The sequence below is a fragment of the Balaenoptera musculus genome, chromosome 15 (assembly GCF_009873245.2).
Source record: "Balaenoptera musculus isolate JJ_BM4_2016_0621 chromosome 15, mBalMus1.pri.v3, whole genome shotgun sequence".
NCBI lineage: Eukaryota > Metazoa > Chordata > Mammalia > Artiodactyla > Balaenopteridae > Balaenoptera > Balaenoptera musculus.
Window position 1 is genome coordinate 44378043 of NC_045799.1, and position 70235 is coordinate 44448277.

General features: G+C 52.4%; 3 protein-coding genes across 3 annotated transcripts; 2 read left to right on the top strand and 1 right to left on the bottom strand.

Moving 5' to 3' along the window:
* Positions 1–16927: 16927 nt before the first annotated feature.
* CD93 (CD93 molecule) lies at positions 16928–20068 on the top strand. Its single transcript, XM_036826933.1, has 2 exons — positions 16928–19085; positions 19335–20068. Exons 1-2 carry the CDS (start codon positions 17164–17166, stop codon positions 19357–19359), a joined length of 1947 nt encoding a protein of 648 aa, XP_036682828.1. The 5' UTR covers positions 16928–17163; the 3' UTR covers positions 19360–20068.
* Positions 20069–37245: 17177 nt separating this feature from the next.
* On the top strand, positions 37246–41265 carry THBD (thrombomodulin). Its single transcript, XM_036826410.1, has one exon. The coding sequence runs from the start codon at positions 37644–37646 to the stop codon at positions 39396–39398; it is 1755 nt and encodes a 584-aa protein (XP_036682305.1). The 5' UTR covers positions 37246–37643; the 3' UTR covers positions 39399–41265.
* Positions 41266–51256: 9991 nt separating this feature from the next.
* On the bottom strand, positions 51257–53290 carry SSTR4 (somatostatin receptor 4). Its single transcript, XM_036826523.1, is given in 3 exon segments — positions 51257–52182; positions 52184–52760; positions 52762–53290. Coding segments are annotated over 3 exon segments (1155 nt in total). The 5' UTR covers positions 53256–53290; the 3' UTR covers positions 51257–52098.
* Positions 53291–70235: the final 16945 nt, after the last annotated feature.

The window sequence follows — 70235 nt, forward strand, 5'->3', positions numbered from 1 at the left end:
CAGCAAGGAAAATGAGCATCAGAAAATTACCTCTTTGAAGAAACAAAAGCACTAAGAACCCCAAACCACAATATTGGAGACTAAATCACTAGCTACGGAATTCAGTGAAAATCTTTGTGTGTGTGGTGGGGGGGGGGGGGGGAAGGGGGGGGAGAAAGAAGAAGTAAACAAAACAAAAACAAAACACTCCTTTTTTATATAAAGAATGGTGGCTACAATTAAAATAGGGTGGACATTATCCCACTTATGTTGACTGCATATATCTGCATGCATAGATGCCCAAACGGGTTATGAAGAGAAGGCCACCAAATTATAAATAGTGTCATCTCAGAGGGATGGGATTTGGAGTGATTTTTACTTTATTTGTTTTTATACTATTTGCATTTTTACATACTGAAAAAACACAACAAAACTATTTTCATAGCAGGGAGATAAAGAGGAAAGCACAAGACATGAAAGTATACATGAGAATGAGGAACTAACCATAGGAACTGAGGTAATAAAAATAACTTTGAGAGAATGTTTTAACTCCATGTAAGTAAATAGAATGGATGTTACTCTAGAAATACACACAGAATTTGTATTTTTCCTTATCTAAAAAAAAAATTTCTGACCTCAGAAGAAATAGAACATTTAACCAGACAGGTTACCAAGGAGCAATTAAGACGGTCACTAAAGGCCTGAGCCATCACCCAAGGTCCAGATAAGTTCTATGAAATTGGATGGAACTTTCAAATTCAAGTAACAAGTATTTTCAGTGCCATTTTATTTATTTTTTTAAAGATTTTTTGTTTCTGATGTGGACCATTTTTAAAGTCTTTATTGAATTTGTTACAATATCGCTTCTGTTTTATGTTTTGGATTTTTGGCCGTGAGGCATGTGGGATCTTAGCTCCCTGACCAGGGATTTAACCCTCACCCCCTGCATTGGAAGGGGAAGTCTTAAACCACCAGGGAAGGGACCGCTAGGGAAGTCCCTTCAGTGCCATTTTAAATGCTCTAGGTCAATAAAAAGAGAAAGCTTCACATGTATTTTTATTCAGTACATATGAAAGCAGATCCTGAGAAAACACAAGAAGAAAACAATAAACGAGTCTCCTTATGATTATTGATGGAAATGTCATAGTGAAATGTTAGCAAATACAACCCAGGAATGCATTAAAGAAAGAGTAAATCCCACCACGTAAGGCTTCTCCTCGAAATGCAAGCTGGGTCCATCTTAGAAAATCAATTACCATTCACACAACTTCCTCTAAGTCAGCCTGCAGCCCGTTCCCAGGAGGCAGAGCCTGAGGCAAGGATTCCCAGCAGGTGCTTCCTAGTGGGAGGTCCCAGGAGAAGGCTGAGGGGGGCGGAGCAGGCAGGGAGCCTCGGGGGCCAACAGGGTATCCCTTGGCGTCCAGCTGGGGCTCTGGAGTGTAAATTACACCATGCTGCCTGTCTCACTGGGAGACCAGGGCTTCTTGTCACCCTTACAGTGTGACTGTGGGCCCCTGCCTCCCAGGGATCTCTGGGGAAAGGGCCCCCGGGAGCTGAGGGCCATTCTTGGGGTGAGGGGCAGCTGCGAGCCGTTAGCTGCCCACACTCCCAGCAGGTGGCAGATGGGTGGCCCACCCTGAATGGGGATCCAGGGTTAGGGGTCTCCCCCAGCATCTCCTGCTAAGTCAAAGGGGAAAAGACATATAATCATTTCCTTAGAGGTCAAGGAAACGTTTGGTAACATCGGTACCAAACGTTTGGTAAAGTTCAACATGTTTCTGATGTTTAAAATCAGTTGAATAGTAGACATTTGCTTCCACTACATGACAAAACTACGATAAAAATACATGCCTAATGGTGAGAAGCTAGGAACAGTCACATAAAAGCCTGGAAGCTTACACTTCTATGGGGATGCCATGTCATGTGCCATACTCTTGAAGAGCCCTTTAGGGCAATGCCACAGGAGAGCACTGAATTTAAACCTGTAAGACAGGAGGTGTGATTATCACGTTTTGCAGATGGATGGATTCTATGTGAAAGACAAGGAGAATCAACTGAACAACTATTAGAAGTAATGAGCAGTCCAGTCAGGTGCCTGGCTAGATGTTTACTTCGCAAAATCAATAACTTTATAAAAACCAAAACCAGTCAGAAAAAATAAAATGTTAAAAAATATTCCAATTACGATAGCACTAAGAAAAGATTTTAAAAACATCATAAAATAAACAAAGTGCATCCTCCTCACGACAAAAACTTAAGATATTAAAGAGAGAAAAAAAAAAGAATACTCTGACCACATGGAAAGCCATTCTGTCTTCTGGGATTTGATAACTTCACATTATCAGCTGGAAACTCTTTTCCAGTTAATCTATATGTTTATGGTTGTCTAAATAAAAACAGAAAAATAGTTTGGTTTCAACAAGATAAGTTGATGTTTATCTATGGGAAGTTCTCACAAAAAAAAAGGAAGAATGAGGTAAAATAGGAAGAGTCAGATCACAAGGAGATTCAGATACATAAATCCAGATGTACTGAAACATTGCAGCTATGAGGAATATATGACGCAGTGTGTGGGGTGTGTGAATAGACACTCGGACCAATGAAGAGAACCTTGTACGGAGACAGACCCAAATAGCACCAGCCTTTAGTTTATAATAAAGATGGCACTTTAAATAAATAGAGCAGAAAGATGTGGTTGTTAAATGAAATTAGGCAACTAGATGACCATCTGGAAAAACATTAAATTTGATCTCTAACTCACTCCATTCATCAAAATATACTCCAGATGTAAGAAAAAACTTTAAGTAAAATGTAAAACTGTAGAACTACTGAAAACACGGAAGCATGGAAGCACTCTTTTATGGGCGTGGGTTCAGAAAAGCTCTGTCTAAGCACGCTACAAATTCCAATGCCATCAAGAACATGGGTAAAAAACTTTAATTAGATAAAAATTAGAATTTTCTGGAAAGAAAGCAATACCAGAAATGCAGTCCAAAGGCAAATGACAAATAGAAACAAGAAAGCACACACACACACACCACACAGGGCTGACTTTATAACCACGTATTATGTTTCAGTAAGAAAAACAACAAACTCTCCATAGGAAAACAGACACCCTCCTCCCCACTCCCCCCCAAAAAAGCAGTTCTTGGGGTCTGGTTAAGGAATGCACTAGACTAGATCATTGATGCAAGCTTGGAAAGAAGGGCCAGGGCTGTGGGGCTGATAAGGTACAATCCCAAGACTTCTTTCTTTCTTTTTATTTTTTTAAATAAATTTATTTATTTATTTTTGGCTGCGTTGGGTCTTTGTTGCTACATGCGGGCTTTCTCTAGTTGAGGCGAGCGGGGGCTACTCTTTGTTACGGTGTGCGGGCTTCTCACAGTGGTGGCTTCTCTTGTTGAGGAGCAAGGGCTCTAGGCGCGCGGCTTCAGTAGTTGTGGCTTGCAGGCTCAGTAGTTGTGGTGCACAGGCTTAGTTGCTCCGCGGCATGTGGGATCTTACCAGACCAGGGCTCGAACCCGTGTCCCCTGCATTGGCAGGCGGATTCTTAACCACTGCGCCTCCAGGGAAGTCCCCCGAGATGTATTTCTAAGTGACAAAGTTTGGGCAGGACAGGACTACACATATATGGAGATGTTTATCCTTGAAGAGAGGACCGTGGAAGGATGTCCTGGGAATGCTCGCTCCCGGCCAGGGCCTCGGAGAGGAAGCCTGGAGCTCTGGAGGAGGAAGGGAGCTCACTTCCTTGCATCTTCCTAAATCTTGCTGGAATTTTAAATCACATACATACCTTCATATCCAATTTTTAAAACTTGGTAATTTCTCAGAAAATACATGGGAAACACATGGGCACCAGCAGCCTCCACAAGCTGCCAGTGGGACCCCAAGCTATGTCAGGAAGGAGGACCTGCAGGACTTGGGGGAGGCGGGCCCACAGATCATACAGAAGCCACTGCGGGCTGTGCCTCTGGAAAGGCCCTCCAGGTCTGTGCCTGCAGACCTTTGTCCTCTGAGCTTGCCCAGGTGAGCACGTAGCAAACTGACGCGGACCTGGGCCTGGGGACCATTTGCACGGGTGTCCCTGGGGGTGAGATGACAGCCTTCTTGGATCACAGGTGGGAGAACACCTTCCAGGAAGGAGAGGAAATGGCCGGAAAAGCCACCAAGCCAGAGAGAGACTTGTGATGGAGATGTCGGGCAGCCAGTTGGCGGCAACCTGAATGGGAGGCCGAGTGCAGCCCCTGGACATCAGATCGCCAGTCTACGTGTCAGGACTGAGGTCCCAGGTGCCTGGCCTCAGCTCTGATCCTCACCTGTACCCCTCACCCTGCAGCGGCCGCCCAAAAGTGAGCTTGCATTTGAGTGGAAGGAGCATCGTTGAGTCTACCGGGCTCCACTCCCATTTCTACTCCAAAGGTGGGGCCAGTTTCCGAGTCCGTCCATTGCTGTTTCTGGTCCTGAATAAGGCAGCTGTCTACACTCACCTAGTTCTGGGCAGCATTCACGTTATCCTTTAAAACCCAGCTCAGATCTGAGGCTCTGGGACTTCCCTGACATCATTCCTTCTCAACCTCCCCCAGACTCCAGCCACATTTTCTCTAATTATATCTATCAAACTCTGTTTTGATTTTCTTAACCTGTCTGTGAGCTCCCGAAGGCAACGGTGTCTGTTTTATCCCAGGCTCCCGTGCTTTAATGAGGTGTTCAGACCGCAGTGATTGGGATGGAGGCAGGGGCATGAGGAGGACCTCTGAGGGGTGTAAGAGGTCAGTGGATGCAGGTCCAGTGCAAGATGAGGAAGGAACCCACACCCGCGCCCGTCTCCTCTCCCTCCGTCTTCTGCCGGAAGGAAGGGACTGGGGCTCAGGGCTCGGCGAGCTGATGACATCACGGCCTTCCTTGGGAACTCACCCTTGCTAAGGAGGCACCGTGAGAAAGGTGCCTCTAGTGCCATGAATTCCTCCCTAATAGCACACAAAAAAATCCCCAAACAACCAAATCTCATCAATAGAATGGATTTAAGAATGGTGGCATCTTCACCCAGCGGGACACTCAGCACAGAGACGTAGGTGAGCCATTCACGCCCAACACGGCTGAGCCCCACAGACTAGGGGTTGGGTGACAGGCTCCCACGTGTCTCCACTGACCAAATCGCGGTCACCGAGTCACCGTCTGAGCTGTCCTAGTCGGGGACAATGGTGCCACGGCCTCCAGGGGTTGTCCTGTTTCTCAATCTGGTTTCGTGGGTGAGTTCAGCTGATGAAAATGCACAGGACTGTCAAGTTACAGCATGTGCCCCTTCCTCTGGGTAAATGATGCTTCAACAATAAGTAAGAGATGTGGACCAAGAATGTCACCTGCCATATCAGTAAACAAAGGATGTTGTGCCTTCAAGCCCTCAGCCAGTGCGGCCACCCCAATGGTGCACCCTGAGGGGATTCAAGAGGGAGAAGAGCGGGATACTGGCTCCAGGTCCTTAAGATATATATCAGAGGAATGATTTCAGTCAGCCCAGACTCTTGCATCTTCCTGTACACAGAAAAGTGCTAAATTCATTAACTTGAGATGTCTGGTTTTCTTTAACAGTAATCTTTTGATGTTCCGACTATTTGGTTTTTGTTGCAAAGACTCCTATATATCCTGGTTCCTCCCTCACCTCAGAGCCAACTGAGAGGCTGTCTCCTTAGCTTAAGTCCTCAGTTTTGTCCCCCAGATAAAACATAATTCTCAACTTTTAGGTTGTGCATTTTATTTCAGTCGACAGAGATAACAATGCACAAAGGAAGTTACCTATTCTACCTTCCCAGAAAGGGTTTCATCCCTTCTGTCCCCCACCTCCCAATGCCAAATTCACCCAGCTCCTCGGAGTGGGTGCTGGAGTCACCGCTAGGAAAATGGTGCTGATGTCATGTGCCTTCCTTATTATTTTAGTTAGCCTTTCATTATTTTTTGTGCTTGCTTTAAATGAGCCTTTTTTTCTTTTTTTTAAACTTCCTTCCTGGCATTTGAGTCATTTCCCAAGTTCTTTGTCTGCCTTAGCTAAGGAATTCAGTACCCAAGATGGTTTGGGAGTCCTACTGTTTGTTCTCCAGGGACCTCTGTCCAGACAGAGGCTCGAGCTGGGCAGAAGGTTTGGGAGAAATAAAGCATAAAAACGAGCGGAGTTTGCACGAAGGTGAGACTCCACGTGGCCATCTTGACCAAATCTCCTCGGGTAGACAGAGGACCCTGCTGATAGGGAGGGAAGCCAGCTTTTCACAGCATGAAGTGTCTGTGACTCCAGGAAGGTAGTTCCAATCAGCGCCCCCGTTTTCCTGCCACCCTGCATGGCAAGTGGGTGCTCTGAGCTCACACAGCTGGGGAGGTGGGCTGGAGCTGGGAGAAGACCTGTGTTCTTGCTCCAGAGAGGAGTTTTCTCTCCTGATCCACGATCCCAAGCATCAGCATGGGTCAGAACCAGGCTGAAGGCACTTAACCTTAGCTGACAAGAGGGAGAGAGACAGGCCTCTTCCATTGTTTGCTGATGGATGAATCACCCCACCCCATTCCTGGCTTTGTCCCACTGGTCTCAGGTCCTGACAACGTGTGGCGTCCAAGCTGGCCTTCAACTTCCCTTCCCTGGGTCCCAGGTCCTCTCCTGGCCCTTGGCCATCCCAGGTTTCCCTCCTGTTAACGGGGTCCACCCCTGAGCTGGCTAAAAGTGACCCATGGCCCACTGGTGGTGGATGCGGCTGACATGCTGTGTAAACCGCAAGGGCATCGTGTAAATGTAAGTGGTGTTAGGCAAACCACAGCCTGTGGGCCAAATCCTGCCCTCGGCCTGCTTTGGTAGATAAAGTTTTATTGGGCACGGCCATGCCCCATTGTTTACGCAACGTCTGTGGGTGCTGTGAGCTAAAGTAATTGCAACATGGTCCATATGGGCCAGAAAACTGAAAACACATCTACTATCCAGCCCTTTATAGGAAACACCGGGGCCCCCTGATGCTAGGAGACAGTGAGCTATTTTGTCCTTGGAGTGTTACCAGTTAGATGGAACCTTCTGGGGACATTGTCTCCAAGGAACGGCATCGGTGCTGACAGTTGGGTATCTTCTCTGATGGAGGCCTTGCTGCTCACTGGTCCCCCCTGCGCAGGGCTGGACCCCACCTTCCCAAGGCCTTAGGCCTGGTCCTGCCGAAGACTGCAGCCTTGGAGACGGGGGACTAACTCAGCCTTGACTCCTAAGACCTGGGGAGGCAGCGAGTGGGCCCAAGTGGGTGGGTTTGGCTTCCCTGTGGCTGGCAGGAGATGGAGTTCCTTCCGTCCAGTCCTCATGCAGGGGTGGAGAAACTCATGACCAAGACACTCTCTTTTTTTAAAATTACACTTTTAATTTCGAGACCCTTGTGGATTAACACGCAGTTTGTAAGGAACAATACAGAGAGACCCCTCTAGTCCTCACCTGGGTCATTTCCCCCATGACAACATCTTGCAGAACCAGAGGACAATGTCACAGCCGGGATGCTGACCCCCATGCAGTCAGGCACCGAGCGTTTTCAGCATCACAGGGACACTTCCTGTTGTCCTTCCACAGCCCCTCCCTCACCTTGACCTCGGGAGCCAGTAATCTGTTCCTCATTGCTCACCTTTATCATTTAAAGATTATTCTATACATGGGAATCTCACAGCATGTAACCGGTGGGACTGGTTTTTTCCACACGGCATAATCTCTGGAGATTGATGTATGTGTGTCAATAGTTCTTACCTTGTTACTGCAAAGTATTATTCATGGTATTGCTGGACCAAAGTTTATTTAACCATTCATTTGTTGAAGGATATTTGGATTGTTAGCAGTTTTGGGCTATTATAAATCAGTCTGCCATAGACGTGTGTACAGGTTTTTGTGTGAAAGTGGAATTAATACAGCAGAGTCCCAGAGGCGCCTGACTCAGAAAGAGTGAAGGACTCTGGTGTGGATGCCCTTTCCTGATGGTCTCCATTGACCTGTGGTTCAATTGGTCAAAAAGGAAAACAGAGCATCCCTGGTGGTTGCCACCCACGTGTCTCCACTCCCCCCACCCCAAGTCTAGGTGAGAATCCTGTCTCCTCCATCACCTGCCTCCTCCATCACCCTGCCTCCTCCCTCACCCTACCTCCTCCATCCCCTGCCACCTCCATCACCCCTGCCTCCTCCATCACCCTGCTTCCTCCATCACTCCCGCTTGCTCCATCACCCCTACAGGTATGATCTTGGCCAGGGCAGCCTGGGTCTCAGAGGGTTGCTCTTACTCATTTCAGCATTTGGTTCTTGCAGGTTAGTGAGAGGAGTAATGAAGCAAAGTGAGGAGAGCGCTCTCTGAACCCTGGTCTCCACAGATGTGGCTCTGCCAGGATGTCCCGGCCTCATCCCAGCGGTCCTGTCCTCAAGGTTCACACGTGTATCCAGTAGGAAGGAGCATCCCTGGAGGTGCGGTTGTGTCCCTCTCTGTTCGGTGGGTGTGTGTTGAGTGCTCAGAACGTTCCAGGCCCCGTGCTTCTGAGTGCTGTGTGTGTGTGTAGGCCGGCATACAGGGTGTTGCAAAGGCCCCATGGGAGGGGCCCTGCAGCCCGCAGAACCGTGGCTGGATGATGTGGAGATGAGGATAGAAAGAGGAAAGTACCAGAGTAAACGAGGCCCCATTAGGGTTTGACTTTTCTCCCGAGGGCAGTGGGAAGCCGCAGCTGTGTCTCATTGTGGGGTGTGTGTGTTTGTGGGGAAAGAAATGTCAAGGTTTCTATTTCAGACGGTCTCACCCCCAGCCTGAGCAGAAGAGTCTGGAGCTGAAGCAGGTGTCTAACGAGGAAGCTGGTGCAGAGGTTGCCGGGGGAGGGTGTGGGGCGCCGGGCAGGTGGAAAAGGCAGGTAGGGCTTCATGGTAAGCTATCTGCCAGAGGTCTGGAGATAGCATCCGTGTGCATGGTGGGCTGGGGCAGAAATAAGTGTGATTTTGGACTTAGTGACTCTGAGAGTCAAGGTGAAAATAGGCAGCTGGAAATCGGGTTTGGAGCCGAGAGAACAGGTCTGATGTGGAATGGGCATCCTCGGGTCAGTGGGGCCCAGGGGCTGGCCGAGGACGATGGCCATCAGAGGGCTGGGAAGAACCCCGGGGCCTGCGGTCTACCCGCTGTCCTTCCCGAGAGGATTCTGGAAGGAGCTCCTGGGGGTCCAGGAACTGAGGATGGACACGGGCTGCGTAGTTGCCCACCGAGGTCAGAGGGCACCTTCGTGAAAGTAACGTCAGGATGTCAAAGAGGCAGAAAGGAGAGAAGAGAGAGAAGTGGGGAAACAGAGGTGACAGCCCACGGCCGTGAGAAGCATGTCCATGGCAGGAAGGGCGGCGGGATCGTCTGGGGCGGGGGCGGGGGGTTGCTCTGCAGCATCTTCGGGGGCATGGAGGGACCTGGGCACCTGCGGCCTGGCTGACTCAGACTCCCAGGCCTGAGCGCCTGCTGAGTTGGGTGAAAAGTCTGCTACCCGCTGCATCTTTGAGGATCGTGGGGGAGAACCCAACAGTAAAGCTCCATCATGGCAGGTCCCCACATCCTTTATGATGCTGTATTGACACCTTGAGTTATGCAGTTTCCTAGTAAAGGAAACTCCTGTGTTTCTGCACCCTCAACACCTATAACTAGAAGTTTTGCGTCGAATTAAAATATATTTGTTTCATTGAATTCTGTGGAACCAGCTGCTTTTGCAACGTGACAACCTCACTCCTGAAAATTGGTCACCATTTGAAATTATAATTTTGGCGGGGGGGGCACTCAGAGATGAATTGTTAACACAACAAAATCACTCTGCCTTTAAAACACCAGGGATAAAAGAAAGCACACTCGCTGAATCACTCAGGTGAAACGCGGGCAGCCCCCGTGCCTCCTGGCTTCGCCCTTTTATGGGAAACTGGTGGAACCACCTCTGCTCTGGGTGCTGTGAGGTCATCACGTGTGATCCTGAGCAGGCGAGGATGCAGCTACTCCCCCTGTGGGTCTAGAAAGCGTCTGGAGTCTCCCCCTCCTTTCTGCCGCCCATGAGGTTCCCACGGGGAGAGGAGGGCAATGGGCAGGCATGTGGGACGAGCCAGCTCGGGTGTGTCTGCCCTCTGCCCCCTCTGGGCACCTACTGCGTCCGCCTTCATGGGGCCTGAGGTGCAGGCAGGCTGCTGGGGTTTGGACGAGCAAAGGCCAGTCTTCCCCAGAGTTTCATTGTCACTGTCTCAGCCCCTGTCTGTAGCATCTGCAGGGGGAACGCCTCCCCACTGCCTCTCTCCCTGTCGGCACCAGGCACGGAGGCCGACACTTCCCCCAGAAAGAGCCCAACCAGAAGCCTTTTCTCTCTTCCAATATGGGTGGGGGGAACAGAGTTTGGCCCCTAGAGCTGTTGTGTGGAAATTTGATTCTGCAAACAGATAAAAGGCCTGCAAATCTGGGAGGTCTTCCAAGGTCACTGGGTCAGCTCTTGTCGTACAGAGTAAAATCTTTAGAGCCCAAAGTCTGGAAAGAATGCCTTTGGCTGCAAGTAACAGCCAATGTATAAGTTGCTCAAACAATTAAAAATGCTAACAAGTCCCTGTGCTGTATAATATAGCCAACATTTTATAGTAACTTTAAATGAAGTATAATCTATAAAAATATTGAATCACTATGTTGTACACCCGAAACTGATACAATATCGTAAATCATCTATCCTTTAATAAAAAATGCTAATAATTTCATATAAGAAGTCTCAGGCAGGGTGACTTCAGGGTCAGCCTCCTTCCCTCTTCATGCTCTGCCCTTCTGAGTGTGCCAGTTCATCCTGACTCAGTCAGCTTTGCAAACCAGCACTCCTAAGACCATTCCGAGGATGGGGTGACCATTTCTCATGTCTTTGTTTGAGGGCAAGGAGAAATTTCCCGAAGCATCCAGCACTCTCCCTCACCCCACACGGACAGCCTGTGCCACATGTCTGCCCTGGTCCAGGTGCTGGCCAGGGGGTGGACATGCCATCACTGGCTCAGACCTGTCCAGGTTTACCCCTGGATAGAGGAGGCTCTGGCATCTCCTGAAGTTTATTGCCAACAGATACACAGGTGAGTTTCTCTTAGGAAGAATGAGAGAGTGCATCTCCCAGCCCACTTCCTACGGAGAGAAATGTACACAGAATCCCGATAGACCCCAAGTAACTTTCAGCTGAACAACTACTGTGGCTTAGATGAGGGCGGGTGGGCCGCTGGGTTGATATTTAGTGATGCTAAGGCCCCCAGGGCTACAGGACCCGGCCTGCAGCACCCAGAGGGCACTGACTGGACCACTGGTTTCCACGTCAGAGGGGGGCCAGCATCGTCAGGGACTTTATTTTTCAAAAGAAGCCAGAAATCCAGATCTTTATGTAAAATCTTACACTTCTAAAATAGTCGTAATTAATTCACATTTTTACTAACACTATGGGTCTAATAAAAAATGTCTAAGAGCCGGACCCAACCTGGGGCCCATGGTTCTTCTCCTTCGGATAAAGAGGCCAACGTCTGGAAGTTGAGACAAGGCTTGGCTGTGACCTCTTTGCACCGACTGTGAGTGGCACCTCCCCCCTTGGGAGACACCACGCATTGCAGTAGAGGCCCGAGAGCACCGTTGCCATCCTCCTGATCTGGGGACCAGGCCACTTTCCAACACTTACCTTCCAAAAAGCACTGGAGAAGGGGGACGAGAGAAACCAGGACACTCAGAGGAAATTGCCAAGGATGTTTCCTGCAAAGGAATGTCCCCCTGGCCAGGCTGGAGACAGGTAGGGCGTGGACACCGTGATTCATCGTTGCAGATGGAAATTAGACGTAATTCAGAACCTTTATGGGAAATGAAAGGTGATGATGACACAGCCACCAGCGAAATAAAATTAGACAAATGAGCCCAAGCTCGGGGAAGGGGAATCCAGGCTAAGGGGAGCCATGGCAGCTGAATCCACCGGAAATTGAGTGGGGCCTCTGCACACTCTGGGCTGTCTGTACCTTGACTCTCATTAGTTTTAACAGGATTCGGTGCTGGTTTTGGGGTGTCAGTCGTGAAAATCCAGCCCCTGCTGGAAGGCCTAAATAATAAGGATGCTTCTCCATTGCGCCCAGGGCAGATTCGAAGTGCCATCCTCACCTCCAGCAAGCCCAAGTGCGCAGCCCCGCCCCCAACTGCCTGTGCTATAGTCCCTGCCCCGTCCAGCTCCCCTTTCCTCTCCTTACGCTTGTCCCTCTTCTCGGGAGGTGCAGGTGTGGAGACGGACAGAAACAAAGCAGCTTGCAAAGGGTTATTTCAAGAAAAGGGTTATTAAAGAAGCAAACTGGTTCATTTTCAAAATGACTGCATTGAACTAAATTCAGTCAGTCTGTTCTTCATGGGAGGTCAAGGCAGGGGCATCTTTCTTCTGTTTGCCCAGAGAATGCCCTCACCAGACGATGGATACGGGCTGGGGGTCCACCGGGTCCAGCCTTCCCTGCCCTCACCTCCCCCTGTTGTGCAGAAAGGGTCAGGGGTCACAGTGGCCATTCATAGATGGAAAATTAAGGGCCCAGGAGCGTCGAGTCACCCACCTGCAGTCACGGAACCTGGGCCAGGCATAAGAGGAGAATTCACAGGGTGACTTTATCTGGAACCTCTAACCTCACATCTCACGATGACGCCAAGTTTCTGTGGAATACCCTCGAGAGACCAGATTCTAGGGCGCTCCCAGGGAACTCCATAACCGACACTCCCACAGATTGGACACCCCAGTACTTGACCGAAGGGTCTCAGTGCTCCGCTGCCCGCAGTCGAGCTCCCAGCTCACCTCCAGGGGAGACAGGCTGTCTCTGCTCCAAAAGCCAGCGGTGCGTGGGCCTCCTGATGGCCCCTGGATATTTCCACCCTCTGGAGGCTCCCTTGAGAATCAGCTGGGGCAAAAATGGTCGCTATAACCATAAGAACTGTTTCGTAGTAAATGTGAGACAGTATTCACGTGAGTAATAATGACACACTAACTGCACCCAGCACTGTGCTGGGTCATCATTTAATCCCACGCCTCTGGGGGTGAGGGGTGGCACCATTTGTATTCTGGGAAACTGAGGCCCAGAGAGGAAAGATACTTGCCCGACGTCCCTGGGTTTGTGTCACACTTTGACTACTGATCACAACTGCAGAAGGTGGGAATTACTACTCTCGTTTGCTCCTGTTTGGGGATACCACGCAAGGCTGAGGCAGCAGTCCTGGCCTGGCAGACAGGCCCAGCTTCCGCTCGTGCTCCTGGGGCAGAGCACAGGGCTCCTCAGTATCCCAGGCTCCCCAGCTGTCAGTGGTGGCCCAGTGCCCACCTGAGAGACCCTGGCCATAGACCTGGATTTACCTGGTTGGTTCCGATGCATCCTTGAGACATCCGCCCCTCCAGATCCGGTCGACACACCTCAGGAATCTCCAAGATTTCCCTGTCAGCTTCCCGAAGGAAATGAATTCCATGTATTCAACCTGCATGACCTCTTTTCTAACAACTGTTGTGTAATTGCTTTTCTTTCACCGAGAATCGAATCTTGGATGTGAGGCGTATAGATCATTTTTATTTCTATAAAATTATATTGTCTGATTAGGGCTAAATTGTATGCCCACTTATTGGAACCACTGAGAACCTTGTAAATGCCAAACGGATCCTGAAAATTGCCAGACCAGCCGCACGAGCAGGATTTACAACCCCGTGTTTCACACCCGAGCCGTCCTGGAGACAGAATCTGCCGAAAGCGCTGTTCTTTATGGTGATTTATCTCTTTCCAAGTGCTGACAAGCGGCTTTGCTGGTCAGAGCCAGATCCAGGAGGTGAGCACAAGTTAGCCTTAAAAACAATGCTTGACCCAGTCAAGTTTTCTGTAAATATTGTGCATGGTAAATTACATGAGGACACTATTTACGAAATGTGGAAAAATCAATAATGCTCTACAAGCATGTTTATCAGCCAAGGAGCCAAACAAAGGCTCTAAAGGGGCGGGGCTGGGGTGCGGGGTGGAGAGTCCGAAAAAGAAAAGCTGCCTGTCTGCAGCCAATGCAACAGAGGTTTCCTCCTTCTCAGTTTTGCTCCGTGGGGACCGGGGGGAGTGTGGGGTCTGCCTCGCTGGGCTTTGCCGCAGGCAGAGTAGCAGCAAGGAGTCTGCTGTGCTCCAGCCCCACGGCCAGTGCCTCTGTCTCTCGGTTACTTTAAAGGAATCCACACCAGGGGTGATGGCATCAGGATTCCCGTTTGCCCCTCTGACAGACCAGGAAACCAAGCCCTCTGGAGGTGTAGTGCTTGGGTCCCATCCCAAAGCCAGCAAATGGCCAAGCTGAGGCTTTGACGCCAGTTGCCAGAGGCAGAGTTCACGTGGTCTTGGCTGGTCAGCGTTCCGGTGGGACAGTGGCTCCCCTCACCCCCCGGGCACAGGTGTGAGACCACTGAACCCTCACAGAGCCCCACAAGACACGAGCAACCGCCATGGACTGTTGTGCATGAACAGAGAGGTCCTGCAGCTTGTCTAAGGTCACACAGCCCGTGAGTGGCAGAGAGGGATTTGAACCTAGGGTAAATGTGTTCTATCCCTTCAAAGAGCTGGAAACTCACAAGCCAGCCCCAGGGATGTGTGTCCTCGTGTGGTTTTGCACAGGTGGGATAGTGTACCCAGGAGGGTCAGTGAAGCAGCTCACGCCACGGCACAAGCGCGTTGCTTTCATTCTTTATTCGTTCTTTAGTTTTTAAATTTTTTATTCTTAAAATTTTTTTATAGTCGCTTTACTTCCACAGAAAAGGGAAAGACACAGCTTCATCTATGCCTGAAACCGTGGTCGCCAGCCGAGTGGTCCTCCCACGCTGCTTGGGTCCCTCCGCCCGCTCCCCGCAGCACAGAGGGAGGGAAGCTTCTACATGCAGGTCTCAGCCCTTCAGTGCTTCCTTCCGGATTTCAGAACAAAGCCGCCAGTGGTCATTGTTTGGGCTTGCAGGGCTCCCCCTCCCCGGGTCCTCCTTCTCACTCCTCAGGCTCTGGTAGGACCGTCCTTCCTTCACTCCTTTAATAAGGTCATGTCCCTCCCGCCACAGGGCCTTGGTACATGCTATTCCCCCATGTGGACGTCATTTCCTCTCTTACCTATTCCTCCTTTAAATTCCAGCTCCACTGCCTTTCTTCCCCAGAGGATCCTGTCCCAACTGCCCACCCCCCAACCCCGTCAGGACCTCTCCTGACACCCTGAGGCACCTGTCACAGCTACAACTGTTCAACATGTTCAAATCTGTCCACTCTAAGAGATGTCAAGGGTCATGAAGGCAGGAGTTTTCTCCTAGAATCCCAGTGCTGAGCCCAGCACATAATAAGGCCTTCATTAACATTGGTTGGGTAGATGGATGGATGGCTAGATGGATGGGTAGATAGATAGAAGGATGGATGGATGAATGGATAGATAGATAGAAGGATGGGTGGATGGATGGATGGATGGATGGATGAATGGTTGGACTGATGGATACATGGGTGGGTTGGTGGTTGGATGGATGGATGGATGAATGAGTGGATGGATAGATGGGTAGATGGGTGTGGGGATGGTTGGATCTCCATAGGCACTAAAGAGCACAGGGAGAATTCTATGGGTTCTATGATAGCATCTCTGGACTCTCGCAAACATCTGATTAAGATAAAAAGGACATAGGGAGCACCCCCTGAGGGGTCTCTGACTGGAATCTGAGATGGGTGCTTTATCCCTTGTGGAGGCTGAAAGCCAGTGAGTTCCCAACTCCCAGGACGCCCTTCTCGAATCTCTGAGGAGAGACAGTCTCCTAGGTGCCCCAGCTCAGCCCCTCGGCAGGTCCTGCCACTCTCCACCAAGCGTTCCCTCTGGGTACTGGGTCCTTACCATCCACCCAGAGCGCCAGGAGTTGCGGCTCCAGTGGGGAGTGGAGCAGAAGGGGGAGTGTCCAGCCCCCTCCCCTCCCTGGGGAGACTGACGCATGGTCCACACAGTCTCCTGGGGATCCCAGGAGCCCCAGGAGCCCCCGGTCACCTGCTCGTTCAGTGTCACCCTGTGCTGGCCCCTTCCTCGTCCCTGTATCACTTCCCCTCTCAAATAAACTGTTTGTCCCAAATCGTTGTCTGGGGTCTACTTCTCAGGGACCCCAACCAGTGATAGCCCCGATGAGCAAAACACGTCTGTCATCACAGGAAAAGAACTTTTAGATTCAAGGGCCTTTGATGAGTCGCCGTGCGGAAGGAGGTCAGCCACGGCCTGGACTGACTTTGGGCCCAGATCTCCTGCCCTTCCCGTAACCCCCGAGCTGAGGCAAAACAGGCATGCAAGCCCAAGGCTGTGAGGCCAGAGACATTTTCATTTTTCCTTTCTGGTGCTTTTTGTGACGCTGCTACATCACAACACAATATTTGCACTATGAAACCCTGAAAACTGCCAAATTTCACCCAATTTGGTTGAATGTTCTCGAGGAGCTTGGCATTGTGTTAGAAACTCAGATATTCCCACGGCCCAGTTCCTATTTTAAAATTGCCTATCTATTTAAAGTTCACGATGGGGGGAATAAGAGAAAAAAGACTCTCAAAGCCAAAGGGAACATGAGAGAGGGAAAAGGAAAGTCCAGTTTGCTTCTAAAAAAGGCTGAAAATTATAACCATCCGTGGCCTCATGTCTCAAGTCTGCGGATTAGTTTTTTCTTCTTCTGGTTGTTTGTAAACCAAAGTGGAATTTTATTATGGGATACCAAGTGAGTTTCTCAAGTTCCTGGCCCCCCAAATCTACTCACTCCACGGCGTGCCCTCACGCGGATGGGAAGGAGGACGGGTCCCCAAAGAAAGCAGCCGGTGTCTCCAAGCTGCAAAAGAACGTCTCCCCCCGCACCCATGCCACTGTGCTTCCTTATTCGGGACCCAGCGACGTTGCCTGGTTCCTTTTATGAACAACAAAACCCGTGATGAAGGCAACAGGAGTCAGAAGCTATTCAGCACAGGAAGCCCCCGTATCCGGTGAGGAATAAGAAGTGCAGCGACAGGATGCGCCTTGGGTCAGGGGGCCGCGGAAAGCCCTCAGCCTTTGTGTCCTTCCCTGCGACGGAGTGTCCACGTCTGAGCCCTCGGCTCCCCTTGGAGCTCAGCCGGGACTGCCGCTGTCACCGCCGGGCTGCCAGCCTCCCGCCCAGGGGAACACGGAGGCCATGATGGCCGGCTCCACCGGCCTGCTCTTACTGCTGCTGCTGGTCGAGCCCTGGGCGGGGGCTGCCACTGACCAGGAGGCCGTGGTCTGCGCGGGAGCTGCCTGCTACACGGCCCACAGGGTCAAGCTGAGTGCGGAAGACGCCCAGCTCCACTGCAGCAAGAAAGGGGGCAACCTGGCCACGGTGAAGAGCGAGGAGGAGGCCCTGCACGTCCAGGGCGCCCTGGCCCAGCTCCTGCCACCGGGGGCGCCCCTGGCAGAGCGCATGGGCAGGTTCTGGATTGGGCTCCAACGAGACAAGGGCAAGTGCCTAGACAGCAACCTGCCCCTGAAGGGCTTCAGCTGGGTGGGCGGCGGGGAGGACACGTCGTACACCAACTGGCACAAGGAGGCCAAGAACTCTTGCACCTCCAAGCGCTGCGTGTCCCTGATGCTGGACCTGTCCGTGCCGGCCCTGGCCAGCCGCCTCTCCAAGTGGACCGAGGGTCCGTGTGGGAGCTCCAGGTTTTCTGGGAGCAACATCGAGGGCTTTGTGTGCAAGTTCAGCTTCAAAGGCATGTGCCGGCCGCTGACCCTGGGGGGCCCGGGCCAGGTGAATTACACCACCCCGTTCCAGGCCACCAGCTCCTCCCTGCAGGCCGTGCCCTTCGCTTCCATGGCCAACGTGGCCTGTGGGGACGCGGACGAGAGCTGGCAGCATTACTTCCTGTGCAAGGAGAAGGCCCCCGATGTGTTTGACTGGGACAGCTCGGGGCCCCTCTGTGTCAGCCCCAAGTTCAGCTGCGACTTCAACAACGGAGGCTGCCAGCAGGACTGCTTCGAGGGTGGGGAAGGTTCCTTCCGCTGCGGCTGCCGGCCGGGGTTCCGGCTGCTGGACGACCTGGTCACCTGCGCCCCTCGGAACCCTTGCAGCTCCAGCCCGTGTGGAGGGGGGTCCACGTGCGTCCCTGGGCCCCTCGGGAAGGACTTCACGTGCCGCTGCCCCCCAGGCTACCGGCTAGACTCGACTCAGCAGGACTGCGTGGACATGGACGAGTGCCAGCGAGCTCCCTGTGCCCAGGAGTGTGTCAACACCCTCGGGGGCTTCCGCTGCGAGTGCTGGGTGGGTTACGAGCCTGGTGGCCCCGGAGAGGGGGCCTGCGTGGATGTGGACGAGTGTGCCCCCAGCCACTCGCCCTGTGCCCAGGGCTGCACCAACACCGATGGCTCTTTCTACTGCTCCTGCGAGGGGGGCTACGTCCTGGCCGGGGAGGACGGCACCCGGTGCGTGGACGTGGACGAGTGTGCAGGCCCGCAGGGCGGCCTCTGTGACAGCCTGTGCTTCAACACGGAGGGGTCCTTCCGCTGTGGCTGTCTGCCAGGCTGGGAGCTGTCCCCCGATGGGGTCTCCTGCACCGGGGGCCTCACATCCCTAGGACCACCAGCTGGGCCTCCCCAAGGGGAGGAGACAGGAGATGGAGAGGGGAGGCTCGTGTCTTTTTCCGCAAAGTCCAGTCCCACCAGGGACAGCCCCGAGGGCACCTCCACGGTGGCGCCCGCCGCCAGGAGACCCTCCCTCCCAGACAGCGTCCCCATCTCCCTTGCCCCACCCGACATGCTGGCCCCCAGTGGGTCCCCTGGTGTCTGGATGGAGGCCAGCACCCATCACCCCACGGCCACCACTGGCCGTGAGGCTTCCGCAGGTGAGGATTTCACCGCCCAGCAAAGCGACGATGGCACGGACGGGCAGAAGCTGCTCCTGTTCTACATCCTGGGCACTGTGGTGGCCATCCTGCTCCTGCTGGCTCTGGCTCTGGGGCTCCTGGTCTATCGCAAGCGCAGAGCCAAGAGGGAGGAGAAGGAGAAGAAGCCGCAGAGCGCGGCAGACAGCTACGCCTGGGTCCCTGAGCGAGCCGAGAGCAGGGCAACGGAGAACCCCTACAGGTGAAGGAGGCTGGGTTGCCAAGGCGGCGGGAGGGGGGATGCCGCAGGCACCGGCTGGGGCGGAGGCAGTGGCCATGGCGTGCAACAGGCAGAGGGCGAGGGGCAGGCATGGCCCAGGCTGGGGTCACCCGAGGCCTGCGTGTGCTCACAGGGGGTGCCGCCCTGCCCGTGCCTCGGTCCCCACGCCCGGGGTCCAGACGGCACAGCTGGGGCAGCAGCTTCCAATGTGTCCCTGTTTGTTCCCCACAGTCCGACGCCGGGGACAGACTGTTGAAGCTGAGGAGGCCCCGAGACACTGACAGTGACCACCGTCCTCAGAGGCAGGTGCCTGTTGGAAGCAGGACCCCCATCCTCCTGGAAGACTGGACTGCAATCTTGGCAAATAGTTGTCAGCCTTCTCTTTAAACGCCTGGCAACTTGAACTGTGCAGGTATCACACGCGTGTGCTGTGTGAGTGGTGGGTCGGGTGTCCTTTCAGGAATTTGATGCATGTTAACAATTCTCCCTCCCTCTCCCTGTTCAAATTCAAATGTGACTGAGTTCATTTCACCCTGATTCTGGATTGGGCGTGACAAGTTAGGTGCTAATGGGCTCCCTTTGAACTGCTTCTCTGCGTAACCATCGAAGAAGAAGTTGTGAACCAGGGAAAATTAGGACTGAAATGATTTGTGCTTCCTGGTGTGACAGAGGCTGAGTCGATCAACTTTTTGATTACACAAGAAGCTCTGTTTCTGTCCGAGGGAACATGTTGAGGCTGGAGAGTTTCCATCTGCTTCGGTGGCACGGAGGCAGGACGTTTAGAAATCGCATTTCCTAGTTCTTCAGGTTCTAGTAGTCTTCAGTTTATTTGCAGATGAAATCTGAACAATGTGGGGAAAATTGTACGAAGTGAGTTAAAAGTGTTTCTGGAAGCTAGAGTGAGAGGGCGGAGTTTGTTTCAAAACTACTTGAATCAATTCGTCTAAATAAATGTACTGATGTTACCACAGGCTTGATTGATGAGACAGACACTCGTGAAGACAAAGGTCAAGGACCACTGGTCTCTGGGCCAGGCGGCCCCATGCCCCCGCTGCTGTCCTGCCTCCTCTGCAGCTGCCTGGGCTTGGATGCCCTCATGCTTTCTGGAGGATGCGAGCGAGCTGCTGGGTTGAGGTTTAAACGTGTTGTCATAAGCCTTTAGCACAGTTCATGGTGGCTGATGCCTCCTGAGAGCTGATCCTGGCTTGTGGCCGTAGCACCACCAAGTCAGGACTAGTCCCGCGGGGGCTGGCCCAGAGCTGCCTACGGCACAGGAATCCCCTGGCTCTTTTCCTTAAAAAAGGGGGCGAGAGGGGAGGGAGCAAGAGCAAGAGAATAACTACGATCCTGTGCAACCGCAGACACTGCTCACGGCCGTTTTAATTTATAGCCTCGTGTTTAAGTGCTCACTTGCGAAGATTTCCCACAACTAAGACTGTTGTTGTCGGTGGCTCTCTGTCCCTGCCAGTTCTGCCTGGGTGCCTGGAAAGCAGCCCGGGTTCACTGCAGGTCGGAGTCCTTAGAAGCTGCCTGAGCAGCGCGGGAGGCCCGGGCACCCAGAGGGCACGGGGGCTCTGCCGCTCTGGCGCAGGACAGAGAGAGGGAACTTGCCAGGATCCACACTCCGCCCCAGAGGTCGGCACTCTGCGTGCACGGCCTTCAGAGCCAAGGAGATGCCCCTTTGCCAGTTTTGAAATGTAGGTGCTATAGCTCCGTTTTTGAAGAAAAGAAAATGGAAAACTGGAGGGGGTTGGGGGAAGGAAGGAAGGATGGAGGCCTGATAGGACCCAGGAGGGGGTTCGAAGTGTCTGCTTTTTAAAGCCACCTAATATTCTGCAGTTCCCACTCGGAACACTGGAGTTTAGCACTCCAGGGGGTGAAGGCTGTGTCCCTCGGCCCCCGGGGTGGTGTGCCGTGCGGCGCTGACCGTCGGGCTGCTCGTGGCAGTGTGTGCACTTCGTGGCTGGTATCTGCACGTACAGGAGGTGCTTTCCTCTAGGGCTTTATGGCCCTCACCCTTGTCACTGGGGCGAGGGGGACATTGCTAACCCAGGCTGCCCCTGACCCCCGTGGTCCCCTGGCTTTGAATTGGCTGAGGTCACCGACGTGCCCTTGGTTTCAGTGTTCATTTGGTTTCTTCTACAGCCCAGCCCCATTCGGTCTCCGTGTTTGAATTTTTCTCTGGTTGGGGTGGGGAGGTGAATATGCAGGCCTGTCCCGCCTCCCACCCACTGCGACATCCCCCCGGGGGCGGGTGGGGGAGAAATGGGTGGATAAATCACAGTTTCTCCAAATCCCCTCCGTCAGAGTCAGCCCCTCTGCAGGCGAGTGGGGCCTACCTGCCCTCACAGCCACAGCCCAGCAGTGGCCGCAATCCCCAAACCGGACCACCTCGGGCAGTGACTCTGATGAAAAGCCTCAAACCGAGGCTTTCTTCTCCCATTGAACACCGCTGTCATTTTGTGCCAGGGTATTTGAATCCTTGTTTTGGGAGCTCGGGGCCAATTGACAAAGTATCCATTTATCCAGAGGCCCAGGTGGCTCGGCCGTGACATCCAGGGAAACGGACAGATGGACATGGGGAGAGGTGGGCTCTGCCACACAGAGATTCCTCCAGCCGTGACCCTGGGCTGGACAGGGTGAGACCAGGCACTGTTCTGTCCCTGATTCCCTGACCTGCTGAGAGGCAGAGCAAGCTGAGCGTTGGGGTCAAGGAGAGGCTCCCCTTGGCAACAGGTTCAAAGACAATTTGGACTTTCCTCCAAAGAATTTCTCATGGTTCAGTAATTTTATATTCGGGACAAACTCACCACCTCCTGAGGAGATAATTTAAAGGGAGGACGTCTCCTTAAACACACCCGTTCCTGAATTTCAGGGACGATCCCTGCGATCACTGCTCTTTTCTCTTGTTGGCCATTTGGAGGGGCTGATGCAGGAGGACAGTCCTCTGGGGAAGCCGAGTGTAGACAGCCAAGGGCGGGGCGATTCTTCAAAATCACCTTGGGCGTGGAGGACCTGGTGAGTGTCCTTTATGCGATGAACCACGGCTGCTCCACAGTGTGGCCTTGAGGCAGAAGCAGCTGTGCTGGTGTCCCTTTTGGTGCCTGAGCCATGTTCCCAGCGGCATTAAGTGGGTGAATTTGCCAGTTCTGGCCTGAGGCCGGGAGGGATGCAGGCTGTGGTCACCACTAGGCCTGGCAAGGCCATCTCAGGCCTAAGTGCCTGTCAACGATAGACAAGCAGCCTCTCCTAAAGGCTCGTCCTCACATCTTCCCCATGATCAGGCAAGAAAGTGGAATAAAAAATTAAACGTGTATGTGTGTGTGCTTGTGTACAGCGTGCAGGAGGAGCTGAATTGGGAATGAATCTCTCTCTTGTACACACATGTGTAGCTGCGTCTTTCATGTCCTGGTCATGAGCCCTCATTTGAGCACATTGTGAGGGGCCTGGATTTTACCCCTGAACAACCTCTGAAGGATGTGGATTTGATCATTAGCTACTTTTATTCCAAATCTCTCTCCCATATATACTTCTGTGAAAACTAAGAGAACAGAGATGAGATTTGACCCCCCCAAAAAAGCACTAAATTCAAAATGACGCAGTTTTTTTTTAAAGCAAATCTAGGAAAGCCTTTTCCTATTATTTTTCTTCTTAGCTTCTCCATTGTCTAAACCAGGAAAACAGGAAAGCATTGCTTTCTAGCAGCTGCAAAATGGTGTAATGTCCCCTACATATTTCCATCCCTGAAACAATAGGTTTAGCATGGGAATCTGAGATATAAAATCCCCGAAAACATCTGCCTCTCTCTGGCCGCAAAACCCACTGCTTAAATCTGTGGGGTTTGTGGAGTTTGTCAACCAAAAAAAAGAGGATGATAAAATTCTCCACGTGTTCGATAATCAAGTACCTTATCCCATTCCAGATTCCAGGGACTAATACTCACCGAGGTGCTTTTTTAAAAAAATGCAGTGTGTTTTGGTCTGTTCATGGAGATAATGCCCATCCGTTCTAGGAAGAAATTTTGGAGTTCCTTTCTCGCATTGTTCCTCTTATCTGCAAGGGGGCAAGTGTTTCCTTTCAGTAGATTTTGCCCACTGTTCCCCTGGCCTGAAGCTCTTTTTGCATATTTGGCTTAAGCTTGAAATAGATCATAGGCGAGGCCTGGCTCGGCGATATTAGATGCAATGATATTAGATATTAGATGTAAATGTCAGCAGTCCCTCCGTGAGCGCTAAATGAGAATGTAAGTCTTTTTGGATGTGTGTATTTGAAGTTTGTTCCCCTGATGCTGGAATCATGGGCTTTCTATGTGGGGTTATTTCACCCCAGGCTGGGGGAGGGTGGGCTGCACGCTGCGCTGCCCTCAGGCCTCTGAGAAGCTGAGTGGCACCTCCGGTCAGCCTCAGAAGTGGTTGTCATCCTTTGTGCTTTGTTATGCACCTAGCCTAATAAACTCTGATATACATTGCTGTCAACATGTTTTAATATGTTTCATAAGAGCTCAAAATACACAGCAGAAACTACATTCAAATGTATCTGTGTCCCTTTTCAAAGATACCTTGATGGCGTGCCTCCTCACCCACTGGAGGTGACACTGGCCCCAGGGCACCTAGGTTGGGGGAGACCCTGGGGGCACCCAGGCCCACATCTGTGCTTCTGGACTCTGCCCTCTGATCCTGAGCCTGTGCTCCATGCCTCCACCTTCACCGTCCGATTCCCTGCATCTTTTTAGTTGCACGGGTGACACCTGGTGCAGGATTAAACGTGTCCAATTGGTGGGATGTGTAAACACCGTTCTGTAATGATCATAGGAGCATTTATCACCACTTGGTCAGCAGACCTTTTTCAGTTTATTTAACTGATTGGACAGACCAACTGGCTTGCTCATTGCTTGGCTGCATAAACCTCACCGTGACTGGAGGCGAGGGCAGCAGATGGTGGTTGATTCCCAGGCCATCTGCTTTTCAGGTTGTTTACTTGGTAGGAACAGGGCTTACGGAGGATCAAGGGCTCTCCAGTGATGCTAATGGCCCGGACACGTGTGATAAACAGTCATGACTGGGGTCCAATAAAGCTGATCCTTGAGCTGTCTAGTCAGTAACAAAATCCATTTGGAAATTATATCTTAATATGAAGGACCATGGCTGACCCCACCACATCATACACACTCACACAGAGACACACACCACAAACACAGAAACGCGACGGCCCCCACAGACACAGAGACACACAAACACACACAATCCTAACATCCTCTGTTTCATACTGAAAAACCTGAGGCCAGGGTTTCCTGATTTCTGGGAAAAGCCCATGAACAAAAATGTCACATGTTAGCGGCGAGTCCTCTTAGTGACTTAAAACGACGTAAATGCTAGTAAATCTTTCAAATATGATTCATTCACAAAAAAATCGATTTATACAGAATTATACCTACTGCACAACGCAAGTATACCTGTGACAGACAACACGTAGATTCAAATGAAAGACCAACGTACACATCACGTACCTTCCATGGCTTTAACATGGACTGAATGAGTAGGCCCCGTTTTCAGCTGACTCCTAAGTCCATTCAGTAAGAGGAGACAGAGACAGTAAACCCCAAACCAAAAAGCCTCAGCTCAGTCTCTCCTTGAATTACATTGTGACATCACAGTTGCTTAAAAAGAGAACAGTGTCTCATCCCCTTCACACCCTGGCTCATTCTTTTTGCAGGAAGTGAAGGCCAGGTAAGCGGTGAAAAGTGAAAAAGGAGGCCGGGGAGAAGCCCCGAGGCCAGCAGCCGCTCCAGGGAACTTGACCCGAGGGCCCGCTCTTCACAGGGCTGAGCAAACCCTCCCAAGCCTCCAGGAGCCCACAGCCAGAGCTCCCCGTGTGCGGCTGCTCGGGCTCTGCTTGTTGGGTTTTCTATTTGAGGTCTGTCACCATTGACTTGGATGTTAGTCCTCCCTTGTGGTAGAAATTGGTCCGTAGAATTCAACTGCATGGAGGGAAGGAGGGGAAGGATGGAGGATAAACAGAGAGGGAAGAAAGGAAGGAGAGGGAGGGAGGGAAAGGGGGCAGGGGATGCTCAGATGAAGGTCAAGGTGAAGGTCATCGGGCCCCAACTGCACATCTTGGCTTTCAGTTTGAGACAGTGCAGGGCCGTTTTCCCTCTGTGCCATCGCTAACCTCCTGGGTCACAGGGTGGGACAGCCAAGCTGCCTTCCGCTGATCCGGGTGGAGGACCAAAACCCTTCGCGTTGTGCTCTTGTCACCTTTCCCTGAAAAGCACTGCTTATCTCGTCCCTTCACGTTTCACACTTGTCCACATCATTGATATCATAGAGTCTTAAGCTGGGTCCACGATGTCTGCTCTGTTGAGCTCCTTCTGAGTTCAAATATCCCATGAAAATAATGAGACTTGTGAGGTGGAGGAAAATAATTGTGCCTTTTACCTTCTTTCTCCAGGGCCTTCCTTCCCCTAAAAGATTATGTCCCAAACCTAAGTGTTTCACTTCCTCGTCAAACCCGTCATCTCCGCACCCGAGAGTAGTGCCCCTGTGTGTCCCAGCCCTCACTCTCAGGGTCAAGGTCAAGGTCACAGTGTGTGTAGGGTGCAGTCCTGCACACCCGTCACACCAGTTTGTCCATCATCTTTGTCCAAGTCATCGTCTCCCACGGGGTCAGCTTTGTCACTCCTTGTATTTCTGTCAGCTTTGGCTTCTCCTTAAAGCTGTGCCGTTGGGTGATTGAAGTGCGTCTGGCATATTGCTTTCTTCACCAATATGAAATATAACTTTTTGGACATTTTCACGTCAAATTCTATTTTGTCTAACCCTTGAGACTGATATACCTAGTTAATTTGTGGCATTTTATGAATACAAACTTTTTCAGTTAAAATTTCTTTGTTTTCAGCTTTCTTTATGTTTGTCTCTCTATGTGTTCCCATCCTGCCTGCTCTGGGCCCTCTTTCTCCCTCGTAGGAGCCTGGAGCCCCCGCAGGGCCTCAGCCCAGAGGGTCTGAGTGAGTAGGTCTGGGCTGGAGCCCGAGAATCTGCATTTCTAGCAGGTTTCCAGGGGAAGCTGCTATTACTGGTCTGGGGGTCCACCAGGAGGACCTCTCCTTTATCCAGTCGGGGGCAGTTTTCTTCTCTCATTATTGGGAGTATTCCGTCCTGGCCATCCTCTTGACTCTCTTATTCTGGAAGTGGTTTTGGATGGTCCTCCTCCCTGTGTCTCTTGACTTTCCTCCGCTCCTTGTTTTTCTTCCAACTCGAGGTGGCTGTGAAATCGCACTTTCTCTCCAGCCCTCCCAGTGACCCTGGCCCTTCCCAAAGCACTGGTCACCTTCTAACATGGTGTATCGTCTCCTCCAGTAATTATGATTTGTTATTTATTGTCTATATTTATATATATGTAAGCTCCTCCAGGGCAGATTTTTGTTGTTGTTTGGTCCCTGATACGTCCCGGGCCTGGCACACAGTGGTGCTCAATAACTGTTTGTCGGATGCATGGCTGCCCTGGGGGCCCTGGAGCAGGACAGCAGGCAGGGGAAGCCAACGCTACACCCAGGGGGCCCTATTTTAAACCCTGATGTTGTCCGTGGCCTCCTCTCCGACCAGAGTCCACTAGCTGCCCCGCCGCTGTCTGCTCACCTGGCCCCGTCTCCGGCAGAGGGCACTGCGCACACTCAGGACGTCCCTACTGCTCTTGGACAGTTGCTCTCATATCCATCTGGTCTCCAGGCTCCCTTTGTTCCAGAAGCAGACCTGGAGGCAGGGATTCCAGTGCAAGTAGTTTATTGGGAAGGACAGCGTTAGCGGTAGAGTCACGGGGAGGTGATACAACCGTGGAAACTCTGGGAATGTATCCTACCCGAGGGCCAAGGGAACCGGGGTATTGATACACCAACTGCCGCCAATAATGGATGGGGCTGCTGCAGGGTGATGGGTAATTCCCGGCACTTCCAGAGGGGCCTCCACTCTTGGGATGGGAGAAGACTTCAGGTACAGAGGCGCAGACATGGGAGGATGGAATTTGACCTGACCACAGTGACAGTCTCAGGGCTGTGGCTGGGCCCCCGGCCGCATCTTCACCTGTCCTCACCTGTCCTCTACACCTGGCTGAGACAGCCCTTCCTTCCTCCACAAGTCACAGCAGATTTCTTCAGGAGGCAGCTGAGTCCTTGAAGAGAGAGTTCTCTTTCCAGATTTCTCTGATGGCCCCGTCCCTTTGTTCTTGGCATGACTGCTCAGTGTTCCCGTGTCTGTCTTCTTGCGAGGCTGGGAGGCACCTGAGGGAAGGGTGAGCCTCACACAGAGCTTTACACACAACCAGGTTTCAGATGTTGTCAACGTAAGGCCACCTGGATAGATAGTTCACAGGACACGTTATTAAAGCAATGTGGCAGGAAAATTCACCAAACTTTTACTACTACAAGATAGAAAGTGGTATTTATTTATTGGGAAACAACCAGTATCACTCTCCCCACTTTATAGGTAAGGAACCGGAGGCACAGAGTAGTTGCTAAACTTGTCCATGGTCACAGCTGACAAGTGGTGAAGTAGGGCTGTGAAATCCGGCAGCCTTACCATATCACTAGGTCTCACTGCCTCCGACTAAACGCAAAAGTGTCAACCAGCAGCCAGTGAGGAGACAGGCTGGGTGTCAACCTATTTGAGACAGGAAGGTGGAGCACTGAGCAATGATGGGTATTTCTAATAATAGCTTATGTCCAAATGAGCATCCCTGTATCCCTACGCTTGTGTATTCCCCCAACCACACACGCATGTGCACACACACACACACTAGTACTTCTCAAAAGCTCTCTGCCATCCCCAGAGAGCTTGTGCACCTGAGACCCACCATGATCTGAGGGCGCATCTTGTGTCTGTGCCCTCATTGACCCCGCAGGGGCCTTCCCGGTTCTGTCTTGGTCACAATGGTACGTTCGTGCATCGTGGAGGAGGAGGCGTGGCTGTATCCTGCCGTCAGAGGTGACTTCTCCTCTGGACCTCTTGTGCACAGTGGTGGGAATGTCAGAGGTGCACCTTCATCAGAAACAGCTGGCTAGTTTCTTAAAAAGTTAAACATACACATACGACCTACCAATTCTGCACTTAGACATTTACTCAAGGGCAATGAAACCATGATCCTCACAGTCTTGGCCACAGGTATTCACAGGAGGTTTATTTACCGAGCCTGGACCTGGACACACCTTCTGTGCCCAGTCTTCTCTCTACCTCCCTCTAGGGCAGCTCGGGAATCATTAATCCCCTTCATTTTCCTGGCCTCCATCCAAAGATGCACATACGTCATGAAGAAGAGGTCTCCCCGCCACCCCCTCATCTGCTCCACGCCCACTCCCCACCCCCCAACACCATGCTGAGTATTCTCTTTTCAGATTCACAGTGTCCTGTTCTTTCTCTTATCCCCCTCCTTCAAGTCATCTAACTGCATTTCTTTCTGAGCAATGGCCAAACCTTACCCTTGATCTTCAGACCCTGCACTTTTAGGGAAGCATCTTTTACTATGGGAACAACTGTTCATGTTATTAAAATTCATAGGTAAAAACAACCTTGGAAAAGCTCCTGGGCACTGCAGATGCCAGGTTTGAAGTGAGACCAGTGTCTGCAGTAATGTCGTGGCCTTTCTTTAAGAGGCTTTTTCAGAGGGGACCAGATGCCCAGAATGGCTTTGATGTTCAGAGACTGGATTTGCTGTTTAATGGTTTGAGGCTGAAATAAAATGCTGTTTGTTAACTTTAGTTACATGCTGAACGTTCTTCAACATGAGGCACTTATCCTTTTTTGAGCATAGGAAAAGATGATTCATTTGGACCTTGTTATTTCAAAATTTGGAGTCACATGGTCTGGAATCAACTCATGCATTAGCTTAACAAACAAGAAAACAAACCAGAATGAATGAATGAATAAATAAATAAAGTTTTGCTGGGGGAAATGAGGTTCATAAGAGATTTTTAGCTGAGCTGTTCAGCCTACAAAATTCATCTTCAGGTGCACTTATCCCAATGTTTACATCCATTTGTGTAGAATAGATAGGAATTACAAATATTCTCACATGAATGCAAATGAATCAATATCTGTTCAATATTTGTTCTGGGTATTTTATTCTGTTTCTACTTTTATGTTAAGTGAACTTGTAGTATTTAGTGGTGAATTCGCTTGCCCATAATAAAGCCTGATTAGCATAAGGCTTATTTTCTCACATGACAAAGGGTCCAGAGATGGGAAATCTCAGGCTGCCACAGCCACTGTCAACTGCCTTCCATCTTTTTGGTCCTTCATCACCAGCTTGTGGCTTTCATCCTCATGTTTACTACATGGCCCTACAAAGGCAGTCCTTTTTTTCTTATTTATAGGCAGAGAAATGTACCAATCCCAACTCTACTCTACAATTTGCTGAGTTGTGGTAAGTGTACACACCACCCCATAACCATTGCTCCAATCAAGAGGACCTCCCACCACCCAACGGGTCCCCTGTGCTCCTCCCAGTTCTTCCCATCCCCACTGCGTAGACCAACACTGCTTGGCTTCCCATCACTATCCATTCCATTTGCCTGTTCTAGGCATTCGAGTTGATGGAATCAGAGTTTATCGGGTTCAAGCCTATTGTTTTGTTACTTGTTTTCTGCCTTTTCTACTTTTTTGTTTTTCTTCTGATTCTTTTTTCTTGTTTTATTTTGGGCTAAACAAGTATTGTGTTTTTCATTCCTAGACTTCATTTTTTGAGTAGTTTTAGGTTTACAAAAGAATTGAGTTGAAAGTACAGAGAGTTCCCATATAATCTCTCAACACTTTACAGTTTCCTGTTATTAAGATTTGGCTTTGGTGAGGTACATAGGGTAAAATGATGAGCCAATATTGACATATTATTATTAACTAAAGTCCATAGTTTACATTAGGGTTCACTCTTTGTATTGTACATTCTATGGGTTTTGAAAAATGTATCATTACATGTATCCACCAGTGCAGTATCACACAGAATAGTTTCCCTGCCCTAAAACCCCCAGTGCTCCACTGTTCACCTCTTCCCCCCTTCCCCAAAGCCCTGGCAACCACTGATCTCTCACTGTCTCTGTAGTTTTACCTTTTCTAGAATGTCATACATTTGGAATCATACAGCATGTAGCATTTGCAGACTGGCTTAGCAATATGCATTTAAGGTTCCTCCATGTCTTTTCATGGCTCAATAGCTCATTTCTTTTTTGGTTTGAATAATATTGCACTGTCTGGATGTACCACCATTTATTTATCCATTTACCTACTGGAGGATATTTTGGTTGCTTCCAAGTTTTGGCAATTATCAATAAAATTACTATAAACATCCATGTGTTTGTGTAGACGTAAGTTTTTAATTCATTCATGTGAATACCTAATAGTGTGATTACTGTATATTATAAGAATATGTTTAGTGTTGTAAGAAATTACCAAACTGTCCTCCAAGGTGGCCGAACCCTTTTGCATTCCCGTCAGCAATGAATGAGAGTTCCTGTTGCTCCACATCCTCCTCAACATTTGGTATTGTCAGTGTTCTGGATTTTGGCCATTCTAACAGGTGTGTAGTGGCATCTCATTTTTGTTTTAATTTGCCTTCCCTGATGACATGATGTGGAGCATCTTTTTATATGCTTATTTGTCATCTGTGTGTCTTCTTTGGTAAGGTGTCTGTTAAGGTCTTTTGCCCATTTTAAAATTGGGTTGTTTTCTTATTGTTGACTTTTAAGAGTTCCTTTGTATATTTTGGGTACCCGTCCTTTATCAAAAATTTTTTTGCAAAGATTTTCTCCCAGTCTGTGTCTTATCTTTTCATTCTCTTAATGGGTTTTAGTTGCCCCACACCTTGTGAATTGCGAGTGTGCTGAGGAGAAAGTATGAATAAACATGGATCTCACCCAAAGTGGCTTCCTTCTTTGAAGGGTTAAATCCCTCCAGTTTCTGTCTGATTCTGGTCACTATCCAGTGTCTTCAAATAGTTGTTTTTTATATTTTGTTCAGAATTAAAAATTTCTTTTTTACCAGAAACAGATCTTATATTTGTCCTTTTTGAAGGATCCTCCAGATAGCCCACCAAGCAGTTTTAAAAAAATATCCCATTGGCTAAAATTGGACAACATGACCGTCTCTAGACTGACCACTGGGAGGGTCCTTAGAGAACAGGCCTGTGCTGGGTTGTGGATGGGGGAGGGGTCAGTCAACCAAGAGTGTCTGCCTTGTTGCCATTTAAAACATTCTCTAATTCAGACTTTTCATATTTTCCAGACCCACTTTCCTTCCTCACCCAGCAAGACAAACACATGCTCCTAGATTTCATCTAAATGACTGGGGTTTGACACAGTAATTTTAGATTAAAACTGAAGTTGAACACATTAGTTTTGTGTGACCTTGGTGTGTAGATTCTTGAAGATGATCATATGTCTTCATAAGCTTGAAGTCTTGAGGGCCCTGGATCCTCATAACAATTTTCTGGACATTGAGGCTTGGATATCAGTATAAGCAGAAGTGTAATTGCTGACAGCAGCATACACAGCAGCAGCTATTTTCTGGAACAAATAACTCGGTACTTGCCCCATGGACCTGCCTGCTTCCCCTGCCCATCCTGGTGTCCATGAAGCAGATCCAGAGGTTCGGAGTAGCCCTAGGACCCAGATTTTGTCATCTAACCCTAGGATGTAGCTTTTATCCTTATTTTGAGAAGAGAAGTTGAATTTCAGAGAGCTTTTCTATCATAGAAACAGAGCTAAGAGTAGTCATACTTGTTCAAGTTCATCTTATGTGCCCAACATTGTGCTAAAATACTAACTGTCTGTCCCTTTTGTTGACCTCTGGTTTGAGGGATGTGACCTCATGAACACACAGAAGGTACTATTTAATAATGACATTTGACTAAAAATAAGAATCAGGTTTTGAAATGTAAATAAATTAGATCAGATAAATGGCAGTCCAGGAAGCTACACTTCAACTTATTCAAGTTTGCACCAACTGGGCTGGTGGTTGGCTGCATGAAACAGAAATCCAATTACAGTGGAGGAACCAAAGAGAGATTTATTTGTCTTCCATGACAGGAAGTTCAGAAGTTGGCGGTCCAAGGCTGGGGCTCTGAATTCTTGATGCTCTTAGCATCCTGGATCCCTTCAACCTTCCTGCTTTTATCCCAATGTGTGACTTTCAGCCTCCTGATCATGATGCCTGCTACACCTTCTTTGTGGCAAAATTCTACAAACTCCACTTAGCTTGGCTTAGAAATATATTTCCATGACCTCATCAGAATAAGATTTGGGTTAGCTGTGCCCCTGCAAGCAGGAACTGTGGTTGCAGGTCCATGGATGTGTTGGCGGGGCCAGGACCCAAAGTGGACGGCCCAGGAGAAGGATGAGGATGAGGATGTGATCAGAGCCTTGGGGCCACATCATCTGCATGATGAGCCAGTGGTTCTCAATGCTTGTGCATCAGAATTCCCAGAGGGCTTGCCCAAACCCAGATGGCTGGGCCTAAGCCCTGGAGTTTCTGTTTCAGGAGGTCTGGGCTGGGCCCAGGAGTCTGCCTTTCTGACAAGTTCAAGGTGACAAATGGTGTTTACAGAGAGAAGACGTGACACTGATGCTGCTGGTCTTGAGGGCTCCTTTCCACAAACTTGAGCGGGTCAGTGAACCTCTATGGGGGGCCAGGGAAGGAACTGGTTCGGTGTGAGGTCTCAATGAGGCCATTCTGCTGCCCGGCTGGGTCCTTTTCCAGCACAACCACGCTGGGGGAGTGTGTGCGCCCCTCGTCTCTGGGATCTGGTCAAAGGCAGATTCTGATTCGGGAGGCACAGGGTGGGGGCAGAGATGCTGCATTCTAACCAGCCCCCAGGTGAGGATGCTGGTCTGGGACCTCATGTTGGAGGGACAAGGCGGCCGCTTGGCTAGCAGATCCCTTCCTCTCCCTCTGCCTGTTTCCGACCCCAGCTGCCTCTCACTAGGCCAGAGGTGGCGATGCACGATCAGTCTGGGGCAGGGTGTCGACCTTTTTGTCACTTCTACTGAGCTCTGGGGACTGACTCATTTAAATGACATTCTCAACAATTTGGAAAGATGCTGGGCCAGAAATGGAAATGGCAGCAAATACTTTCTGGGAAACAGGAAGCCAAATATATATTTTTTCAATCATTATTTTCCCCTGATTTAGAGACTGCTTAACTCCCCATGAAATACGACTTTGAGATTACAGGATAAAATACGAAAATGATGTCCAAGCTCAAGACCACAGGAAAACAGCAGAAGAGCAAACACTGTGAGAAAACAGAGTCATGGTTTGTCTGTAGCTTATTTCAAGTTCTGGATTTGCATGTTATCAGCAGTGTGTATTTACCCTGGTTGTGGTAGGACCAGCTGGAGTTTTAAATATGCACCATGGACGATGCTGCCAGGATTCTCCCCTGCATCTGTTGACTCCGAATTCTTCAGTGGCCAGCTGGCCATCAGGAGCATAAAAGTGACGTCCAGTTCCAAGGAGGAAGCATCCTTCCTCATTGCCTGTGGAACATGAGATAAGTATGTCCCCTTTCCTGGGGGGTCCTTTAAGGGACTTTGGAAGGCTGGGTCTTGCTAAATGTCCCAAAAGTCCCATCCAAAGGAGAATAAACTCTAAAGAGAAGCCTTTGCCAGTGCTTCTCTGGGATCTGGCTTCAAAATTATTCCCAGTCTGAAAAGCATTCCCAGTGGTTTGGGTGTGGGTGAATGCTTCCCCCTCCTTTGGTGGGTGGGCTGGCTCTGGGTGCAGGTGAGTGGGGTCAGGTACTCCCAGTGGGAAGCCACTCCCTCCCCTCTTCCCACAGAGCTAGACGGAACCCCAGGCACCCCCCAGGCCTGCGGGTGGAAGTGGGATTTCTGAGTGATGAACTCAAATGTTGGCAGCCCCTTACCCCAGAGCAGAGCTCCCTCCCCACAGCTGCTCTCTGTGACTCCTTCACTCCCCCGGGGGGCCCATCTGCCCAAGTTCCAGATGTTCTCAGTCTGTTCACCCGGGAGCTGCCAAACCATGCTGCAGGCCTGTTCTCAGACCCCCGAGGTCTGCAGTAGCTGGTCTGCAACCCTGGTTGATGAAAATAGGCCGTGTACTTGCACCAGCATCTGTGAGTCGCTGGAAAAAGTCAATAATAAAAAGACAACTAATCCAATTAAGACACAGGTAAAGAATCTGAATAGACATTCAACTAAAGAAGACATACAAATGGCCAATAAGCACATGAAAAGATGTTCAACATCATTAGCCACCAGGCAAATGTAAATCAAACCACACTGAGAAACCAGTTCACTCTCACTAGGATGGCTAGAATAAAAAAGACTATTTTTTCCTCCATTTAATTGTCTTGGCACTCTTGTGGAAATTAATTGACTAAAATTAAATACAAAAAGTTTTATTTTTGAGCATCTTTTCATGTGCTTATTGGCCATTTGTATATCTTCAAAGGGTTTATTTTTGGACTCTCAATTCTGTGCCATTGATTTATGTCTTTCCTTATGCCAGAACCACACTGTTTTGATTACTGCAGCTTTGTAGTAAATTTTGAAATCAAGAAGTGTGAATCCTTCTGTCTTGTTTCTCTTTTCCAAGATTATTTTGGTTATTCAGAGTCCCTTGAATTTCCATGTGAATTTTAAGATCAGCATGAAAATTTCTGTAGAGAAATCAGCAGATATTTTAAGAGGCTGCACTGAATCTGTAGATGAAATTTGGGAATTTTGCCACCTTAGCCATATTAAATCTTCCAATCCATAAACATAGGATGTCTTTTCATTTATTTAGGTCTTTTAAAATTTCTTTCAACATTGTTTGCAGTTTTCAGAGTATACATTTTGCACTTCTGTTAAATTTATTCCTAAGTATTTCATTCTTTTTTAATGTTATTGTAAACGGAATTGTTTTGTAATTTCATTTTCAATTTGTGCATTGTTAAAATGCAAGTGATTTTTATGTATTGATTTTGTAACCTGTAACGCTGAAATTGTTTATTAGTTCTTATAGTTTTTGAATAGTTTTCTTAGGATTTTCCATATACAAACGAGACAATATCGTGAATAAAGAGATAATTTTATTTCTTCCTTTCCAATCTGGATGCCTTTTATTTGACTTCCGTGTGGAACTGCCCTGGCTAGAATCTAGCTCGAATCTCCAGCACAGGTGCAGGAGAGTGGGGTCAGGTACTCCCAGCGGGAAGCCACTCCCTTCCCTCTTCCCACAGAGCTAGACGGAACTGTTTCTGGAGAGAAACAGTGCCAAGCAGGGTCTTCATCAGGGGACCTAGGGGTTAACAAGTCTACCAGGCGTTCATGTTAGAACTAGAAAGTTCTTTTTTACATCTCTTAAGAAAAAAGCTGCTTGCCACACTTGATAAAGCTCTTTGGCTAAGGGTGAATCAGCTAGAACTCATCCGTGAAGTGACCCAGCCTGGTGACGGCCAGACCTGACGCTTCAACGTCCCTTAACTCCTTTAAGGGCTGGCAGGGGCTCAGAGGGCCCCGCCCTTCGTTTATGGCTTTGTCCGCCGTAGTCCTGAAATCCTTTGTAAATGCTGAACAAAGGGTGTGGCTGGTCCGGTCCCCTTTCCCGTCTCACGCGCCCGCCTCTGAGGTCTCTGTAGGGGCGAGTTCCAGCCGGTGTCTGGAGGCCCCGCCCCGCCCCAGGCCCGTTGCACCGAGACAGCCTCTCCAAGGCGGCCAGAGTCGTGACCCCTGACTCAGCTCTGCAGCCAGTGGGATGTCAGGCCAGCGCCTGCCCCGCCCCCACCCGGGGCTGCGTGACTCTCCGATCTGGGGGTCTTTCCTTCCTCCTCCCGGAGGGGCAGTCGATCCCACTCCGGGGAGCCTCAGACCTCGGTGTCCCTTTTCGTGGGGCGTGGGGGGCAGCGGGATATTCAGGAGGCTCTGCGCCCGCGGGCAGGCGTCAGGGAGTGCAGGGGACCACAGTGCCTCCCCCCTTTCGCTTTCGGAGTGTCCCCGCGCCGCCCCCTTGGTCACTGCGGTCAGTCCGTCCGCCGGCAGGTGCTTGTCTTCCGCAGGTGAAGACACCACACTCTCCTGTTCTTTCGCAAGTCCTGGGCTCTGCTGGACGTGGAGGCCCGATCCTCGGGTAGGACGAGGGGTCCGCGTGTCCTGCCGGGGGAGAGGCCTCTGCGTCCCCACACCCTAACCCTTTCAGCCCAAGTTCGAGTTCACCAACGTCTTTGGTTTCGTTTAGAGTTCAACAGCGCCGCCGCCTGGCGCGTCGCAGTAAGTGACCGCGGCGGAGGATGGCACAGGGTGTTAAAAAAAAAAAGTTTGCCTCTCACCGTTCTGCTGTGGACCCACCCCTCCGCATTCCTGATCCGAGAGTGAGCGGATAAAGTCTTGAAAGTGACAGATTCCAGTCTCCTCCCAGCGCTCCCCACCCCGCGCGTGCCCAGGACAGCACCTCGTCTATGTTCTTTGCCGCCCAAGTGGCATTTATGTGCTCCTCTGTGTCAATCTGATTGCTCAGCCAAAGGGAAAAACCCTCAACAGACAGACCCTCCCTGCGAGGGCACACCGCGCGTCCCTTTGGGGGTGCGAGTTGCACAGTCCCTCTGAGATGCTGGAAGAACTCAGACCAAACAGGCTAAACTCGCTCGCCCCCACAGGGCTCGGCGGGAATTCGCCTGCTACCACTTCCGAAGGGTGGCAAGACCTTGACGCCCTGACAGTGTCCCCACGACTTTCTCACGCGATGAGATGAGGTCTGGCCGTGGCAGCTGGCACTCAGGGACTCGTGGGTCCCCACTCGGGGACTGGGTGTAAGGCCAGTCCTCCTCCTTTGCGCGTGGTCGCCTCAGCCACGCCCTCTGTCTCCAAGCGCCTCCTTCTCTAGGCGCCCTGGCCGGGGCGGGTGTGGCTCGCTCGCCCTGCGCTCGTGTTTTTTGGGGAAGGCCACGCCCTAGGCAGCCCCTCTGGGTGGCGGGCAACTCCTCCCGCAGCCTGCAGGTCCTGGGCGCTACGTCCCCACCTCTCATTCCAAGCTCTCCTCGCCCAGTCTCCTCTTTCCAGAGCTCCGCAATCCAGCCTTTACTTGAAATAGGTGGTAACAACACATTGATGAAGGAAAAGAAAGAGGACCGGAGGTTAAGGGCTGCGGGTTAAGCCCCTTGTAGGGCTGCACGCGTGGGGCGGGTCCTGTCGCCGCGCTGACAGAGGTGCTGCCCTCCCGGGAGCCTGCGCTGCCGGCCCCGCCCGAGGACCTCCCAGCCGGGGCCGAGTTTACTCATCCCCGCGAGGTGATCCCGGGCGCGAGGGCGGGCGCAGGGCGTCCGGAGAACCCAGTAATCCGAGAATGCAGCATCAGCCCTTCCCACCAGGCACTTCCTTCCTTTTCCCGAACGTCCAGGGAGGGGGGCCGCGCACTTATAAACTCGGGCCCAGGCCCGCCCGCCTGTCAGAGGCTGCCTCGCCGGGGCTGCGCGCCGCAGCCGGACGCGCCTAGTCCGGGACCGACGCGAGCGGCTGTCGCCTCTCAGCCCCGGCCGGGCCCCTGCGCGCTGCGTGCGGACACTATGCTCCGCGTCCTGCTCCTCGGCGTGTTGGCCCCCGCCGGCCTGGGGCTCCCGGCGCCCCCGGAGCCGCAGCCCCTCGGCAGCCAGTGCGTCGAGCACGACTGCTTCGCGCTCTTCCGGGGCCCCGCGACTTTCCTCGCCGCCAGCCGGGTCTGCGAGCAGCTGCGGGGCCACCTGATGACCGTGCGCTCCTCGGTGGCAGCGGATGTCATCTCCCTGCTACTGAGCGGCGACGGCGGCGATGGCCCGCGGCTCTGGATCGGCCTGCAGCTCCCGCCCGGCTGCGGCGACCCGGGGCACCGCGAGCCCTTGCGCGGCTTCCAGTGGGTTACGGGCGACAACCGCACCAGCTACAGCAGGTGGGCGCGGCCTCACGACGACGGGACGCCCCTCTGCGGTCCGCTGTGCGTCGCCGTCTCGGCGGCCGGGGCTCCGGCACCGGGAGAGCCGGCCTGGGAGGAGCTGCCGTGCGGCGCGGAGGCCGACGGCTTCCTCTGCGAGTTCAACTTCGCCGCCTCCTGCCGGCCGCTGGTTGTGGAGCCCGGCGCCGCGGCGGCCGCCGGCGTCTCAGTCACCTACAGCACCCCGTTCGGGGCCCGCGGCGCGGACTTCCAGGCGCTGCCGCTGGGCAGCTCGGCCGCCGTGATGCCCCTCGGGGTGAAGCTGGAGTGCGCGGTGCCGCCCGCAGAGGCCGAGGCGCGCTGGGGCCGGGAGGCGCCGGGCGCCTGGGCCTGCAGCGTGGAGGGCGGCGGCTGCGAGCACGCGTGCAACGGGAGCGCCGGGGCGTCAAGCTGCCTCTGCCCCGCCGACGCCGCCCTGCAGGCGGACGGGCGCTCCTGTGCGGTGCCGGCCGAGCACCCGTGCCACCAACTCTGCGAGCACTTCTGCGTCCCTGGCTTCCCCGACGCGCCCACCAACTACACGTGCATGTGCGCGACGGGCTACCGGCTGGCTGCGGACCAGCACCGGTGTGAGGACGTGGATGACTGCATGCAGGTGCCCAGCCCGTGCCCGCAGAGCTGTGTCAACACGAAGGGCGGCTTCCAGTGCCACTGCTTCCCCGGCTTCGACCTGGTGGACGGCGAGTGCGTGGAGCCTGTGGACCCGTGCTTCGGCACCGACTGCGAGTACCAGTGCCAGCCCGTGGGCGGAACTGACTACCTCTGCATCTGCGCCGAGGGCTTCGCGCCCATCCCCCACGCCCCGCACAGGTGCCAGATGTTCTGCAACCAGACTTCGTGCCCGGCCGACTGCGACCCCAACAACCTGGCGATCTGCCGGTGCCCCGAGGGCTACATCTTGGACGAGGGCTCCGTGTGCACGGACATCAACGAGTGCAACAACGGCTACTGCCCTGGCAAGTGCCACAACCTCCCCGGCACCTACGAGTGCATCTGCGGGCCCGACACGGCCCTCTTCGGCCAGACTGGCACCGACTGTGACCCCATCAAGGTGAGCGGCGGCGACCAGGGCGGCGACGAGGAGGACGGCGGCTCTGGGGCGCTCCCGGGCAGCCCGACTCCCGGCGCCACCCCTAGCCCCTCGCCCCCGCCCGCGGGGCCTCTGCATTCGGGCGTGCTCGTCGGCATCTCCATCGCGAGCCTGTCTTTGGTCGTGGCGCTTTTGGCGCTCCTCTGCCACCTGCGCAAGAAGCAAGTCACCTCGCGGGCGGAGCTGGAGTACAAGTGCGGGGTCCCCGCCAAGGAGGTGGTACTGCAGCACGTGAAGACCGAGCGGACGCCTCAGAAACTCTGAGGGACCTCCCTCCCTGGCCCAGGTTTTGGGTGGCCTTTTCCTCCCTCCTGGGACTCATTGCTCCTCCCCTCTCCAGCCTGTCTCTCCCACTACCCCAAAGCACCTTAGCTGGCGTCAGAACTGGAGAAGACGCTCGCTCCTCTTCTTTCGCTGCTTCTACACTTGGCTATGGGGGTGGGGGCGCGTTGGAAGAAGTATGGCCCCAGCCATTTCCATGGTGTCATCGGACAAGTGGGCAGAGATGACAGTTTTATAGTGACAAGATTGCAAAGTGTCCGATGCCCTCACCAAGGGGCACAGGAGGGGTGAGTGTTCTTGGTTGGCAGCCTTGGGGCAGACTTCATCCCAGTGGACTAAGTGAAGTGTAATTGAGTCATAGATAATGACCAAGATATTTATTTTTTAAGTATTTTTTGTTCTTTGGCTTCTTTCCCTACCCTTGTGTCTCCGACACCCACTTTGTATCCCTCCTGCCTTTCTCCCTTCCCTTCTCTCCCCTTCCCTGTCTATGTATTTATGTGCTCCCCCTTGTCATGGGGCCCTTATACTATCTTTTCCAGCCCTCTCGCATTTATGAAGCCAAGCCGCATTTCAGCCCTTTCGTTTCTCCCAATTTACCCCTCCCAGGAACTCGGCCAACCCACCTGAGCCACCCTACCTGTATTGGACCCTACTTCTGCCCTTAGCTGTCTGCCTGGGCAGAACTGTTATGTGAAACAGAAACAAAAACACTAGAAATAAGAATGGTTGGGAATTTGTTCTTTCAGCAGATTTGCTAATTTATCCTGAAATTTCAGGCTTCCAGAGCAATATCATTTTAACGAAGGTTAAGATGTGAAGGGCATTTGTTAGACTAATGTTGCTGGACTACCACAGGAATTCAATGCAAGGAGATTTTCATTTTTATTTTTAAACAAAGAACCTCCGTTTTATTGTTGTTGTTGTTTTGATTTGGACTGAAAAGTAGTCCTTGTTGTTAAGCTTCTGATGCAGTGTCTTTTCCTATTATTATTCCTATTATTATTATTATTAGTTATTTTTGACAATGTTGAAAATCTTTGTTCACATGGTTGCTCTAAACTGAGAGAAGATGGAAGCACCTCCTGGGAGACAGTGTAAGAAAGTTTTGAGCTGTAGGATTCATGCCAATGACCATTTGGACTCTCACTGTTCTTGTCATTTGTAGGCCCAAATAAAACCAGCTCTACTGGTTTCTTGAATTTGGGAGTTTGGGGATGCAGCCTGGAGCATGGCCTATTAGGGCCTCACCTTGATCAGGCCCTCGAGAAGTTCTCCCAGTTCGCAGGGGCCTTCTAAGCCCAGCCATTTGGAACGTGGTCCCGGGACAAGAGGCTGGAGCTGCCCCTGCCAGCTGGGTAGAAATGCAGACACTCAGGCTCCATCCCACCTACTGCACAAGAATCTGCATTTTAACGAGATCAGCAGGGGGTTGTCTGCTTCGTATATTTGAGGAGAGCTGTTCCAGACAGCTTCCAACATTCTGGAATAGATTAAATATGGATGAGTAATAAGTAGCAGGCCAAGTCAGGCCCTATATTCTCAAGAAACTGAGGAATTTTCCTTTTATAGCTTTGCTTTCTGGTAGAAAAGCCTAGGTACACACCTTTAGACATTGCCACACAGGGTCTTTGGTTCAAGTAAGCTAGGAATGAAATGCTTCATGCTTCTGTGTATGGAAAAATGTGTATCATGTAAATGTATCTTTTGTAATGCAAAGGTTTTCCTCTACCATTTTGTAAACTCAGCACATTTGTACATAGTTATTTATTTATTGGAGATAAACTAGAACACAGGCAAAACTCCTGCTTATGACATCACAAGTAGAAAATAAACAAATAACAGTGCTCTTGGGTTTTGTGTCTGTTCACCTCTCTCCCCCAGCCCCCTCGTTTTATGTTATTAAACGAGGCTCATGGACAATGCGCATGCCAAGAGGAGCATTTAAAGGCTGCCCCCCACCCCATCACTAGCTCCATCTACTCCAGGCTCCATCTCTGACTTTCAAAGATCTTTCCAGAGGAGATTGTTTTCACTGTAGAAGGACTTCATGTTATGTCTGTGTGCACAAATATTTATTTTTTCCTTCTGTAACCATAACAACTTCATACACAGGACTTATGCCTAAGTGTTTTAAAATATATTATAGGATTATTTGTTGGGACGAGTTAAACAGTCCTTCTTGGGGCATCTCTTAGAATCTTGGCTGTGTGTCCCTCTGTGAATGGTTTGGCATTATCTGCTCTCAGAGATATGCAAACACAAAAGTCAGTCTGTGGCTCAGAGACCAAGGTCTCATGCAGTATTAAATCATCCTCATTTCTCTTGGAGATAGGAAACACTGTCTTTTTAATACACACATTTCTTGGGCCCCTTTTCCTGGGATGGTGAAACTGGCTGAATTTTATATGCAGTGTTCTGAAAGTTTTCAGAAAGCAAAAGTTGGAAGAAAATTGAATTCAGTCAAACATCCAAATATTTTTATACATTTGGATCATGCCGAATTTCTCAGTTTTAATCTGAGTAGTTGCTGTCGTGAAGATGCAGTTGGAGATGTCAACATCCATCTTGGATGAAGGAGACGGTTTTGGGGTGTGTGTGGAGTGGGTGATAGGTGAGGGGTGCCCTCCCGAGATGGCCAGTGCAGCAGTGTTGCCCTCAGGACCTCAGAAGGCTAGCAGAAAACCAGATTCAATAATAGGTACATGTGAAGGAAGAACTCGATGAGTGGGAGCAAAGCAGGTGCAGATAAATCATGCTGGGGGTCGAGAGGGGAGAGTGATACCTTACCAATCATCCTCACCACCCGCCCTTCCACTTTTCAAAAGGGTCTGCTCCCAGGAGCAGTCAAATTGACTGTCAAAGTCTCACTGCTTTAGGATGTCTTCCTCCAAAGAAGAGATCCTTTCTCAAGAACACAAGAAAACCAAAACATGCTTTCAAGACTCAGAGGCAAGAACCCTTACTGGGGCATCTTGGACCCCAGGACACTGGTGGGGCGAGGCGAGGTGAGGCACAGACCCTCGCGATATGCCTCACTTCCTGTCCCGTGGGAGATCCAACTCCCTGTGTACAGGCTTCACCTGAACTTGAGATTTCCAAACTTCAGCCTCTCTCTGAAAAAGACACCATATAAACAAATCACTTAACTCTAAAAATGATCCCCCAGCGTTTCAAACCTGGGTGGCCCTTGTGAAATGGGCCGTGGGCCCTGCCTTCTATTCACATCGTTGTCATCCAGGTCTCCCAGTCTCAGCAGTGGTGTGCGGTGTGTGTTCGCTGATGGCGTTCCAGGGCTCATGGGGCCTGGGGAAGGAGGCCAGGGTGGATGAGTCAGAATTTGATTTTATGACTCAAATGACTTTTTTGCCCTCAGACCGAACCGCTTGGATCAGTTCAGCAAATATTTATTGAGCGTGTGCTCTGTCACTGGTGGGTGACAGGCATGGTGACAAACCCCTGCCTTGAGAAGCTTGAGCTCTGGTGGGGGAGACAGACATACAACAAACGATCCCCGCCCCTCCCCCCCAAACTGTAATTGCCTCTGAAACAGTGGTAGGAGCCGGGGAGGAGGAGCACAGCACGACAGGGCTGGAGAGCCTGCTGGACCAGCTGACACAATTCTGGACGTGAAGGAGGAGCAGGGGTTGGTCAAACACAGAGCGGAGGGCAGAGCAGTCTGGGTGGAAGGCACAGCATGTGCAAAGGCCCTGTGCTGGGAAGAGTCTTGGCAGAGGGTGTGGAGTGAGGTGAGCAAGGAGGAGGGGGTCCAGGATGAGGCTGCAGAGGTGGGATGCAGAGAGAAAAGTGGAGGGGGGGACCATAGGTCAGCTTAGAGATGTCGAATTCTGTCCTCGGTGCAAGTGGAGGAGTTTCATAAGAGCGCGCTGGTGCACCATTTACGCGCTGAAATCATTTGAGAAGGTAACGGCTACTTCTAGACTTATTTACGTATCCCCACGGCAACACTTGCACAGTTTGCATTGTAAGAATCCAGCAGGGCCGACAAAGAGTGTGGGTGTCATGCACCCCAGATCTGAATCCCAGCCTGACATGGGTGGTCACACGGCCACGGGCACCACACAACCCCTAAGACTGGGAGTTCCCTGGTGGCCTAGTGGTTAGGATTCGGTGCTTTCACTGCCGTGGCCCGGGTTCAATTCCTGGTCGGGGAACTGAAATCCCACAAGCTGCACAGTGCAGCCAAAAAAAAAGAAAAAAACCCTAAGGCTGTAAACAGGGTGCCAGCCCAGCCCCCTCTGGGGTTTCCATGAGGATTAGGTGAAGGGAGCTGGCCCAGGTCTGGCACACAGTAGGTGCTCCATAAACGGGGCATGCGCGACAACGAACTGGTGGGTGTGTAAGTGGATAAAGAAAAAGGATGTGTGGGGATCTGGAGTGTCTTGAGGGCAAGTTCAAGGTTTCCAGAAAGTGGAAAGGGTTCTTTCCAGGCACGGTGCGGTCATTTGGAAGGGCTGCTGTCCCACCTGGACAAGTGTCCTGGTGGGGTCTCGGGCATCAGGCAGAGCCGCAGGAGGGGATGTTCGCACAGCGGAGATGCAGTCCCTCCTCAGCTGTAAAATCCATTTCAAAGACCCATTCTCCCTGCTTACAGGCCCATCAAAGTCTGGGGGAGCAGAGCCCCCTCCACTGTGCTCCCAGGGAGGCCACAGAGGAGGGGTGACCACAGCCCGAAGCAACCCCCAACTCCAGCTGCCACGTGGGGCCCCAAGTCTAGTCACACCAAAGAGGAACCTGCCAAAGAGGAAAGAAACTTCAGTTCAAAACAAGGGACTGGCCCTGTGTCCACAACTGTCCCGGTGGGACTCTGGGCCACTGCCTGGCCTCTCCAGCCATCTGTCCGCCACAGAGGGCACCGCAGTGGGCCGTGAGCCTGGGCACCCAGCCCCCCGGGGAGTTACAGGCCCCCGGACTGTAAAACCCGCCTTTTTTAGCAAACAGTTCTATGAGTCCTGAAGAACACACATTCGTGGAACTACTGCCATCATCAGTATATAGAATATGTTCATGACACCAGAAAGTTCCCTCCTGTCCTTCCGCCTCTACTGACGCTGGAGTTGTCTACACAGCAGGCCAGATAAAGCCTTTTTCCACTCTGAGGCTCGCTATGCCCTTAAGATCTCCCCGAACCAAGGATCCTGTGTTTTCATGTTTGAATCACAAAGACAAGATTTTCCAAGGAATGACCAGACAGACAGCCTCTCTTCCGTTTCAGCAAACAGGTTTTTAACAAAACCCAGCTCACATGTCTCCCAAAGCCCTGCTCATTCACCCCGCGTTCGGGCCCTGGTTGACCGAAATCCTGGCAGCCCACCAGAGTGTGTAAAGACACACAAAGCAAGACGGAAAGCCTGCATATCACGCATTTCAGGGAGGAGGGGCACCTTGAGGCACGCAGGAGGAAGTAAGGAAATGCTACTGCCCACGGAATCCCAAGTGGCCCCCCTGCACGGCCACAGCCCTTCCTGAGGCTCCTGGGTGTGACCTTCTCATGCGGACTGGGCAGGGGGCAGAAGACCCCCAAGCTCACAGTGGTCGTGTGTCGAATGGGGGTTAATCATTATGTCATCTCTTCGAGGAAAACCGAGGTTACGAAGAAGAGAGAAAAACATGTTTCCATGGTTGTCGTGACTCGGTGGGGGGCACCCGAGCACATCTGAAAACATCCCTGACCTTCTCGGCATTTCTTTGTAAAATAACACAGGCTACGCCCGACTCTGTCTGTCTGTCTTGTTCAGAATGTGTGCCTGGGTTCAGCGCTATCTCTTTTTGTTTTGAGAGAGCCCTTCTTCCTTTTTTTGATCAGCAGGCTCAGATGTAGGCAAACAACAGATTTCCTCTCACAAGAGAAATGAAATATTGTTTTAACATCAGATTCTAACAGAATCAAAATCCTCTTCAGCCTGTTTTGAAAGTGTGATTGCGAAAGACAGAAGGACCCTGGGGATGGTTAGTTCAGTCACGACTGCTGGAAATGGTGGAAACAAAATGGGGCAGCAGAAGCAGCAGGGTTTCAGGGATCCAGTGAAAAAATAAACCAAGGTTCCAAACTGGGGTCCGTGGTGATGACACCCCCCGCCCCAGGCCAGACATATCCCCCGACTGCACCTGAAATAACCTTCTCCTGAACAAGACATCCACGAGCTGTACCATCCTGGGAAGCCCCTCTCCTGCACACTCGACTTAGGGCAGGGTTTCCCTGTCCTCCTGGAGTCTTCTCCTGTCCTCACCCGGAGGCCGGCCCCAGCTGCTCACTCTGGGCTGTTGGACTCAAGCAAACCTTCCCTCGGCCACCCAGTGAGGAAGAGGAAGAGGAAGAGGGGGCTTGCCTCAGTCTCCTATACCCTCCCCCCTTCCTCAGTCTCCTATACCCTCCCCCCTTCCTTCTGCCTCCCCCCTTAATTCCATTCGATTTCCTTGAACACATGGACCCCTACCTCCCGCAGCCATGCCGGAGATCCGCACCCCCTACCCTGCACCCTCGTATTGGACAGACGGTTCGTTGTTCAATTCGTCTTGAAATGGTGATCTAAACCAGAAACACCAGTTTTGGCCCTTCTCTGCCAGCACTGACTCCCCCCCTTTCTTCAAGCATCTTCGCCCTGTCCTAAGAGGTAGGACTTGGGGAATCCCATGGGGACAGGAGGAGAAAGGGAAGCCCGAAGGCACAGGGCAAGGCCCCTTCTCTGTGGTTTGTCTGCATTTGCAGAGCGAGGGTATCGGCCTCAATCAACGGGGCTGAGACGATGCAGCACCAGCCCAGCAGCCAGCTGTCCAGGCCGCGATGGACAGACGGGGCTGGGTCCTGAGGAAGAGCTGGCTCTGCGGGGCTGCGGGGGAGCTCTGAGCCCCGGAGGGGAGGGGCACCCGTGCTGAGGAGGCAGCAACCTGCCCGGCACTTGCTCAAGCCCCGGGTTGTGGTTTGCGGGGGGGTGGTTTCTGGAGCCCAGGCTGCTGTTTCAAATCCAGGCGATCAGGAGGGCAGAGCGCCCTGCTTGGGGATGTGGGGAGATGGTGTGCTTGGGTGGCCTGCCTGCATCTGGGGAGCACCGTCCCCAGGTCTCTTCCCTTCGGGTCCTCCCCATGCTGCCCCCTCAGCGCATGGATCACGGCCACAGAGAGGGAAGGACACGGTCCTGGAGCCAGTCCCCATCTTGACTGAGGTGGCAGTTAAACGATGGTAACCTTATACATGTCAAAATGCACAGAACTGTGCACCGAAAAAGAGTGACTTTTCCCATGTATAAATTATGCTCCCATAAAAACAGATTAGAAAGAAATCACAGCCTCCTCGGAATGGCTAAAGAAAGCTGGATGCAAAAAAATACAAAAACCAACCAAACACAACGCCCCTCCCCCAAATACACCCCCAGCACCTTGCATGCACCTCCCTGTCATCCTGTGCCGTCGGGTCGCTATCTGAGCGGTGAGCCTCCTGGGCCTGCCCCGCACACCTGGGCTGGATGCTCTTGCTCTGTCCTTTCTCCAGGGGCCACGCAGCATCCCTGCGGCCGCGCTGGGCTGGTGAGCGGTGACCTGCCCCCGGCCTGTGTGTCCCCAAATCTGTTTTCTCACCGGCGCACTGTCCACACCTCGCCAGGTGCCGGGTGGGGCTCACGGTGTCCTCATAACAGGAAGCCTCGGGTCTTACTTTGATGGTCAGTGCTCCTTTTCTAGGCAACGCGGTTGATGATTTTGGACTTTCTCAATATTGGTTCCCTCATTTTCAAAAGAGCCCCTCCCTGTTAGACACTAGGCCAATCCCGTCACAGGACCAGGGACCTTGCCTTCTTGTTGATAAAATGATTTAAAAACATTAAAACGATGAGAACACGATCCTGCCAACCTCCCCCTGAAAAGTGGAGGGCACATGCGCCCCAGCTTCACGGGGACTCGGGGTCGTCCATGGGGCTCTTGACCAGGTGGACCTGCACATCTCATTGTCACCACCGTCCCATGGCCGGGTCCTAAGTCCTCAGTGGGGCCTATGAGGTCCTCGTCTGCTAATGCCTCCCACTGACTGGGCATCTCTGGCCTCTGTTCCAGTTACCCTGGGCACTGTCAGTGCCTCCTTTCCTGGCGGCTGGCACACACCGTCCCCTCTGCTTCGGCCCTCCTGCCCACCCTTCTCATCCTGGTTTCTCCCACACAACTCATGGAGGACGTCGCCCCCCCCTCAGCCTTCCTGGGGAGCCTGCCCTGCACAAGGTCGGGTCCTTGAGTGCATCGCCTCACAGAGACCAGATCGCTTCCCCGATCGTTCTTATTTTGGCTTAGAAGCACACTCTCATTCCCCTGCTGATCTGATTAATGCCTGTGGTTGCCACTAACCAACCGCCAGGCTCCTCGAGGGCAGAGCGCTGTCCACGGAGGCCCCAGCCCCGCCCTGCCCTGACAGAAGCGGCAGGGGGTGTGCAGTCTGTATGCCTCTGCCCCCTTCCCCTGCCCCCTGTACTCGCCTCCCCAGAGCAGGGCCTCGGAGTGTGGTGCCCACTGGCCAGGTGCAACAGGACAGGCCTCCGGATTCTGACATTTGTGCTGAAGGAATCTGAGGTTATTCCATTATCTCCTTAAGGAGAGGGAGGATGTGGAATGGGAATGCTTCTCGGCAGACCGCCTGACGGAGAACACTTTTGATGTGCAGATTTGCAGGAATCTTCCCAGCCACTGCTCAGGCTGCCAAGTTCGATTTCTGAGGTAGCACAGCCAACGCAGACCTCTCTTGGTTGTTTTTCCCTTTGATATCAGCGTGGGCACCTAAGGCGTGCTCGGTAGGATGTTTTTATGGTGAAAGTGAAGCCAAGAATTTAAAGATAAATGTGCAAATTGCATTCAAGTTTGCTCAAAACATAGTGCTGACAAACTGGGCAAGAACTCCGATGAGTGACCACCTGTCACGTGCAAATACCATCTTCCTGATTGTCTGGAAAAATTAAACACCTGGCTGGTCACTGAACAGTAAATTAAAGGCAATTTTAAAAGGTAAAGCCAGCTCACTGGTGGAGGGTACCTGAAGGCTGTTTCTACTTGGATAAAGATGTTTTCATTCCTGCTTGATGATCGAGGAAGGATACAGTGGAAACTGGTATTCTTGCATTGGTCAGAAACGCACAAGTCTTATTTCCTTTTTGGTTAGTGTGTTGATCTATTTGTTTATATAGTCACAAACAAAAAAACAACAACTGTATGCTTGAAATACAGTGGATTTCTACTAAAAAAAAAAATGTTTTCATTCCTGATGCAGCCAAAAGCTGTGATCCCCTAGTCTTGGTAAGCAGAGCAGCACTGAGGTCAAAGGGTGTCTGCACAGCTGATGCCCCAGGCCAGTAAAATGTGCAAGTGTCTTCAGACCTCGAGGGAGGGTTTTATGCAGCCGTTACAAAGGCCCCCGTTGCTACAGCTGGCAGTACCTCGCCTCTAGCACATCCCCGACAAATGATCGGCATGTTTTGCGACTACTGAGTTGTTAAGCCCGGGGAGTCGAGAAGGTCCTGCGGCTGAAAAAGAGGACGGCTGGCAAGACTCTCCCCGCTCCACCACATGATTTATGACTCCAAGGTCAAAGGCAGTGCCAATGCTCATTTTTAACAGGTTATGGAGAGAGCAGTATGCACAGAAGAATGCTGTCGTCCCCTCCCACCACCACAGCACCTTGCTCCAGCGTTCCTGATAAAATAGAGCCACAGCTGGGAAGAACTCGAAACTCACAGTCTCCCTTTGTGCATATTTCAAGTGGGAAACTGAGGCTCAACGAGGTTATACCACTGCCCACGGGGCTGGCTGGCGCGGAGTTCCCCTGCCTCCCAGGGACTTCTCTTTCCATCACTTGAGGCTGCCTTGCCTTCAACCATCACCAACTAAGTTGAAAAGGTTGCATTTTTTTTTAAGTATTTGTTTATTTATTTATGGCTGTGTTGGGTTTTCGTTTCTGTGCGAGGGCTTTCTCTAGCTGTGGCAAGCGGGGGCCACTCTTCATCGCGGTGCGCGGGCCTCTCACTATCGCGGCCTCTCTTGTTGCGGAGCACAGGCTCCAGACACGCAGGCTCAGCAATTGTGGCTCACGGGCCCAGTTGCTCCGCGGCATGTGGGATCTTCCCAGACCAGGGCTCGAACCCGTGTCCCCTGCACTGGCAGGCAGATTCTCAACCACTGCACCACCAAGGAAGCCCCCAGAAAAGGTTGCATTTTTAAATACTCAACAGAGCATGAGTGTTGCCAAGACTCTGGGTCGGTGCCCCGTCTTGCCCGCCAGAGAGTGTGCTCAGTGTGAGTCACTGTGAGAGATCCAGGAGAGGACCCCAGGCCCTACCCGGGCTGTGGCAGAGGCCCGGCAGCGCATCCAGACCACTGCCTGTGCTGTGAACCCCTCACCTCGCTGCCATCAGCCTGCGTGGTTCACACAGGTCAGTTCAACCGCATTTATCAAGTGGCCGCCCTGCCAGGCACCGCCAGGCACTGGGGAACAAAGAAACAGTTCACTTTCAAAGGCTCTCAAGGGGTTACGGTTGCACGAGGCCCAGCACCGACTGACTCCAGATGCCCAAGGTAACTCTAGTGTGTCCTGCCAGGGCGGGGGTGGTCTGGCTGTGTCTGCGTGCATGTGTTTGTGTGTGCATGTGTACGTGTGCATGTGGGTTCAAGGGGCTCCGTGTCTTAGTTAGGAGCTGCCAATCCACAGCCATGTCTCCAGTCTGTGGTGTAGACTTGGCTACACATTTTCTCTCTGAGACAGATGGGGACCACCCAGTGCAGACCCGGAACACGTGTATATCCACCTCGTCCCCAGTCTACACAACACACTCATCACCACTGATCACTGCTTCCAGGTCACTGGGGTGGCTAGTCCCGTGCAGGAGTAAGTGCCCAATGGTAAGGCTGTTTCTTTTATCATTCATTAAGGGAGAAGCTGGCATCTACAGCCACGTGGACGAAACCATCAGGTTAGGCCTCTAAGAGTCACCAGGTGCTGGCTGGGGAAGGGCCTCCTGATTTTAGAGGCAGAACTCTAAGGACCTGGGTTCAGTCCCTTGCCCGGTCACATGACACTGGAACCAGGACCCGAACTTGGCTCTCCTGCCCGTTCCTGGAACATCAGGGGTCTGCTTACATCCCTGAAACCTGGCTTTGGCCCGATCTCTTCAGGGAAGGGCCTTGTTCCCTTTGCACCGGCTCTCAGGGAGGAGCCCTGCTCCATGGTGGAAGCGGGGCGTGCCCTCTGGCCTTGCCCTACTCTCTGGGCCCTGCCTCAGCCTTCTTTAGCTCCCCAGCAGCCCCCTGTGCCCACCTTGGAGTCTGCAGGCTGCCGGAGGAGACATGAGTCTGGCAGGTCCTGGACCAAGTCAGGCCCAGGACGTTTTCTCTTGAAGCCGCCCTTCTAGGAAGCCGTGAGCTCTGCAAGCCTGACCCTCGGGTGAGCGGAGGGGCCTCTCCTCAGAGGTCCTGCTCCCCGCCCGCCCCAGTATCTTCCTCTCACCGTCAGGACCCACCAGCCAAAGCCAGGAGTGTCCTTGGCTGAGCTGAGCCGAGCCGGGGCCCCCGTGGCGCTCCCTGCACACAGAACAGCCCGCTTGCCATTCAGCCTCCCACAGAAGCCCTGCCTGCATCTCCCAGCCCCCGCCTCTGCTTTTGGCAGAAAGCAGGATCAAAGCTCCTCGTAGGCCAGTTTTGTCCTTTGGGGAAAGATAATTTATCCTTGGGTGAACATCAGGCAAAAAATTATGGCCTTTTACTGTGTTCAGCCTACATTTGTTTATTATCAACATCTGGCTGCTGTTTTCCTGAATATAGACTATTTTTTAATAGCGGGTGATACAGCTGCTTCCTCCATTCAAAATCCGGGCTGATTTCCATCTGCCTTCTCTGGTCTTCTTTCACCTTCCCTTGCTCCCCTCCCACCCAGAGGGAGGGGGCAAGAAATCCCATCATTGGAGCTAGATGAGATTTATCCTCTCCGCTTCTTTATTATGGACCTGGTTTCATGCCTCATAATAAACCCCACTCCAGGTCTCTCTAAACCTTTTCTACTCACAAAAAGCCTGCTACCGGCCCAGGACAACCAGGGTGACACTTGTGATTGCAAGCAGGTATTGGGCCGGGGGGTGGTCAGGGGGGTGACAGAGTCTGGGCCCCAGGCTGTCACACACAAATATCTCTCTGCACAAGGGCCCTGGAACAGCAGCAGAGGGAGAGCATTTGGAGGCATCTCCCTTCCTCCTCCTCTTTCCGAACACGCTGTGTCCCCACCACAGGCAGAGAGAGAGTCTGCGCAGAGCAGGGGTGCCGGCTCCCTCCACCGTCCGGACAGTCCCCTCCCAGGCAGAGCTGCTGTGACAAGTCACGTGCAGGTGGCCACTCCTCCCTGGCATCCTCCCTCCTCCCCCCTCAAAAACCAGCCAGAGTTTCAGGAATGATTCACATCCTAGATCAGTTCTCAGAGGGTCCTACCCCCATGGAAGCATCCTTCTGAAAGTCAGCATGCTGGGGAGAGGGGAAGCCTGAGGGGCCCTGATGCTCTTGGGGTTGCACGAAGACTGCGGGAAGCAGGTGCCTGTGGAGGAAGGTGGTGGTTCTCAGGGGAGCATCCGGCACCGGCGATCTGCTGGGCTGTAGGGTGGTGCAGATCCCTTGGAGGTGGCCACGCTGGGTGGGTGGGGAGGGCATCTCAGAAGGTGGTGGTCCTGGTGAGGGGGACCTGCTTGCGGCTGGGTTCTGGTTGCCTGGGCTCCTGCTGGCAGGGGAGTGGGGGGGCACGTGGCTCCTGCGCCCCCTCTGCTCTTGAGGGCGGTGGCACAGAAGTCCAGTGGCTCTTGGTCTGCACCGCCAGAGGCATCCAGGAGACAGCAGCGCAGGCAGAGAACCCGCTGGAAGGACCGGCGGAAGTTTTCAGAGAGGAAACCGTAGAGGATGGGGTTGGCGCAGCTGTTGGCGTGGCTGAGGATGAGGGACACGTGGTTGACGGTGGCATCCAGGCCCGTCACAGAGAAGTTCAGCAGCTGCACCGCGTAGAAAGGTAGCCAGCAGAGCACGAAGACGGCCACCACCGTCAGCACCAGCCACGTGATCTTCTCGGAGAGCTTCCGCTGCTGCCAGCCGGCCGGCAGCGCCAGCGCCCGCATCTTGCCCACGATGAGCACGTAGCACAGGCCGACGGCCAGGACGGGCAGCAGGAAGCCCAGCAGGAAAGTGCAGACCACGAAGACCGCCGACCACGCTGGGCGCGGCCAGTGCAGGTTGCAGGCCACGGCCCTGCCGCCGCGAGCCGGCCTGGTGTCGGCGAAGACGGCAAGGGGCAGGGTGACCAGCGAGGACGACAGCCACACACCCGCTGACCAGTCTGGCCCCGCCGGGCCGGCGGCAGGTGGCAGCGCGCAGCGGATGCACCACAGCCAGGTAGCGGTCCACGCTGAGCACGGCCAGGCAGAAGACGCTGGGGAATGAGTGGAGGCCGTCCACGCTGAGCACCGCGCGGCACCGCGCCGGGCCGAAGGGCCAGTGGTGCAGGGCGGCCGACGAGGCCACGAAGGGCGCGCTCAGCATGAAGAGCTCGTCGGCCGCAGCCAGGTTCAGTAGGTAGATGTTGGTGGCCGTCTTCATCTTGGCGTAGCGGAGGATCACGAAGATGACCAGGGCGTTGCCCACCAGGCACACCAGCGCGGAGACTCACTGGATGGCTACCGAGCCCGCCGCCACCGCCCGCCGGTCCCCGCCGCCGCCGCCTCCTCCGTCGCCGCCGGGGTGCCGCTGGCGTTGGTCGCCGGGGGGCCAGGCCGTCTCGAGTCTTTCCTCGCCCCCGGGAGGTGGCGTCGGGGGAGCGCTCATCCCGGGAAGGCGGCGGCGGCGGCGCGGCGGAGCGGGCGCGGACGGCGCTGAACCCCGGAGACCCGCGGGGCTGCGGGGCTGACGCGCGCCTTTCCCTGCTCCGCCCAAAGTGGGGCGCTCCCGCCCACCCGCTCCCAGCCCCGCCTCACGCAGACCCCGTCTTCTCCGGCCCTTTGCCACCTTCTCCCCTGCTCTGCTCTCCGGGACCCGCAGCCGCGGGGTCAGGGGGTTCTGGAGTCCTCCGTTTGGGTCCTGAGGCCCCCGGGATGGCGGGGACTCAGCTCTGCGCACAGAGCCAACTGCCGGCGCTGACATCCTCCCATCTCCAACCCCGCCCCTGCCCCGTTCATCCTCTGAAGACCCGCAGGGTCTGTCCCGCCTGAAATTCTTTTTACGGGCAGAGCCCGAGGTTCCTGCTGGCGTCGCGGGGAGTTCCACTTCTGCCCGGGCCCCCATCGCTCCCTCTCCGCACCCGGCGCAGCCGCGGATCCCGCGACCTTTTCCATTGGATTTTGGTGGGGCTGGGGGTTGAGGTGGGAAATGGACACGCGGAGGCAGAGATGCCACAGGAGAAGGCCAGCCTCTGACCTAGGTGCTCCGTGCGCGGGCCGGCACGGACGGAGGCGGAGAGCACTAGACCCAGACGCCAGGAAACCTCCGCCCCGCGACTCGGCTTCCCTGGAGGCGGGGTCTGCACCCGGATATCTGAAATGTGCCTGGGAGGGGTGGTCAGGAAGGGTCGTGGGTCCTCACTGGGTCTCCTTCTCCTCCTAAACTCTGGAGAATGCGAGTTCACACCCCCAGGCTGGACCATCCTGGACACACACCAAGCAGCCCCCAGTCCCAGCCCTCTCTGCTAGTCGACACAGGGCACAGCAGAGTTCCTGCAGTGGGGGTTTGCCCTGGAAAATTGTGGGGTGCCGGCCCTTGGGAGCCCCGCCTCTGTGGGCGGTGGCCTCCTTGCACCCCAGATCAGTCCTGAAAGCCTCTGGTACATCAGGAAGGGGCTCCCAGATTAAACTGAAATCCGGCGTATCGGAGGCCGAGAGCAGGGAATCATAGTGTTTGCACAAATAGTCTCCCCAGATTCCGTGTTTAGAGAGGAATCAGAGAGGCAGCTGAGACGCCGGCCACCCCACAGCAGTGACTTCTCCAGTGGGTGAGCACACGGGCACGGGCCTTTCTCCTGCAGTGGGCTTGGGGGGCGGGGACACGGGCCCCAAGGCAAGATGGGCTTGTCCTGAGATGGACACTCTTCCGTGCTGTCCCATTTCCCTGCCTCACCCTCAAGTCCCCTCGCACCTTGAACCCCAGGCCCAGGTTGGGAGCAGGATGCCTTAGCTTTGAAAAATGACTAAAATGAGGAAAACAAAGTTGAGTTGATACCAAGCGTCACTGTCCTTGACACAGCGTCATCATAATGACAAAGCCTCCCAGACGTGAAGAACGAGAGGTGGGGAAATCCAGGGTCAATGCGGAGGTTTTTCCTCAAAGTCAAGAAAACGTCACGCGGCTGACTTACCAGGGGTTTGGTTGAGCTGGTGGTGTGTGAGGGGGAGGCAAGTTTGGAACAGAGGTGGTTTTGAAGGCAGGGTAGATTAAGGTGACTGCCTTGGTCTGAATCCCCACTCCTCTGCCTCCCTGCTGTGTGACCCTGGGCAAGTTACTCAACCTCTCTGTAAAGCGGCATCAGTGTTGGCGCTATGGCACATGGGCTGTCATGTGGGCTAAATAAGCCGACACATGGAAAGCAGTTACAACAGTGTTTGGCACCCATAAGCACTATATGTGATCATTATTATTAACACCCCCAACCAGGGAGCTTAGTAGCTCAGAGCTCCTGGGTGCGTGTGTTTGCCCCGAGCACGCTGACTTAGGCAGTGGACCCCCTTCATCAGTGCGGGTGAGCTGGGAGGGGCAGGCGTCACTCCTGGGACACAGGAGCTGCTAGGATGTGAGAGGCTGGGCGCAGACCCCGCTGAGGCTGACCGTGGAAGCGGAGGTCCCATCCCCACTGCAGCCTGGGACGTGGTGGGGGGCGTGTCTGACATAGCCTTGGCTTTGAGGAGCTCATTCCCAGAGAGCCAGGCACCCTCTGCAGTGTGGGGACTTGACCCCTGGCTGTCTGCTGGCACCCCCTGGGAGCCCGGGCCTGTCCTGCACACTCTGCGTTACTTGGTCTGGAGGTGGCCCAGGCATCTGAATGTTTTGAAGGCTCTCCAGCTAATTCTAAAATGCACTGATGCAACTTTTAATTGAATAAAATTACAGAGAGGCAGGCAGCCAGGGGCCACGGTGTGTGGAATTCACTGTGCCCACAGGAGGGCTACAGGGAGAGTCTGGGAGGAACATCCAGAAAACCAGTCGGAGGCCTCTCTGCTCAGGGGGACAGCCTGGTGGCCCCCGGGCGGGAAGTGGCTGAGCCCGCTGGGCCCCCAGACCTGTCCTCTCCCCATGGCACTAAAGGTATGCCTGAAGGGGACCAGCCTCTACCTTTCTCCACGGGGAGAGAACACCCAGGGCCACGGTCTCACTGAGTAAAAGGGGCGGGAATGAAGGCCATTCATACGATGTTTCCAGCTCACCTGTCCCTTCCCTGTAGGATACAGACGTGAGACCTATTTTGGGTCTGTTGATTAAATGTCCAGCATCAGGCCCAGTGCTCTGCTGCACATTGTCACAAGCTACGCAGAGCTGGACCCTGGCTGGGTCTCAGGGACCTTCTCCTCCAGGTGGTGGAAGGGCCGCCCTGGGTCCAGCCAGTCTCAGCTGCTGGAGCGCTGGTGGGAGTTCCAGGCTGAGTGATGAGGGAGAGGGTGGAGCTGGGGCCTCTCAGCCCCTCCTCACGTCGGAAGGGACAGGAACGCCTCCTTTGTTGCACATGGCAGTATCTCGCCTGTTTTCACAAGTCGGAAGTGCTCTTCAGGCACCTGGACGGCTGCACCTGGCCCGCAGGTCTCGGGAGAAGCTTCTACTCAGGGGCCTCAACAAGGAGGGGCTTGGCGCTCGGCAGCGTGAGGACAGTGGTCCTGAGAGCTTCTGTCACAGCTGCTAGAAAATCATCTGAAGTGCTCTCAACGTGGCTTTGACTACTTCTGCGCCGAGCGTGTTAAAGGCATAACCAGGCTGAGCGCACGGCTTTGTCAGGAGTGATTTACATAATCGCCCTTCTTCAGATGCCCCTCTGAACTCCGGTGACATCCAGACAGTGTGCTGACAACAGCCCACTCTGCCCCAAAGACCCAGCTGTCGCATTAAATACAGGGCTCCCTCTAAGAATTTATGAACAAAAGGTCAGCATGACAAAGGCACAGGTCTGGATTGGGGACCTGTCTGCAGTGTCCAGATGTCAGACGCTGCTGTCAGCCTCTGGAGCGAGGAAGTTGAGGGCTGTTCTCTTCTTTGGGGGTTGTTTTCAGACTGTCTCAGCGTCTTGGCCTCACGGCTCTGCGTGCAGAAGAGAACGGGCTGGGACACAGAAAAAGTGGATTTAATTTCAGACCCTCTGCTTACGAGGGTGTGGGCTTGGGTAGCTGCCCCAAGCAGTGCTTCTCCAAGCGTGGCCCCGCATCCTCATCCTGCTGAATCAGAACACGGAGAGTGGGGACCAGCCCTCCAGGGGCTCTGGGGACACCCAGGTGTGGCCCTCTGAGCCTCCATCTTGTCCGGCCCACCTCCCAGAGCTGTGAACCAGTGTCGGGAAAGATAATTGGACGTGGAGGCTCTGATATCTCTGCACCAGCGCAGGCCACACGGGGAGCCGAGCACTTGAAATGTAGAGACGAGCTGTGGGTGTGAAACACACCCCCGATCTCAGAGACTTAAGATGAATGAAAGAAGGTGAAATGTCTCACTATATTTTTTATATCGGTTATGTGTCGGAGTGATAATATTTTGGATAAAGAGGTAAAAGACAGTGTATTACGAAATGAATTTTAGTTCTTTCGTTTTCCTTTATTTCTGTAGCTGTTGGAACACTTCGATTTCCCTGGGGCCTCACGTTGTATTTCTAGAGCACCAGAGCCTGCAGGCTTCCACGATGCCTCCAGCGAGGCTGCAGATGTGCCGGTCCTGCAACTTCCGTGCTGCAGCCACTGGACCTGGTGGCTCTTTGAATTTCATTAAACTTAAAAAATAAATTCAATCCTCAGTCACGTGACGTATATTTCAAGTGCTCAAGAGTCACACATGGCTGTGGCCACCATCTTGCACGGTGGAAATCTAGAACCTTCTATTGTAGTGGAAAGTGTGGCACGAGGTTAAGAGTAGGGCCTTTATGTCCCTGGGTCCAGTCTGGCTTTGACAAAGTCCCAGCTATTGTTGCACGCCTCCCAACGTCCATGCTGCTCTTCCCTGGGGGGCAGATCTCTGGTTTTGTTTTGGACTTCTTTTTCAATGTACTCAGGGGCTCGAGTCGGTTCCCTTCCCAGAGTCTGTGCTGGCTTTAGAGGTGGGCATGCAGCCTGAATCTGGCCAATGAGACATGAGGGGGCATCACTAAAGCTACAGGGGCAACTTCTTCTTCTTTTTTTTTTTTTGGCAGAAACACTCGGCTTGCGGGATCTTAGTTCCCAACCAGGGATTGAACCTGGGCCACAGCAGTGAAAGCACCAAGTCCTAACCACTGGACCGCCAGGGAACTCCCCTGCAAGGGTTAACTTCTGGGGAAGGTTTTGCTATTGTTCTGTGGGGATATAAGGCTTGGAGGAGCTGCAGCTACCTTGTGACTATGAGGTGAAAGCTTATCCAGTATATTGAAGATGGTAGGACAGGAAGCAGGAAAGAACCAGGGGGCTTGGTAATCGTGAGAGTTGATGAGGCAACCAACTCTGGTGCTGCTCCCATTGAACTTCTTTTCACGTGAGGTGATCCACTTTCTTGTGGCTTCGGTGCGTTCAGAGGTGTTTTCTGTATTGCAGCCGCAAACGCTCTAGCCCATTATCTTTGGGCAAGTCACTGGCCTTTTTAAGCCTTGCTTTTCTCATCTCTAAGGTGCGAACACAAGTTCTTACCTCATTGAATGAGCTACTGTGATAATAATGCCAGCAAACATTCATATCACACGTGTTGTACGCCAGACTCTGTTTAAAACAGTCGATTCGTGTAACATACCTACAACACTCAGCATAGGATCCTGAATCTTGTATGTTCTCAACACTCATCCTTACAATCGTTGTTGTTACAGGAACCAGGCTATTAGTCCAGACAATCTGTTCCTGGACATTTACTTTCAGCAGGAAGAAGTAGCCTTCCCGTCCTCCCAACCCCCACCCCAGGGGGAAGGTAACAGGAGAACCTGAAGGATTTTTGCCCCATGTCAGCTTTAGAGATTCAGATCCTCTCCCAGCTGAACAACAAGGAAGCAGTATATAGAAGACTGTCTTCCTGGTGTTCAGGTTACAATACATACATTTAGAAATAGACTCAATTCAAGTTCTTGCAAAACCATTTGGAGGCCAAAGGAACACAGTCTGAGAGTGATTCTGGATGCAAACCAAACTCCTGGAGCTCAGGGGTGGGTTTGCTCTGCTGGCACACCATGCCCTGCCTGTCGGCATCCTGCTCAGCGAGCAGCTTGGTGACTGGTCCATTTCTTAACGTTCAGTTGAGTACTGTGCTGGGCCGAAAATTTACGCTACCTGAAAGCGACCCAGCCAGCCTGCCATGGTCTCACGGCAGCTGGCAGGAGACAGGGATTCCTGGGTCTGAGGCAAGGACTTGATCGCTCAGCGCCCAGCAGGGCTGAGCTTCCTGTTTGCACCAATCCCCCTGGTCCCCCCCCCCAACAAAACCCCTCCCCCCCAAGCTCATGAGGGTGACGGGGGAAGGCCCGTGTGGAGGCTGCACCCAAGGTGGGTTCACGTCAGAGTTAAGGAGCCTCAGGGACTTCCCTGGTGGTCCAGTGGTTAAGACTTCATTCTTCCAGTGCAGGGGGCATGGGTTTGATCCCTGGTCAGGGAACTAAGATCCCGCATGCTGCATGGCACGGCCAGAAATAAATAAATAAAATAAAATGATTTAAAAAAAGGAACCCCGAATCTAAGAAATCTTAGTCTTATTAAGAGTCAATAGCAAACCAGCCCAACTTTGCCGCTGAGAAAGGTGGTATCTTTATTACTCTGACCAGGAATCCAGCTCCCAGCCGCCCCCAGGATGCACTGCCTCTGTCTCTAAGGCCACTGCTGGACAAACAGCCTTGAGGAGACTGTCCAGGGCAAGGAGGTCAGCGCCTCGGCTCACAAAACGCGCGGAGATGGGAGAGGCTGTGGCGTTGTCTCCCAGGCTCGTGCTCACCACACGAGGCAGAGGAAGACCCTCTGTCTCTCCCGTCTATGGCTCTCTTCACAGATACCCTGTTTGTATCTCAGAGCTGCTTGCCATTGGATTTGGCTCCACGCTGTCCCTTTCCCTTTTGGTGGCCCATCACTTTCTCAGTGGTGCACGTTCAGAGGACCAGGGAAGTGCGTCTGATTGGTCCAGCTCGGGTCCAGTATCCAGTCCTGGGTGGACTGGCCATGGTCAGTGCAGGTCAGCTGACACAGACACTCTGCCTGCCTTTGTGGATGGATGGGGTGGGGCAAAGTCTCTCGGGGTGAAAACAGCTTCACTGAAGACTCATCCAGAAACGTTTATTGCACAACTGGTGTCACCATCCTTAGCAGCAGTAGTCCTTTAGTCAGGGTATAAATCACTCATATTAAAAAGAGTCATCAAATTGACTCAGCTTCAGCAGGAAACAGTCACCACAATAAAGCCCTTTAATTGTATGGTGTGCATTTTCTCAATATTCGAAAAGTGTTGTTCCTCCCTGCTGAGCAGATTCAGAGTGAAGCTTGACAACTCCTTTCATCGCTAGTGGCTTGCTGCTTTTTGGAAGGTGCCAGAATCATTTGTATTACCACTGAAATGAGCTATTTATGTAAATCCTACTCAGGAAAACAGAAAAGCAATTGCAAAGCCAATCCAGCAGCCAGAGAAAAGGCAGCCCAATGAAAAGGGATGAATGGGAGAAAGCAGTGGAGTTCTAGCAAACAAAGTCAGTCTCAGCAGGACCCACCGAAAGGGAGCTGTCCTTTGCGGCTGAATGTGGAGGGAGGGGTCAGAACAGGCTGGGTCCTAGCGCCCTTAACTTCCCATCTTTGTGGACGGAACTCTTCTTGTTTTCCAACATCAGCCTCTCAGAAAACAAGAGACTCTGAGCTTGTGCATGTGCACTTGAGTGATGAATAACTCTTCATGGATTTATCCGTGTTGTAATTATTCTCTCTCAATGAAATGAAATAGCCGTCAAAAGAGAGAAGCCCGATAAAGTTTGGCCAACCGTGCATGCTTGGTCAGAGCTAGTCTCCGGTTTACAAAATGTCAAAAACCAGTAGGAAAGGGCACTTTGGGGTGAGTGGTGGGACTAGTTTTCTCTGCCCTGGAAGTGCTTTGACCCTTTGGCTCCCTACCCTGCAGCTCGTAACTGGAGAGGCCTCACCCCTGCCTACAAGGTACCCTCTGCCCAGGCTTTGGAACTAGTTATTCTCAAGGGTCCCGTGTCAGACACTGAGCGTCCAAGCTGCCTTCCTCCCAGCACATGGGAGCTGACCTCCGGCCTCCTGCCCTGGACCTCCCTCCCACCTTGCCCCAACCCCTGGCTTCTCTCCTTCCTGCCTTGCTGCCCTGGGCCCTGCACCTGGCTGCTCTTTCCAAGCCTGGGGTCCTTGGGAATTTGTCCGTTCCTCCATCGAGGTGTTTGCAAGCTCCAGACACTGGACTCAGCATTTTGAGAGGTACCATCCATGGTGGGAGGGAGAGAGGTGGTAAACGGACTCTTCCCGTGCATGAGAGCCAGGCTAGAGGCGGGGCTGGGCTTCATGGGGCACCGAGGGGGCCTCCTACAGCTTGGGGACGCCAGGCAGACTGCACAACGGGGAGAACTTGTCCCCAACATCAGAGAGGAGGGCGTGAGGGGCCCAGTCCGAGGACCTCGGGGCTAGAGCAGAGGGCCCCCTCGCCCGTCTGTTCTGGACCCCACGGCCCCCCTGGCGGGTTTACCGTGTAGGAGAGCGCTTCTCTCATTACTTGGGCAGCTCGGGTTAGACTCTGGGTGGTGTGTGTACTGGAGGGCCTTTGAATGTTTACACTATTGGAACAGTTTAATGTGGTTAGAAAAGAGTGCATGGGGCCAGGGTCAGAGCAAAAGGAGGTGTATTTAAGGTTCACGTGTGTGTTCCTCTCTGTGCTTCTCTGACGGCCCTAGAAGCTGGGCGGGGTCACCTTCAAAGGCAACATCTGGACCAGCCCTGGGAGATGTGTTTTCTTAGTGCTGGGAGGCTTTACACTAGCAAGTCCGGACTCTTCTGTTATACCAACACGACTCAGGCTGAAGAGCAATGTTTTCTGAGTGATGGCTCGACCATCGTGTTGCACAGCCTGGAGCCTGGAGCTGTCCTTCCCTCTAGAAAATGCTTCTCAGAATCACCTGGGGTGCGTGGTCCAGCGCAAGCCCTGGGGCCCACTGCTGACTTGAGAACTCTGGGGAGAGACGGGGCCTTGTGGTCTGACATCTGAATTTTTAGCACACTCCCCAGGTGATCGGAATGAACACCAAAATTTGAGAGCCTTACTCTGGAAAACAGGTAAAAAGATCTTGTAAAGGAAATAGGAATTGCAGCAGCTAATCCACGTGGAAGCCCTGGGTAGGGTTTGTGTAATGTGCCTCTGAGATGTTCTGGTTACAGTGTAGATTCTTAGGCCGCTAGCTCCGTGGGCCAGAATCTCTGGAGCTAGAGCGCCAGAGTCTACATATTTGATAAACACTTTGGTTACTTATAAATGTGGAAGGGATGATTTTGGAGCTCCGAAGCTGGAGTAGATTTTCAATTTTCTTAACGTCGTAAATCCTTTTATTTTTTTTTTAGTTTGAGCTCGGTGATTTGAATGAGGTAATTATTCTAGCCAGACTTTGGTGGACAGTTTTTGACTGCTTGGTGAGGGTCCCCACTGTTCCCAAGCATGTCCCCCCTCTCCCTGCTGCCCGATGGGGTGGAGGATGGAAAACCCAGACCTCCTTCTCCCTACCCACAGCCCTGTGCTGCGGAGACGCAGCGCAAACCTCTCGGTCCCAATGCCCACACTTCCTGGACCCGTACCTTTCACGGTTGGGGGGATTCAAGCAAAGTTCTTTGTCTTTCATGGAATAAAGATGCCATCTAAAGTCTTAGTAACATTGTTGGTGGATGTTACATAAAAGGACTAAAATTTTTGCTTTTAAAATTTGGTGTATGAAAGGGGAAAATAGTAACCTCACAGCGGGGACACCTGCGACAGAGGTCAAACCAGCAATGTTGGGACCAGCCAGCTTCCTAACACCTGATCCAGTGTCCTGACAGGAGCACCAGGCACGTCCACGCCGTCGCTGCCCGGAACACACAACCTGAGTTAGTTCAGTGGGAAACACCGGGCAAACCCACTGGAGGATATCCTACACTGACCTACACTTTCTAAAACATCAAGGTCAAGCACACATTGTTCCACATCCAGGAGGCTCAAGAAAGCTGAGAACAGAAAGTCCTCGCTGCCTTGGATTGGAAGCGGAGGGACAGAGCCATCCGGGGCATCACGGGCACAAGTGTCAACAGGTAAGTGTGGCCTGTGCTTTTGAAAGTAGCACTGCTCAGTGTTAAACTTTCTGATTTTGACTGTTGTACTGTGGATGCAAAAGAGAATGTCATTGTCCTCAAGAAAGCCCAAAGGAATATGTAGGGAGGATCCTATATGCAGGATTCTATAAGTTATTCTCAAATGGTTTAGACAGAGAGGAAGCAAGAGATTCTGAGAGAAGGATAATAGGGCAAAATGTAAACAATTGATGACTCTGGACGAATGGGAGTCCTTTGAACTCTTCTTACAACTTTTCTGCGGAAACTTAATTTTTTAAACAGTGTGTATAAATTTAGAGAGAGTATTCAAGCGACTGTTAGGGTGGTTTTGCATAGTGGGATTACCGAGGGGGGGGTAATTTTTTTTTTCTTTCTTAAAATCTGTTTTGCCCCTCACATTCTGTAGTAAGCATGAACTCTACTTGAAATCAGAACAGAACGAATGACGCGATAAAAATGATTGTTTTCTTTTCATACATATTCCAACTGTTGTTGTCTTTCCTTTCTGCTGGCTAAAGGAATCCATATCTACTTCTCAAAAGGATCTGAGATCTCTCAGAGCCAGGGGCACACACAAAACTCAACCAAATGGCACCCAAACTATATACACAAGTGGGTGGGGAAGAGAATTTAACTCATGGGACTCTTGATGAAACGCTTTTGCTCCCCTTATTCTTGGAAGCCCGAATCTTTCCAGTCTGCTGGTGGTGTCTATTCCACACGCCTAATTAGCTCGTTTCCAGTAGGGTTTCACGCTCAAAGCACGAGCTTTCTTCTGCTCTGTATGCGCCTCTGTCCGGCTGTGGGTGAGGTCGCCAGGTCTCTGGGGAAGCACCAGATTACCATCTTTCTGCTTTTCCTGCCCTGCTAAGCATCTCAGCCGTATTATGGAGATAATTATCTTTTCCAATAATTTTCTCCTTGTTATCATGAAGATTTAGACAATACTTGGCAGATGCCGAGTACTTGAGATAATGGCTGTTATTTGAAGATCTTCCTCCTGTTCAAACAGGTTGCTAAGATAACACGTACAGATCACAGACCTCCTCTCTACAATGGGCTTGGATTCTGAACATGTAAACAGTACGATATGTGAGCCTTTGGATTCGCTTGAAGTCTGTGGGGTGAAATCAGAACCTGAGATCTGCCAGGCGTGGTGGATGTTCTCGGGTTTTCCTTCCAGACAATGGGTGGTGAGCCGGAAGGAAATCCCTCCAGCAAAGCCCTGAACTTGAATGCCCTGGCCTCTCTTAAAGGGCAACAGTGAGGCCATCTCAGCCGTGTCGGACTGCTTTTATGGATACCTCTTTGTTTCTTGAGTTAGGTTTATTACTACTTGGCCAGTTGTAGAAATAACACAATTGCTTAGAAACACTTATTTGTGGTAACTTTGCAGAGCTCTGTGGCCATGTTCAAACGAAGGCTTTATATGGTGATTGCTGCAAAACACACCCTACTTGATAGGTTGATCATAAAACGAGGTTGATCATTTTATCATTAAAGGGCTGGTTGTAGATACGCTTGACCCACTGCATACCTGTTCAAGATATACCTGCTGAAGACATAAAGAACTGAGCGTCTAAACAACTGCAAGGAGCTCATGTCCTTTTGCAGAGCTGGGGTTCGTGGATGACACGGGTTCGCAGCTTTATCAGGCAGACAGACCTGGTCCCCAGCCCTCAGCTGGGAGCTTGGCAGAGACGCAAACCCTCAGGCCCTACCTGGAACTTCTGAATCAGAATCTGTAAGGTGATAAGACCCTGGGGCGTTGAACTCAGTTCATGAGAGGATGCAGCCTGGGGGCAGCGGGGCCGGCAGATGTTGTCCTCCAGGGGTGGGTGGGGAGGCGGAGGTCACCGAAAGGCTGGCTGAAGAGTAGGCTGCTCACAGGAGAGACGAATGTTCCTCTAAAAGACATTTAAGAATGATGTCCATTTTAATAGGTTTGAGACAGATGTTGTCTGAAGGAGGCTTGTGGTGAATGTTCTTTTCTGGAGGAAGGAGGAGGGAAGTACACTTATTTCAACCTGAATCTGTGCTAAACACTGTTGTAGGCTTAATACACGTGTATACACACGTGTGTACGTGTGTGTGTACACACAGAGCTATGCATTTACTCATGCGGGTATATACGTGTGTGTGTGTGTGTGTATCTCCTTTCTTCTCATCACCCAGGCCCTTGGCTACAAAGTCCCTCCTTACAGGTTAAGAAGGTGACATGGGGCCGTGGAGAGTCAGTGATTGCACATAAGGAACGAGGGGCAGAACTGGCAGGGCAGCTTGTGTCCTGCTGGCTCTGCCTCACTCCCTCCTTTCTGCATAAAATGAGCAATCCTCTTCTGATCCCAAGTACTTCCTGGTCTGTTCTGATCATTGGATTATGTGGTGGGGCAGGGGGGTTAGTGGGAGGTGGGGAGTTCCAGTTACTACAGCTGTGAAGGAAATCACCTGGCCGGGTAAATCTCATGTTTACTGGAAATATACAGCCACGCCCGCTGCACTGTGGGTTCCTGGTAGGGGATCCCAGTGGGGCCAGGCTGAGGTGTGGCAGGGCCTGGTCGGTGTTCCTTTCTCCCCTGTCTTCCCCACCTCTGTAAGCTGGCCATTCTCCCTCTCTGCCTCAGTTTCCTCATTTGTAAAGTGAGCAAAGACCAGCCATAGCGCCTATCACTGCGGTCCAAGAGCATCAAGGCCAAATGCGGCCAACATCCGAGGGAGTGATACAGACACTGCTTCTGATGCCGTGCCCGCACAGCAGATGCCCACGAGTGGCTGCTGTTGCCGTGGATGGTGGTGATGATGCTGATGTAAGGATGCTACAGTTGGGGAGAAGGAGGCGCTGAAGATGTGCCGAAAGGACCGCACGGGTGCCAGGCCACTAGTGATGGTGGGGCAGTGGCCCACGGCAGGGCCAGGAACTTCCCCCGGACCACTCCTGGGTACCAGACACGCGCTGGGTGTTCTTCCCCAGGATGGCTGAGCACTGGAGCCAGACAGCCGTGACTGTCGGTCCGCGGAGCCAGTCTCCAGGCACCAGATCGTCTGATTGCTGAGATGCGGGGTGTGGAGAGAAGCTTTAAAGTCTAGTGTTCTCTTACTCAAGACTTTAAATATAACAATCTTCTTTTTCAAAAAGATGTATCCAGTTGAAATACGCCCCTTTCAGAAAACAACCATGGAGCACCAGGTGCCTTTTCACCTGCCTCAAAGAAGTTTCTAGTTGTTGCTGTCTTGGGGGTCTAGAGTGGTGTGGCCTTTTGCATATTTAAATAAACGCTCATCTTGTGTTTTTTCTGTTGAATCCGACAACCAAGATACCCAGACAATTTTGTGGAAATAAACAACCCAGGCTGGTGAATAGCTGGATAAAAAAAAAAGATGCAGGTGGGTTTTTAAGAGCTATTGAACAAAATCCAAGCCTTTGACCCCCAAGTCTGTATTATAGCCACCAAATCCCTGCTTGGAAGGAAGGTTCGCAGCCAGCTCAGTGGGCTGGCTGGGGTTGGCTGGACAGCTTCCTCCAGCCAGGCTGCTCTTGTGTCCCGGTGAGGAAGCAGGCGCTGAGTGCAGGAGGGGTCCCGGGCAGCCTGTTTGAGTGTCTGCACTGACCTTCCCCGTGGCACTCGGCACTCACGCCTGGGCGCCCCGATGCTCCAGCTGCGGTTCTGTGTCTGGACGTGATGTGGTTGGTGGTGGCAGTGAGTCACGGGGGGCCAGGACATGGCAGACTACAGCCCCCTTCCACAGCCCGTGGCCAGTGACTGTTGCAGACGTACAGAAGGCCAGCCTCCTCCAGCTCCAGGGAAGGTTGCTCTGGGTGCCATGCTCCCCGGGGGCTCAGGCGGCTGCTCTCCTGCTGATGCCACGTCCTCATTTAGCTTTCTTCCCCTCCCCCCTTCCCTCGGTGGCCTTCTCGTCCTAGACAGGCAGGAATCCCCATCCCAGGCTCTGCTTCTAGAAATCCAGCTCCCGTTCTGCTACGTCCAAGGACTGGGGACAAGAGCAGTGGTCCTCCCAGGTGTGTGCGAGCCCAGAGCACGGGGGCTAAGCCACCACCCACCTCCCAGATAAAGCTGCCAGGCAAAAGACAGACGCCCCATTACATATGAATTTCAGGTAAACAACGAATAATGTTTTAGTACAAGTAAGTGCCAAATACTGGGTGGGACATACTTACACTAAAAAATGATTTTTTATTTATCTAAAATTCTAATATAACCAGGCATCCCATATTTTGATTTGCTAAATCTGACAACGGTATCCCTGAGTCCCTTTTGGGTCTGTTTTGAGTTCACGGGGTGCTTGAGAACACTTTTGTTGCAACCCAGCTTCACCCCCTGGATAACAGCTGTAATGGTAGTAGCAGTGTAGTTGTAATAATACCAGCAGCAGCAGAAGTAGTAGTAGTAATAGAGGTAGAAGCTAAGACGTATCTATGGCGTACTGCATTCCAGGCAGCATTTCATTGTGAGTGTGTTACACGTATTAACTCATTAAATCCCTGCCCCTCTTCTCTCTGTGAGATCCTATCTTGGTCCACATCTCACAGAAGAGAAAACTGAGGCACTCAGAGAAGTGACTTATCCAAGGCTGGTAAGTAGTGGGGTGGGCTCCAAACGCAGACCGTCCAGGGTCCACGCTTCTAACCACTGCACCAATTAGACTAATTAGGAGACTCTTAGAAAAACTCCTGGATAGCATGAGTTTTCCAGAAAAGTAGAATCATTTCCTGACCAAGTTCTAAGATGCTTTGTGGGGCTAGTGGGGACAGACAAGGAGGGAACAGTTTCCCCTCCTGGCTCAGCCTGCAGGATGGGCAGCTGGTGAGGAGACTGGCTAGGCTGGGATATATTGTGTTCATAACAAGCTTAGCTGCACAGTTAACCAAGAGCGGGTAGAAAGGAGGCCCTGGTTGAATTATAACCGCCCAGGGCTGCGCTGTCCAACACAGGAAGCACCACCTGTGGCCCTGAGCCCTGGATCCATGGCCTGTGGGAGTGGAGGTGCGCTGTTAGGATCCTTCAGTAAAATACAACCTGGATTTCAAAGACTTAGTACAAAAAGTGTAAATGTGTCATTAATAATTTTCATGTTGACCACACGTGGAAACGATGATATTTTGGATATATTGGGTAAAATATATTTTAAAAACCAAGCCCACCTCTTTCTTTTTACTTTTTAAAATACAGCTGCCGGACGATTGAAAATCACGTTTGTATCTGTTGAGGGGAGATGAAGAAAATAGGAAAGGAATGAGGCTTCTGGCCTCGAGGAGAAGGATCCTACAGTTGGGATCTGCGCCGCCCCCCCCCCCCGTGGGGTCTTTCTAAAGTCTAGATTTTTCTGTCTGCTTTTAATTTTTCCCACGAAGAACAAGAGACGCAAGTCAGGAGGAGAACGATGTCACTGCAGGGGGCTTGGAGTGCGGAGACATCGCGGGCGGCAGCCCTGCAGGGCAGGGACAGTGCCCGCCATCGGGGCATCTGGGAGCCTCACCCCTCGAGCCGTGGCCACACTTCCGCCGGGCAGGAGGCAAGGGAGGAGGCCAGCCTCCTCGGGAAGCGCCGGGGGCCGGGACCTTAGCTGCGGTTTCAGGTTCAGCAGCTCTGGGGTGAGGTCCGAGACTGCATTTCTCACAAGCCCTGGGGGAGGAGATGCTGCTGGTCCTTGGACTGTACTCGGGTTAGCGAGGCTTTCTGTGACGGCCTTGTCCCCTGTACCAGGTTCCTAAGAGGAGCAGTCACTGACCAATTTACCTTCGTAACATCTCCTGTCACGGGCGCACAAATTTGTGGATTTACATCAACGACTGCATGCCTAATGGGCATTTATCAAGGGTTACCGTAATTTAGGGTAAAATGTGAAAGCGAAGATTGAACAAGCCCTGCATTCCTTCGTGGTCCTGTCTCCCAGTATGCTACTGGCGTCAGGTGGCGGGAGGGTACCCACGTTTTCGGACCTGGTATGTGCCGAGCTCCAGGCAAGGCACCTCACATACACTGTCCCTTTTCTCCTCGGCACCACCCTGAGGACGCAGCATTGGCCCTGCTTCTCGGATGAAACATCATGGAGGAGTTAGGCAACAGGGGAGCAGCTGGTGAGCAAGCGAGGCCCTCCAGCATGGTCTTGCAGCTCCGATGAGTTTCCGCTCTGGTGCTACACGGACAGCCTGGCTCCGCCCCGGGGACCTGCGGAGCCTGTGGCGCCAGCTTCCATCCACAGCTCCCCTCCGAAGGAGGTTTTACATTCTTCCTCCAAGTACTTGGAACAATGTTCTCCACAAATCCTGAGGACGTCATAGGCTGCCTTTCCCTGCCAGCTCAGCTTGTATCAGCCCCGTGATGACTCCGTTTTCCTTCCAGCTGGAACTAAACGGGAGGAACCACAGCTCCAGGTCCCTGACCTCTGCTTCCCGGGAACCTTCCGGAGCTCCCTCCCCGGTTCCCATCCTCAGCACCTCTCTTCACTTTGTGGTCCTCTGCATTGCAGAACTCGGCTTATCTGAGGGCTGCAACTACTGCTGAGCAGAGGCATATGCCAACCAGAGGTGATGCCGCAGCCCCAAGAGGAAGAACCGGGGCTGTGAGCCCAGCTGATCTGGGTTGCATTCCTGCCTGCAGTATTGTGTGACCCTGACCTTGAAGCCATGATTTACCCTCTTTGAGCTTGTGTTTCCTGCTCAGTAAAAGGGAGTGGTTACTAAACCATCGCCCCCCTCACGGGGTGGCTGTAAAGCTGGAAAGACGGGTGTATTTAGAGTGCTCAGCATAGTCCCACAGAAGGTTCTGGAAGGGAGTCAACACTTGGAAGAAGGGCATGGCCCAGTGTGAGCTGCCCACTGCTGGTCTGGCTTCCAGCCGAGGGCAAGCCTGGTCTGTGCCATTCTGGGAGGTGAAACTCCAATGGGTGATTTGCCTCTTCAGCAGCTTGAAGAGCCTGAGGTCGAAGTTCAGGGTGACTGAGCTGCTGGAAGGTGATGGTCCCAAGAAGGAGAGTCTGGGGTTGGGGGGGGTCCACATTGGGGGTGTAGCTCCTCCTGCCTCTCTGCTGAGCCTGGGACCGCAGGCTCCAAGCAGCCTGCAAGGATCAAGGAGCTGAGCTGGGATTTGCTCTTGTCGGGGAAAGGTTTCAATCAGAGCCCGACTGAGTTATTCTTCTGCTAAACCAAACACGTACACACACAGACAAACAAACATTTGCACTTTTCTTGGAAAATAATTGACTCTAGAGCACTGTGGTCACAATGTCAGAATATAATCCAAAATCACTCATTAAGAACCAAGAAAATGGGCTTCCCTGGTGGTGCAGTGGTTGAGAATCCGCCTGCCAGCGC

Excerpts from the sequence above, each read along its gene's own strand:
- THBD (XM_036826410.1), top strand. The coding sequence starts at position 37,644 with ATGCTCCGCGTCCTGCTCCTCGGCGTGTTGGCCCCCGCCGGCCTGGGG.
- CD93 (XM_036826933.1), top strand. The coding sequence starts at position 17,164 with ATGATGGCCGGCTCCACCGGCCTGCTCTTACTGCTGCTGCTGGTCGAG. Across the intron at positions 19,086-19,334 it reads GCAACGGAGAACCCCTACAG|TCCGACGCCGGGGACAGACT; the intron begins GTGAAGGAGGCT and ends TGTTCCCCACAG.